The sequence below is a fragment of the Perca fluviatilis genome, chromosome 12 (assembly GCF_010015445.1).
Source record: "Perca fluviatilis chromosome 12, GENO_Pfluv_1.0, whole genome shotgun sequence".
NCBI lineage: Eukaryota > Metazoa > Chordata > Actinopteri > Perciformes > Percidae > Perca > Perca fluviatilis.
In genome coordinates, this window is record NC_053123.1 from 35,854,059 (window position 1) to 35,926,147 (window position 72,089).

At 43.0% G+C, this 72,089-nt stretch overlaps 1 protein-coding gene and 1 long non-coding RNA gene across 3 annotated transcripts; both read left to right on the top strand.

Annotated features, from left to right (window-relative positions):
• Window positions 1–6,405: 6,405 nt before the first annotated feature.
• Window positions 6,406–7,752, top strand: LOC120569484 (trace amine-associated receptor 13c-like). The gene is made up of 2 exons (XM_039817343.1): window positions 6,406–6,581; window positions 6,936–7,752. The coding sequence occupies exons 1-2, from the start codon at window positions 6,406–6,408 to the stop codon at window positions 7,750–7,752; spliced, it is 993 nt and encodes a 330-aa protein (XP_039673277.1).
• Window positions 7,753–32,648: 24,896 nt separating this feature from the next.
• LOC120570250 lies at window positions 32,649–35,606 on the top strand. Of its 2 annotated transcripts, XR_005641039.1 has the most exons (5): window positions 32,649–32,674; window positions 34,081–34,156; window positions 34,746–34,891; window positions 35,029–35,156; window positions 35,298–35,606. It is a non-coding gene; the product is annotated as an uncharacterized LOC120570250 (long non-coding RNA). The 2 variants fall into 2 exon arrangements; XR_005641038.1 differs by lacking the exon at window positions 32,649–32,674 and having other exon boundaries at window positions 33,807–34,156.
• The last annotated feature ends 36,483 nt before the right edge of the window (window positions 35,607–72,089 follow it).

Genomic DNA, 72,089 nt, shown 5'->3' on the forward strand with positions numbered 1-72,089 from the left:
TGATTCACTGCCCTTCCATCTAGTGTACCAGGTCCCAGGATTTCGGGTATGCTTCTAACTGTGGTATGTTCTGTTGTCTCCACTTCTCATTTATCGGGCAAACCTGCAAACATGTGTCCCATAATGCTCTTGTTCTCACGCCATCCAACAGGCAGGTGATTATATTTTTCTTCCCAATCAGACTGAGGAGCTGAGCCCTTCGTTTTGGGGAGAGGAGACTCAACCTGCTCTGACCTGTCTGTGGCCTTCCTCCGGGTCCGACATCGCCTGGAAAGATGTCCACTCTGTCCACACTTGAAGCAGTGGTCACACTGTTCTCCTCTGTTGATGTCCTGACAATCCCTACAGCCCCGCTTTCTGGTTGGAAATGAATAGCCCCCTTTATTTCAGCTATTTCACCTTTTAATTGGTTGATGATATCAAGGAGTTCTGATTCCTTACGAGTCACTGTCGGTTGGGTTCTGACAGTTTTGACTTTTGTAGGTGTGGCGGATGACGGGTCTTGGCCACCTACAGCTCCAATTACTGACTCCTGAACTGGCTGGACCTCTGCTTTTATTTATCTCACTTTAGGTTCTCTGCTGTTTTTCCTGAACATTTGTTGTCGCTCCCACTCAACGCTTCCCGCTTCATTTGTTTTAGCAATCAGAACATCATCAGTAACTGCTGAATCATCCAAGTAGCTCTTGATCTGATATTTCACATTGTCACACTTATCAATCCTGTACCCACAGCTCTCAAGAACTTTCTCTGTATCAATTCAGCACTGTACTGTTCATCTGTACCTGGTTCTCAGGATGCTGTGAGAAGTCTCTCCTTCAGCTCTATCGCCCTGAATAGAAAGTTCTGTGGCGACTCGTTACTATCCTGGGTGATATTTATTAGCCGATGGTAGAGATCAGTGGAGCTATCCTCCTTGTAGTGCCCCTTTAAGATAGAACGAAGCTGTGAGAGGATGAGGTCTGTTTTGATTTCCAGCATATCACGGAGGCTCATGCCTGGGCTTATGGCCCTGACAACAGCTTCAATAATTTCGGCCTCACTGTGATATCTTTTCCGTCCCATTTCAATTTGATGGACCAGGTTAGAGTATGACAACTTATCTCTCTGACCCCTCTCTCCAATCTGGCCATTAATTTTAAATTCCCTACGTTTGGTCACTTCAGGTGGCTGTGTTGCTTATGAAGCAGCTAGCTTGGGGAATAAACCCTGACTGGGTCTCTGGTCAGTCATTTTGTTAGTCAACCTTGCCATTTCTTTCTCCAATTTCTTTGTACAGGCATGAAAACTGAGCTGCAATGCTGCATATTGCTCCTGTAGGCTGGCCAATGCTGCAGCATCCTTAGTGACACTATCATCGAGATCCTGTATTTGCTCGTTTTTTCCCTTCTTTAGCACTTGCTATTAAGTGGACCAGGAACTCGTGCCACTTCCTCCTCTTCATTTTCAATAGCTGTATCAGCCACTTCACTTGTTGATCGGATCAGCCTGTGCTTTTTCGTGTGTTTTTCAGTTGAGATTTTATGTTGCAAACACTCTTCTCTCAGCTGTTCAAACCTCAACTGTTCCAGAATCTCACTCAAGCGATCTTGCAGTTGAAACTGCGAACTCTCACTGCCCCTTTGTAGCACCGCTGATCCCACTTCTGACACCAAATTTTGTTGCACACGTGAATAAGGACTCAGTGTGACTTAATATTTTCTTCCTTTACTGGCACTGAAAAATACACAGACATTGCGCAGTTGGGCAAAAGCATTTCAAACACACACATAAAACATAGCAACGCTGGGTCCCAGCTAAAATTAGCTTAGCTGCTACATTTACATGGCTAACAACAAAAGTTACGTGTCACTTCAATATACCCAGTCAGAATTTACTGCCAACTTTCTCACTATCACTACAATCTCCTGACACCATGCTACACATCTGCTTATTACCCATTTTATGTTTTCTTACCTGCAAAATACACAGATATTGCGCACAATGTTAACACATTTCTGTCCAGCGTTTGCTCTGTGCACTACCATATAATGTACGTGCTGACTCTGTTTACTCCTGACAGAAGCGCTCACTTAAGGGTATACTCCCTCTTGTGGCAAAAGGGAGCAACAACATGTTTCTACTACAATGCCTGGGTGCAGGGAGAACAGTGACTCTTAACAACATTAAGCAATGCACATTTTAATGAACATGAACTGCTATAATGCAATTAAATGAAATGAAATAAATAATATTAAATAATATATATGGGTGGTGGCTTTTCTTATGAACTAAACAGTATACTTATTTTATGACCTGGTCCTCACACTACCCTGCCCAGAGGAAGCCCGGGGCCCCCGTCTGGAGCCAGGCCCAGACGGAGGGCTCGTCAGCGAGCGTCTGGTGGCCGGGTCGGGCACAGCCCGAAGAAGCAACGTAGCAACTCCCTCTCCATCCCATGGGCCCACCACCTGTGGAAGAAACCGCTGGGGTCGGGTGCGCTGCCACATGGGTGGCAGTGAAGGTCAGGGGCCTCGACAGACCAGACCCGGGCAGCAGACGCTGGCTCTAGGGACGTGGAATGTCACCTCTCTGTGGGAGAAGGAGCCGGAACTGGTGCGGGAGGTGGAGGGCTACCGGTGGTGGGCGGGTGTGGGGATACTCAAAAGCCCCCGGCTGAGCGCTGCTACGGTGGAGTTTACCCCGCTGGACGAGAGGGTTTTTTTTGGGGGGGGGGGGGGGGGGTGACTCTGACTGTTGTTTGTGCATATGCAACAAATAACAGTTCGGAGTATTCTGCCTTCTTGGAGACCTTGAGTGGAGTCCTGCAGGGGGCTCCAGTGGAGGACTCCATAGTTCTGCTGGGGGACTTCAACGCGCACGTGGGCAATGATGGAGACACATGGAGAGGTGTGATTGGGAAAAACGCCTCCCTGATCTAAACCAGAGTAGTTGTTTGTTGTTGGACTTCTGTGCTAGTCATGGATTGTCTATAACGAACACCATGTTCAAACATAGGGATGCTCATAAGTGTACTTGGTACCAGAGCACCCTAGGCCAAAGGTCAATGACCAATTTTATAATCATTTCATCTGATCTGAGGCCGTATGTTTTGGACACTAGGGTGAAGAGAGGGGCGGAGTTGTCAACCAATCACCATCTGGTGGTGAGTTGGGTCAGGGGGTGGGGGAAGACTCTGGACAGACCTGGTAAGCCCAAATGGGTAGTGCGAGTAAATTGGGAACGTCTGGAGGAGGCCCCTATCCGACAGACTTTCAACTCACACCTCAGGCGGAGCTTTTTGTGCATCCCTGTGGATGCTGGGGGCATTGAACCCGAGTGGACAATGTTCAAAGTTTCCATTGCTGAAGCTGCGGCGAGGAGCTGTGGTCTTAGGGTCTTAGGTGCCTCAAGAGGCGGTAACCCACGAACACCATGGTGGACACCGGTGGTCAGGGAATCCGTCTGACTAAAGAGGAGTCTTTCCGGGATATGTTATCCCGGAGGACTCCGGAGACAGTTGCAGGGTACCGAAGGGCCTGAAGGGCTGCAGCCTCTGCTGTGCAAAAGTGGAAAGCAGCGATTCCAAACTTCTCCCACACCCATGTGTGGGAGAAGTTTGGAGAAGACATGGAGAAGGACTTTCGGTTGGCACCAAGGTGCTTCTGGAAAACCGTTCGCCATCTCAGAAGGGCGGAAGCGGGGAACCATACAAGCTGTGCAGAGTAAGGATGGGACGCTGTTGATGTCAACTGAGGAGGTAATAGGGCGGTGGAAGGAGCACTTTGAGGAACTCCTGAATACGACTAATACGCCCTCTATGTTAGAGGCAGAGCTGGAGGATGATGGGGGATTGTTTTCAATTTGAATGACCGTGTATGACCGGGTCCCCCGGGAGATACTGTGGGAGGTGCTGCGGGAGTATGGGGTGAGGGGGTTTCTTCTCAGGGCCATCCAATATCTGTACGGCCAAAGTGAGAGCTGTGTCTGGATTCTCGGCAGTAAGTCTGACTCATTTCAGGTGAGGGTTGGCCTCCGCCCGGGCTGCGCTTTGTCAACAATCATGTTTGTAATTTTTATGGACAGGATATCAAGGCATAGTCGGGGTGTGGAGGGGTTGCAGTTCGGTGGGCTGGGGATCTCATCACTGCTCTTTGCAGATGATGTGGTCCTGATGGCATCATCGGCCTGTAACCTTCAGCACTCACTGGATCGGTTCGCAGCCGAGTGTGAAGCGGCTGGGATGAGGATCAGCACCTCTAAATCTGGGGCCAAGGTTCTCAGCAGGAAACCGATGGAGTGCCTACTCCAGGTAGGGAATGATTCCTTAGCCCAAATGAAGGAGTTCAAATACCTTGGGTCTTGTTCGCGAGTGAGGGGAAAATGGAGCAGGAGATTGGTCGTAGAATCGGCGCAGCGGGTGCGGTATTACATTCAATTTATCGCACCATTGTAACGAAAAGAGAGCTCAGCCAGAAGGCAAAGCTGGCGTCTCCCTTAGAGATAGGGTGAGAAGCTCAGTCATCCGTGAGGAGGTCGGAGTAGAGCCGCTGGAGCCAGTTGAGTTGGTTCGGGCATCTGGTAAGGATGCCCCCTGGGCGCCTCCCTAGGGAGGTGTTCCAGGCACATCCAGTTGGGAGGAGACCTCGGGGAAGACCCAGGACTAGGTAGAGGGATTATATATCCACCCTGGCCTGGGAACTCCTCAGGATCCCCCAGTCAGAGCTGGTTAATGTGGCTTGGGAAAGGGAAGTTTTGGGTCCCCTGCTGGAGCTGCTCCCCCCGTGACCCAACACTGGATAAGCGGACGAAGATGGATGGATGGATGGATGGATAGATAGTATAGTATGTCGAAAAAAGAGATGCTAGAGGGCCCATGGAAGCACTGGAGTTCTGGGAGAAAAGGACGAAAGATTCAGAGGAGACTGGAACGGGCTTAGGAGAGCCAGGTTCTGGAGCAGAGCTTTCACCTGAAGAATGCCACTTCTTGGGCAAACTCTGGCACCGGCTCACAGATAGCAGTGAGGAGCTTCAGGAAGTAGTGCACAGGTGGATAGGAGACTAATAGGAGAGCGTCAGGGCATCTCGTGGCAAGTCTGGAAAGTTCCTTAGAAGTTCCTGAGCCCGGGCGCCTGGATAGCGCAGTTGGCGCCCATACATAGAGGTTTACTCCTCGACGCAGCAGGCCCTTGTTCGACTCTGACGTGCTGCCCTTTGCTGCATGCCATTCCCGCCTCATGTCTTCAGCTGTAAAAATGAAGCCGGAAATGTCCAAAAGAATAATCTTAAACAAAAAAAACAATTTAGTGCATGGGCCTGGGGGTAGTGTCAGGAACAGAGGGCCTGACTAAGATAAAGTAAACCACTGTAATCTGATGTATGGTATTACCGTCAGGGCCAGTGCCTCCCTTGATATCCGCCTCCACAATGTCAAAAGCCAGTTTCATTTGAGCGAGCAGAAATCAACTTTGAAGAGAGAGTTAACCTGCAAAAGCGTGTCTGCCCTCAAACACACGCAAAGCAGAAAGTCACAGGCACATGGTGGCTGCTCTGTGTGCGTGATGCTTGGTTTTTACACGGAAAGGTGCTATTCTTTCCCTCTCCCTATGATTTGTTTCACGTTCGCAGCTGCCTGTGCAACTCTTGAGCTCATGAGCATGTTTTATCGCGCTCGGGAGATAAAGGTCTGGCGAGATAAACCTGACGCCATAAAAAGCAAGTATGGGGCTATTACTAGGAAGCTGTTGAAAACTTAAAGGAGAACTCCGGGCAATTTTTACGTTAATCTTGATTATATATATATATATATATATCGCTATAAATATGTGAATACAGTCGATAGCAAAAAAACGAACAGAATTGGTCCTAGAAAACTGGAGATGCTGGAGCTAATGCCCAGAGCTCACAGTTAGCTAAAACAGTAGTTTTGGGGGCATATATGAAAGAGTGCCTTTGTGCCTCTTAACAGACACGAAATGCAATTAGAATGTTCGTTTGTTTTGCTATCGACTGTACTCACATACTGATAGCGATCAAGATTAACGTAAAAATTGCCCGGAGTTCTCCTTTAAGGGTTCGATAAGCTTGAAATAAACTGAATCACTGACCTGCCACCCAATTGTCTAAGGATTAAAGTGCTTATACCTGCTCCAGGCCATGCTGGTGCATGTGTTCAACTTGGTCAAGATCTGGAAGTATGGAATCTGGGGGTGCCAGAAGATTGACAGATATTATTGAAAGGCTTGTGGACTAACAGAGAAAGTGTGGAAAATGACGTAGTGATGTGTAGAAAAAGAAAAGGACATCAGTGTCCATCAGAGACTGAGAGGTAGAAAGGGAGGGGTGGAGACAAGAGTAGAAAGAGATAAATCAGTTGTACGACAGAGATTTCAGCAGAGAGCTGAGGCCTCTCTCATCCTCCCATTAATGACGGAGACACAGGACGGAGCAGTGCTCTGCTTTCCACAACTCTTCAACACCTCCTGTAGGAAGCTGACACCTCCTTGGTTTGAAGTGATGCTCATTCACACTTTGCTCTACTCCATCTCTCTGCTCACTGTAGCTCTCAACCTGCTCGTCATTATCTCAGTCTCCCACTTCAGGCAAAGATTATTATCTCAATAATTCAAGTTTTAGATATTATGAAGACTTTGTGTCATTTTCAGGGTCCTAGTATTGTGCATGCTGGCTTGATGTCTCAATGTCATGGCTTAGTGGGATGATTGGGGGAGCTATTGATGATGCTATTATAATGTAACACCTGTTCTTTTCATACTGTGATAATCAAACTGACTGCTCAGAATAAAGCCTGTTTCTATGACCGATCGAGAAAAATCTCATGAGTGTTTTTGGAATGATTGTTTCTATTGTTCCAGAAAGAAATAACATAAAATGTTTGTTTGTCATTTAGATATGAGGACTTGTTGGTGTAATGGTGCTTTTCTCTTTCCCTCCAGGCAGCTCCACACACCCACCAACATCCTCCTCCTCTCTCTGGCTGTCTCAGACTTTCTAGTGGGCCTCGTGCTGATGCCTGTAGAAGTTCTCCGAAAAACATCCTGCTGGTTTCTTGGTGACCTTGTGTGTTTTCTTTATAAGAATCTTTCAGCCATGATTCCTGCATCCTCAATAGGTGACATGGTGCTCATATCAGTTGACCGTTATGTGGCTATTTGTTACCCTCTGCATTACACCACTAAAGTCACTGTGAACAGAGTTAAACTCTGTGTGTGTCTGTGTTGGCTCTATTCTGTTTCCTACAGCTTTCTCTTTGTGAAGGATAACCTGACTCAACCCGGGAGGTATAATTCCTGCTACGGAGAATGTGTGTTAGTCGTTGACAATGTCTTAGGACCTGTAGATGTTGTTTTGTCCTTTCTTGTTCCAGTTATTCTCATCGTAGCTCTGTATGTGAGAGTATTTGCCGTGGCTGTGTCTCAGGCTCGTGCCATGCGCTCTCACATTACAGCTGTCACACTCCAGCTTTCAGTGACTCCAAAGGCAAAGAAATCCGAGCTGAAAGCAGCCAGGACTCTTGGTGTTCTGGTAGTTGTGTTTCTAATGTGTTTCCTCCCATTATACTCTGTCTTTCTCGCAGGTGACAGCTTGGTTAATGCTCCATCTGCATCCTATGTTATCTTTGTGTTCTATTGTAACTCCTGTCTAAACCCTGTGATCTATGCCTTGTTTTACCCCTGGTTTAGAAAAGCAGTTAAACTCATAGTTACTCTTCAGATCCTGCAGCCTGGCTCCTCTGAGACCAACATGCTGTAGAGATGCTGTGGAGGGACTGAGATCAGACTCAGTCTAAGGATAAATGAATGAAAATGTTCCTGCTGTTCAGTGAGTGAATTATCAAATACAGAAAGTGAAGATATGCTTTCCCATCTTTAAGTCTAAATTGTGTATGATCAACAAATGAAAGGCCTGTGCTTCAGCTTTATCTTGTTGTGTATTTTGTCTCTCTGATGCTGCTGCATTTAAAGAAAGAGTCATAAGCACCATATACTGTTTTTAGGTAATCACCCACTTTAATTCAAGCTTTAAATTCACACATGTATGACAGTTATGCAGTCTTTTTTTACGAGGGAACCTTTTTTTCGTTGTGATAGGAAACATTTGAACCCAACACAACTAAAGATCTACTAAAGCTTGGTATTTATGTGTCTATGTTTGGTGCTGCAAACCATTTAGTTGCAAACAGAAATCACAGGCCTGCTGGGCTGCTGTCTCACTGAGACAAAAAGAAGCCCCTGAACAGACACTCTTTCATGTGGATGTATGTTTCCAGTATAGAAAAAAATCCACTGTTGTGTTTCAGATAAAACTGTCGGTACAAAAACATCATGTTCCCTTTCAGCTTAGGAAGAAAAGTTGTTCTAATCATTTCAGTCCAGTGTCATTCATATTTGATTCCTGTATAATATTAATTGATGATCTGTGCCTTATTTTACTCCTGCTTTAACTCATCACTATATAGTTGCTTCCTCTGCATCATTTGCAATCCATCTGTATTATTTGAACTCTTGTCTAAACTCTGTGATCTATGTCTTGTTTTAGATTCAGATCCTGCAGCCTGGCTCCTCTGAGACCACCATGCTGTAGAGAGTGTTGAGTCACTGAGATCAGACTCGGTCTAAGGATTAAAGGAATGAAAATGTTCCTGCTGTTCAGTGATCAGTTGTTGTATTATGTATGAACAACAATAGATAGACCTGTGCTTCAGCTTTATCTTGTTGTGTATTTTTACTCACTGATGCTGCTGCATTTAAAGAGAGTTATAAGCAGCATATACTGTTTTTTAAGTAATCACATATTTACATATATATGATACACACATTTTTCCCAGGGAAACTTGTTTTTCTTTGTGATAGGAAAATGTCATCCCAACACAACAAAAGAGCTACGAAAGCTTTGTATTCATGTCACTATGTTGTTGAAAGCATCATCCAAGTAATTAGTGTCCATTTAGTTACAGACAGAAATAAAATAGATGCCCTTGACCAACCACACTTTATCATCAGGTATATGAATACATAACTCATGAACAGTAAAATGTGTTTCACATAAAACTGTCAGTATAAAAATATCTTGGCCCCTTTACAAAGTTCTTTGAATCATTTCAGTTTAGTGTAATTTATTTTGATCCCTGTATAACATTTCTTGTCTCTATGACAGTAGTATTTAAAGCACTATTTTTGGCAAAAAGTTAAACAACAGATTATTTGAGAAGACAGGATTATCTACAGGTGATTTTGGGGGTGGGTGGGGGGGAGGTTAAGTGATGGAGTGGAGCAGCAACAGATATGTAATTGCAGATTAATTTTCTGTAGAAAGTAAAACCACCCAGGGACCTCTGCATCATCCAGATAGACAAAGACACATGTGGTTACCGTGTCTCTAAGGTTTCCAAGGCTGCAGGGCATTGATCAGAGTCAGAGACAGAACCAGATACTCTTTTTTTTAAGTATTTTAATTAAAATAAAGTATTTATAATTTTTCAGCAAATAATACAACCAACTTACAAATGACAGCAAAACAAAACACAAAAAGGCAGTTGAAACTAAACTTAAAAGGACAACACCCCTCTGTACCACTATGTTGCTTGTAATCATATCACCTGTGATGTGTTACAACACATGCTTAATGTATCAGACCTTTAATATATGAAAAGAAACTAAATGGAACTTCACTTTAACATTGTTCTTCCTGGCAATCAAATATTCGTAAGATGCAGTCTCTGTCATAAACTGAGTCCAATCTGTGAGCCTCGGCGTGCACGTGCTTTTCCAGTTCCTCAGTATTATCCTTGCTGCAGGGACGAGGCCTGCGGTTATTAGCGCTTGCTGCCCTTTGTTGATTCCTCGTGGCAAAAGTGTGCCATCTCCCAGGAGACAGAACAGTGGAGATTCCGGTAACCTTTGCCCCAACCAATCTCCCTGTTTCCTTAATACTTCTTTCCAGAAAGGTAATACCACAAGACAGTCCCAAAAGGAATGTAGAAATGTACCATTTCCACCCTTACATTTCCAACAGCTTTTATCTTCTACTAATATAAGCCCATTCTGAAAAGTTTCATAGGAGTATAGTAGTATGATTTTTTAATGAGTAAATTTGCTTCTAATATCCCTAGTGGCCCACCCAACCTTGGAAACTATATCATGCCATTTCTCCTTACCTATTTCACATTCTAAATCTCTTTGCCATATTAACTTAAGATTCTCAGTATTCACACTTTGTAATTCCATTATATTTTTGTAAAATGTTGAGGCACTATGCATTGTACTTGGCAAACCAAAAAGGTTTTGCAACATATTGGATTCCTCTACACATCTGTTGAGTGAGAACACACTTTGCACACTGCTCCTTAGTTGTAGATATTTCCAAAATCCACCCTTTCCCTCCAAAAAAAATGTATCCACTAACTCCTGATATGAAAAAAGACTGAATCCTTATATAGATCATCAATCACACATATACCGTTCCTCTGCCAAGAATCCCAACAAAATGAGCGTTTACCTATCCTGATAAGTGGATTATCCCATATGGAAGAATACCCCTGCTTGTAATGTGATTTCCCCATCAACCTATGCACTTCAGACCACACCCCTTGAGAGTGCTTCAGAATGGGATTCGCCCCCTTCTACCACCCTAATCTGAGAAAGAGCCTGTATGGGTCTGGAGGGAGTCACCATGGCCATTTCTATATTTATCCAATCCGGTTGATACTTGTAGTTAGCCCAATGCCTCACCAGCTTAGCCAATTCAAAAGCTAAATTATATATTTCTACATTTGGAAGGGCCAAGCCCCCCTTTTCCCTATTAGAACATAGCTTTTAATATTAATCCTTGGCTTTTTCCTTTCCACACATAACTCTCTTGACCATTTTATTATATGGGGTTTATATGCCACTAGGAACCATTACTGGCAGCATCATTGATATATAATTAAATTGTGGCGCTATTAACATCTTAATGGTATTAATTTTGCCCCACAAGGTGAGGTTAATTATCTTTCATCTTTCCAGATTATTTTTCATCTCTTGAAGTAATGGCATTAAATTAATTTCTATTATATCTGGCAAATCAGCAGTTCACTTTAATCCTAGGTATTTCATTCCCACTGGGATCCATCTAAACTGAAATTTAGAGATCTCTGACTGAGAGCAAGACCTAGATACAGGCATCACCTCCGATTTCTGCCAATTAATTTTATAACCAGATATCTGAAAGAAGGTTTCAATCTTATGTAGGATTATGGGAATAGAATTAGCCGGGTCCGAAATAAGCAGCAAAATATCATCCGCATATAAAAACAATTTATGTTCCGTCCCACCACACCACACCCCTTTAATATCTGTATCTGCTCTTAGAGCCACAGCTAATGGTTCCAGGAATATGGTGAAGAGCAGCGGACTCAATGGGTCCCCCTGTTTCTGGCCTCTCATGAGGCCAAATTATGGAGATTTCAGGCCATTAGTTAGAACAGATGCCTCAGGAGACAGGTAAATAATCTTAATCCATTTAAGGAAATCCCCCCCGAATCCAAACACCCTCAGTGTATAAAAGAGGTAAGCCATTTCTACTCTGTCATACGCTTTTTCTGCATCCAACGAGAATGCTCCGGTGGGCGTGTCCGCATCACGACTTGCCCACATAAGATGTAGCATCCGCCTAACATTATCTGATGAAGAGCGCCCTTTGACAAAGCCCACTTGATCTGCATGCACTATATATGGCATAAATCTTTCAATTCTTGTGGCAAGCACTTTAGTAAGAATTTTGCCATCAACATCAATTAAACTTATGGGTCTATAGCTCCCCGGGTCTGTAGGGTCTCTGTCTTTCTTCAGGATCAAAGTAATTAAAGCCTCATTAAACGTATCTGGTAGTTGCCCCATATCAAATGACTCTTTATATACTTTTGTCAATATGGGTGCCAATAAGTCAATATATTTCCTATAATATTCAACTGGTAACCTGTCTAGCCCCGGTGACTTTCCTGTTTTCAGTGACGCTATTGCATTTCTAACTTCACCTTCGGTAATACCTCCCTCCATCTGTGCTACTTGTTCTTCTGACAGTTTTGTGATATTTAAATAATTTCTCATAAAAGTCTTTAAATACCTCATTAATGTCCTTGGTACTTCTTACCAGTTCCCCACTTGTAATTTTAATTGCCAGTATTATAAAGCTAGCATCTTGTTTTTTTAACTGCCTAGCCAATCATTTACTGGCCTTTTCCCCACTCTCATATAACTTACTTTTCATCCTAAACATAGGATATTCTACCTTTTTACTATATAACTCATTTAACTGGAATTTTAATTCACACACTCTTCTCAAACGGTCCTCAGTATGATTATCAACCAGCTCTCTTTCTGCAACCTTCAGCTGGGTCTCCAATCCCAGCAATTGTTTTTTACTGTCTTTCTTCTTCTTACTCGAGTGAGCTATTATTTTGCCTCTTATATAGACCTTAGAGGCCTCCCACACTGATCCTAACCTCTCAACTGATCCTATGTTGGTGTCAAAATTTTTTTTTAAGATCTTCCCCAATAAATTGACAAAAGTTTCATCCTGAAGCAGTGATACATTCATCCTCCATCTATTAGATTTAATAACGTTTATACATAAATGCACCCCCCATTGCACAGCCGCATGATCTGTTAATGCAATGGGTCCAATTGTACAGTCTACCGTCCCTTCTACCAGGTCATTGGATATCAGGAAATAATCTAAGCGGCTGTGACTTTTATGCATATTTGAATAAAACGTATATTCTCTATCTTTGGGATGTACTAGCCTCCAGATATCCACCAGGCCCAAGTCCCCCATCATTAGATGTATGGCTTTTCTGTCTCTTGGCATACTATTTGTGAAGAACGTTTTATCTAAAACCCCGTCTTGTACCTGATTATAGTCGCCAGAAATTATAGTGTGGCCGTCCACTATTCCCCCCATCATCTTATTAACCTCATGAAAAAAGGCCGGCTCTTCTTTGTTTGGAGCATAAATATTACATATATTAACCTTAACTCCATTTATTTTGGCCTCAACACAAATTATCCTCCCTTCATTATCTTTATGTTGTTTCAACATAACAAAATTCAAACTTTTATGTATAAGTATTGCAACCCCACATTTACTGCTAGTATAAGAGCTATAATATACCTGTCCCACCCACCCAGTCTTAAATTTAGCTATTTCTGTATCCACAAGATGTGTCTCTTGTAGCAGAGCCACATCTGCTTGTTGAGATCTAAGATAGGACAAACATTTCTTCCTTTTAGCAGGGTTATGTGAACCATTTATATTCCAGCTTATAAACCTTACCAAATTAGCCATATCTTAAGCCCATTTATACTCCATCGTATCGAGTTATCCAAAGCCTACACATTAAATAATCAATCACATCACTTAATGCTAACCATTTAGGGTGTTGTCCAACTGCCAACCTTACCAAACAAAAATAAAACATCAACATATAATATGCCCCACATTTTGCACACAAAGTACTCTTCAACAAAACCAGAAAAGAAAAAGAAAGAAAGAAAATAACATCCATGGGTGGGAAAAAAACCATCCACCTAAAAACCTTAGATGCAAAACCCCCCGCTCCTACCTCCCTGTTATCCTGAAGAGAAGGAAAGGAAAAACAAAAACCTCAACTGGTCCGTGAGTTGCGTTCAATGACCAACCCAAAGAACCCCCGCCAACCCCCTCACACCATTATTCAGAACTACTATCCCTTTTACCAATGCTTTCCAACAGGTAGCATCGGACTGCCACCTACAGCCCCCTTGGATGAAATTCAATGCCATCCCCGTTTATCATTCACAGTTAACAAGCTTACACCACCCCACTTAGAACATATACATTTAACTATTTAACGTTTCCCACAGGTCAGAATGAAATCCTTCCCTTAAGTCTCAGGTAGAAACAGAGCCAGAGTAGCCTATATCCGTCATCAGGCAGCCTGTCAACAGTCTGTCATCCATTTGGCATATTCATTCTTGTTCTCCATCCTGCGCGTCGCCGGCGCTGGAAGCTCCAGCAGCCTCTTTATTCAGAAATGCCAGTGCTTTGCGATGATCATCAAATCTCATCCTCTTTCCTTTCCAGGTGAAGCGCATTTGTGCTGGTGGTGCCACTGTAAACCGCACGTCCAAAGAGTGCAACTTTTCCTTCACCTCCGAAAACTTTTTCCTCCTTTCCGCCCACTCCTGTGGTAGATACTGGAAAAAAGAGAGCTTGCACCCTTTCCACTCCACTCCTTGCCCTTCCCTATACTTCCGTTTAGCGGTAGCGAACACTTTCTCCAACTCCAAGAAGCACAAGAAGCAGATGACAATGGGTCTCGGTGAGCGATTTTCATCCACCACTGGTCCACCGGGGACCCGATGCACTCTCTGTAGCTGTGCTTGATTCACCGGCATGCCCACAGCCTCGACAATGATGTTCCTCACACATATCTCCAGTTTGCCCTCTTCCAACTTCTCTTTCAAACCAACCAGAACCAGATTTTGGCGCCTGTCCCGATAGTTGGCATCCTGCTGGGCCGCCTCAAGCACTGAGAACTTCTTGACATTTATCTCCACTATTTGCCGAAGGCCAACGTTCTCATCTTCCAAATCAGATATCCTACTTTACACTGCTTCCAGACGCTGTATGACGCCATTAACATCTGTGTGGAGATGTTCCCATTCTTGAACTTTTTTTTTACAAAGTGCTCGACAACATGTGTGTCTGTGACCTAAATGAAAATGAACGATGCCTCCTCATATGATGGAGTCTGGCGTATACCAGGAGACCAATGTCAATGCCCATTCTAGATGGATTTTGGAAAAAACAAATACCTGTTTTCTGAACAAGCGTGATTCAATGGTTTTGTTTTGAAGGACGAAGTTACTTTAGGAAAAAAGTATGTAATGCAGGACTCGGTCGAGACCAACTTTAATATTTGGCGAGACCAATGGTCCAAGAGAAATCTGTAGCCTCGGGCTACAGCACTGCAAGGTGTGTGATGGATGAGTTAGTGGCAAACATTTACCCACATCCCAGGAGAAATTTGTGTTCTCACATTTCAGTTAAATGAACGATTTTGGTTTACTTATATTACACAACGTTAAAGGAGGGATGAAAAGGTTTTAGCTGCTGAAGATTTAATTTCTCAACAACCCTTGCTGCCACTAGAGGTCTCAGTTTGCCACTAATTGGTTTAGGTGAAGGCCTGTTTTCTCTGTCAGTTTCCTATCAACACACCCATGTGGGGCCCATATGGGTTGGATATGGCTGCTGAGTGGGCCCCATCTGGGCTGCCCAGATTAGGTCCCAGTTAATTTTGCCACTGAAAGAAATATTAACTCACGCATTGCCCACGAGCACACAAGGTCCATATAATCTAACACAAAACTGGGAACTAAACCTATACCCAGATCATTTAGGGGGAGGCTGACAGTTGGTGCAGTGTGATAGCCTTGCCTACCAAATTGCTCACCTGTCCTGAGCTCTGCTGTTATTTCAGGATAACCTTCCCATTCATGTCCTGGGGTCTCATTTATAAAACTGTCCGTAGGATCCATACTATAAGTGTACGTGCGCCCAAAAGCCCAAATTGGCGTACGCCGAAAATAAGTCAGATTTATAAAACCGTGTGTACGCACTGCAATGTTCCCTTTGTAAATCACAGATTGACTACACGTGTGCGTACGTGGATCAACCTCTTATCCCGCCCTGTACACACCCATTTTTAAGCATAAAGAGTCAATGTAAAGCACCTGGTGAATGCTGATCAGTATGTTAATGACCCTGGCAGTTGTTCTTCGTTACACCGAATCATGCCGAATCATGACGACTGGCGGAGAAAAAAAAAACAAAAACTCTCAGACGCTCGGGAAGTGCTGCCAATTGAATTATAATTCCGGCCTGCTGTCGCACAGTGTAGGGAACCCTGATCTATAGACTACCTTTATTAATAAAATCTTCCAAATCAGCAGGCATTACGGTACTCGGGGACAGCTTCGATATACCAGACATATATAATAAGATTTAACAGAACTATATATTATATCCAAACAAGCCTTCATGATGAAGTTGAAGATTATATATAATATTTATTTTAAAAAAACACTTAGCTGTCTCACATTTCCCTCTGGAAACAGCCGGTTTCACCCAGAGTGGCGAGGACCTGTATTTGGACCGGGATGGCACGGTTCCGGAGCGTTGCCCTCTCTATTGGACCCAATTCAGTACATAGATCCAAGAGCGCAGCTATATTATTGTTACAGCTACATTACTGTTACAGCTATATTAGAGAATTTAAATCGGCACATGAGCCAGTCATCGTCATGGTCCCTGAAATCTCTTTTTCTCCTGATTCTTCCATTGGGGGTCAGTTCTCCTGCAGGGCCAGCAGGGCCATCATGCAGCATTACGCACGGGGTCACCGCAGTATTTATATGTTTAGCCTACAACAATTTGTGATTGTTAACACCTTGCTAAAATCACAGCAACAACTAGTGGTATCCCCCACCCCGAGATACAATTTGAAATCGAAATGTAATAGGCAAACACACGTTTCTTCATGCAGGTTTGTTATGAACAGTAATAAAGTTCGGACTGATAATGAGGACATAGAGCATAACGATTGCGTGATAGCTTAACGGCTGTATTTCCAGACTTTGACATTTGATGATAGATGCACAGTTTTATTTAGTTATTTACACTGTGTTCTGCAGTTATATGCTAGAGTATTTGATGCTATCCTGTATTCCATGCAGTCGGGCCATCTCATCTTCCTGCGCTCCGTAGCGGAAATGTGACGGCGAGACAGCGCTGATTATATATTAAGAACGAGTTTTGATTTAAGATTTGAGTTGGAGGTGTTTATGGAACAATTATCATTCAATTATCACTCAGTACAATCTTCATGATAGGGTGTGAAGAAATGTGCGTGAGGCATCAATACTTAACCATATTAAGAGTAGCCTAATCGTTATTCCCACATGCGCTTTCTGCAGTCTGACTTCAGTTCACCACCTCACCATCTGTGTCGCCAATTCCTATTTTGTCTCCAAAATGTGCGTACGCATGGGTCAGAGTTTGCGTGGAGGACCGCACATTCTCCCGTCAAGTTTGTTTTTTATAAATCACAACCTTTGCGTAAGAAGTGGCGTACGCACGTTTTCAGCCCCGTTTTGTGCGTACGTCACGTTTATAAATGAGACCCTAGGCCTTTTTGAGTGCATCTCTCACACCCATAATAGCCCGTATGGCCTTTCCAGCATCACAAATAAAAGCATTGGGTAATGCTACCCTGAAATGTACACCATTGTACACAATACCACTCTGAGAAACGGCTTTCATATTCTTGCACGTTTGCAGGTTTGGACGCACCTGAGTACACTCCAATTACAAACACACTACACCCTGGAATTTCCTTAATCCTACCCAGAATAGGCCACAGACTTAGCCTGATGTGGTCCTACTCAGATTCTAGTCAGAATATGAGTCTGAAACCGCTCCATTGGGCTGTGATTATGGGGCGTGCTCCAACCGAACCAGGAAAAAAATGCCTCTGCATTCATTGGATAGACCTACAACCAATCAGAGCAAAGGAACTCAACTCAACTGTCAACAGAACTCAACACTGTGTATTGTCTCCATAGCAACCACTCTTTGCACAATGCATTCGTTCTAACTTCCGACTTTTGGACTTTTTTGAAGCTGGATATATCATTTGTTGCGTGTAAATATAAATGTGGATAACGTTAGTGATAGTGACATGCTTGCTTCAGTTGCATTTCTAGAGATGAATCGGCGAAAACACGTTTTATTTCTCTGATTCACGGCTTTGTTCTAGCGCCGCTGGGCGCTCCCTCTCTTCAGTCTCTCTCTATGTCTCTCCACCAAATAACGCTCTCTCTCTTCAGTCTCTCTCTATCTGCTCCACCATATAACGCTCTCTCTCTTCAGTCTCTCTCTATCTCTCTCCACCATATAACGCTCCCTCTCTTCAGTCTCTCTATCTCTCTCCACCATATAACGCTCCCACTCTTCAGTCTCTCTCTATCTCTCTACACCATATAACGCTCTCTCTCTTCAGTCTCTCTCTATCTCTCTACACCATATAACGCTCCCTCTCTTCAGTCTCTCTCTATCTCTCTCCACCATATAACGCTCCCACTCTTCAGTCTCTCTCTATGTCTCTCCACCATATAACGCTCTCTCTCTCTTCAGTCTCTCTCTATCTCGCTCCACCATATAACGCTACCATGCTTTCGGGCAGTTGTTGAGGCTCCTCCGCTGAGGATTTTAAAATGAATGCGCTGTCGATATCTTCTGTAACAGACGCGATGGTGGAATCTACACATCTCAACAAATTCAACCCAAGCGTTCTTTGGTGACGTGGTTGATTCTGTTACTGTTGATCATCTGTCCGACAATCTGATTGGTCCGAACAGATCCTGTTCGGGCAATAATTGCTTCTCAATGGAGCGACTCCAGACCGAACTTCCCGACCTCGAATTTTGTGGGCGGGGCTAAGTTCGGCTGGGATCCAGGCTACCACAGACTCCTACTGGAGCTACGGAATAAGGCCAATCCATCAATGTTCATTCAAAGTGTGAGAGTATCAGTCACATTTGCTAAATGAACTAAAGATGTTAGTTCAGCTATGAGAGCATATTTGATTCTAAACTGGTAGGAGGACCCCCCCAGCCATATTCGTCACATTGCAAGATGTGTCACTGAACATAAGAATTCTGGCATCCATTGGGATATCAAGGCCCTTCCTCCTTAGGATTTGAAGTGCAGACAACGCTGTTTGTGGTACGTTGAATTCTGCAGCCCACTCTGCAAGCCCACACCAATCATCATCATTATCATCTTCCAAGTCAGAACATTCATCTCCATGCAAATCACAGTCACTATCACAACCAGGCATATCACCTGGCACCCAGTTTTCAGAATCCAAATCATCAAATGAGGAAATGTTAAAATCATTAAAAAAATCTGAGGACTATTCATCTTCTAAACCATTTGATGAATTCTGAAAACAGTTCAATGTTCCTCCACTTTTGCTGATATTTTCCTCCTTTTAATTCTTTCTGAACACTTAGTTTTTAGCTATGATTACAGGGGATCGGGAATGATAAAAGCTAGAGTACAATTGCAAATAATATAGTTTGTTGAAGCTGGTATTAATGTGGCTGATTTTACCAACTCTTCTTCTAGTAGCCTTCAATGTGATCAGAACATTATTTGAAAGATAGCATTAGTCTCTGTTAAGGCCTAATGCTTAGCACTAGCACGGCACCCCTTCTCCAGAATGGACCTACCAGCCCACTCATTCCTAGGCCCAAACAATGACACAGCAGTACTCAATGGCACGTTCGAGAAAACCGGAGGGAAGGCAACAGATGAGAAACAAGCACACAATAGGAAAACGGCACATGGAGAAAAAGTGCTAGCCTCAGTGCTTCAGCCCCGTGGAAGTGAGATCATTAATGGATAGAAACCCTAGCTGATAAAACTTTGCTGACATTCACATGGACTTTCATCAGTGTTTTTGCTTTAACTGTGAATACAACAAGTGCAAACATTAAAATGCAACCAGCTGGTAAAAGCGGATAAATGGGCATTATACAGTTTTTAACAGCTTTCTAACTATGCCTGTTTGACTGCCTTGCTAACAAGTTCACAACCAAATCCCTCTAAACTATATCTTTAAATCAACTACTCAAAATAAGCTCAAAATATTATTGATATTGACTTAATAAAAGAAACTTGTCTGTTCAATGCCACGCTTTAACCAGGTTTAATTACCAAAGCTACACAGATACCTCACTGGTTTACATTCGCTAAAAGCTAGCTAGTTCCTGTCCTACTAATACTACTACTACTAATACTCTCCAAAAAAGCTTTTGGTTAACATTATGCAGTAAAATAAAATAAAATCATCCCCTGTTTATTATAAATCAAGGCAGATTCTTACCTGCCTTTTGTCTAGACGACAGCGTCTTGAACTTGAGGATCCTTAACAGACCGCCAATGTGGGGCCATACAACAAAGCCCGCTGGTGGTTTGGGTCAAAATAACACGTTACTTTTCCTCTGGTTAAGCAGGTGACGTTGAATGTGACAAAATGGAGGGACCCTGTGTGTGTGTGTGTGTGTGTGTGTGTGTGTGTGTGTGTGTGTGTGTGTTGTCTTTTAAATATCTTGAGAACCGTTCATCCGATTAACATCACACTTGCTTCCTGGGTATGCAATGAACTTGTGTTTCGGGTTAGTTAGTTATTTAGCGTTAACTTTGAGCAGTTTGGAGAGCGTTGGATATTGGATATTAATAAACTATGAATAAAATTAAAAGTACCGCAAAATAAAGTTTGAGGGAAAAACAACACTTCCATTAAGCTGGTTTCGTTAGTCATTTTGGGGTACAATGGTTCTGGAGAAAGCTACAAGCAGCAATAGCACAGGCCAAGCAATCGGCCCGTTCCAAACAGGCACATTTTGAACAGCAGAATAATCTGCCCCTCTGGCTTGAGTATTTCTTTAGGTCTCCAATTCTCTCTCCATCTGAAGAGGACGAGGCTCTCTGTCCATCAGCATCACTTGCATGCCATGACGACATTTGGTGTAGCTGTATTGTTGTCTGTTTGGAAACTGTATACTTTTAGAGTCTTAGGGCTTAAACTCACTGTGTTGTGCCATAAACAGGTTGAATAGATAAATAGGTGAAAATCTGTCATAAATTTGGAGAAAAACAGTAGAGTTGTGACCCTGGGAGGAAACTAGGAGAGGGCAATGAAAAACAGGAGTCTCCCGGAGAAAATGGGGAGGGTTTGCAAGTATAACTGCAGAAGTAGACAAAGTAGTTGGCAAAAATATTAGTGTTGCTACCAGCCCTGGAATTCTCAATATATCATCATACAAGTGTTTATTTAACGTGATAATTGTCTTTTGTCTTATTATATTCCAGTAAAGAAACATAAATCTATCAGCAACACTTCTAAATTAGTTGTGTTTTATGTTGTTGACGTTGGAAGATGATGGCATGTGGCTACAAGTCGCTCATCAGGATCTTGAAATAGACTTGTCTTCTGCCAATTCTGCTAAGATCTTGGTTTGTGTTATTAGCTAACTTTGCTTAGTAGTTCTGTAAAGTAAAAAAAATAAATCACCCTTTATTTTCAAATGGTACATGAATTCCAGTCTTCTGGATGACAGTGTTTGTTTGATGAATTTGAAGACACAACCCTCTGCTGGATAACACTTTGCTTTGCTTTGATAATGCTTTGCCTTTTCCCCCTAATTTTCATGTAGGAGCATCATAGGAAGTGCTGAGATCACCTATGGGGCAAGGTGTATCCTAACTTTAAGAACACCAAACATAAAGTAAAAGTGAACAACCTCAGTGATACCCATCATACAACCAGGGCCTGAAATCAACACCCAACCACGTGCCAAATGCAGGTGAATTTTGCCATTGAAAAACTGGATGGATGGATGGATGGATGGATGGATGGATGGATGAAAAACTGTCAATCTACCTGCCACATTGGCTGGTAACCAATAAGAATTGAGTGACTCAGATGTTTCTTGCCAATGTTTTTCTTTCACATTTTTAACCAAGTCTGCCATATTCTTTGGATTTGAGCTCTAAAATGTGGCGGCACATCACTGCGGTGAAGAGGCTAAAACAAGCAGCCAACAAAAAGATTAGGTGATTAGATAATTCAGAGAAAGTAAACAAAATACATTTAACTTTATTTGGTCAGAGCTGTTACCTGCAACGGGAGAAACACATACTTTGTCTTATTTAATTTATCCTGATCAATATAGTGTAGAGACTTCCTTTTTTGTTGTCTAGAAGCAGAGAAATGCGTGATTTCAACGAGGTTCTCTGACAATTGTGGTTTAGTAAACCGGCCGTGAGGACAGGGACTTTTTGGAGAGTTTGCACAATAATTCCAGAGCAAGAAATCCACAATTGAAGTGCTATTTACTTTGTTCGGTCATCTTTTCATACTAAAAAAAAAACATGTCTTCATGTTAGCCGGATGCCATCTTTGATAAGGGCACTTTGACGGACAGCTGGCTTGACCAATGACATCAAGTCATTTTGGGGGATCGAGTTTACTCAACCAATAGAGAGACCTTACAGGAGGGTCTTATTTACTAGGACTGTGTGTGTCTGTTGGAAGGCAGAGGATAGAAAGAAAAGAAATGCCAGAATGAAGCCTGGAGGTTGAAATGAGTGTAGTTTGGCCTACTGATGTCAAATAGCAGACAGATAATGCTCTGGGCCCTGGGCCCAGTTTTTTTTTGTTGCCAACACCTAGAAGAACACGTTTTAAAAGCCAAAAGGAAGTCATTATTGTTCTTTGTGTGATTTCAATACATTTCTGTTTAGTCTTTTCTTTTGTCTCTATAGTCATATAACAATTTACACATGTATGTGGCATCCTTGCAGACTGCATATCCTGACAGCCCAGGTTCTCCTGAAAGAAATGATGTATATAACTTGATTGTACATAATCGTTAACTTGACAGCATTTAAATGTGTATTTTTGACAAGTTCAAGAATGATACAAATGCTTTTCCTGTGTTTCACTTTAATTAGGCAAAACAATGGCTGTTAAAAAGCCTGTGTGGCTGGTGGACAAAAAAGTTAACTTCAGGCCCTGCTTACTACCATATGGTATTAAAAAGAAAAACTGCATTAAAACAAAGTAGTCTACAGCAAGTTAATGAGGCAAAGTTTGTGTGTATGCTACAGTATGGTGTCTTAATGAGCAGAGCTAAAACTGAAATGCTAAAACTCATCTCCCAATAGATCAGTGTTTGAAGGGCTAAATGACCATTTACTTTGTTGTGTATAGTGGGCTTCATCAGACACTCAAACAGTTCCCAACAGGTCCCGTGAGATTTAATCTGCCCTCTCTATGAACAATGTTTTGCAGCCCATTAGTGGCTCCTAAAGGCGGTGTGCTGAACCCCTCTGGACAGGAAGTTTGTTCACACCTGCATGGGTTAGTCAGGTGATGACATCTCGACCAATGAGGTGTCTCTGCAATCAGAGGTGTGAAGACAAACAAGCATCAGCATGAACCCATCAACATGTGATGTCATCATTACTGAACAGGACTGTTTTTTCAGTTGATATTGTGTCTGACAATGCACTAATTTAATCAATTGGATTTTTTTCTTGTTTTTTTTAAAGTAAAAAGGGATTCAATTAGCATGTTTAATGTGAGAGGGGTTGCTGCCAGTCACAAATCCACAGAGAATGATCTCCTGACTGTGCAGCTCCTCTCAGCTCTACAGAGTGTTTTTAACTCACTGGTATTTTGGTTTTAAGGCCCAAACCTTTACTGCTTTTGTTCACTCCCACAGCTTTAATAATAATAATAATAATAATAATAATAATAATTCCATACATTTATACAGCGGTTAATCATACACTCAAAGCGCTTCGGGGGGGACCATGCTCTTCCACCACCAATAGGCCTTAAGATGTCAGACGTTCACCTCTCATCAGAGTCCATTTCAGGACTCTAAAACCCACTGTACCAAAGAGTTTGGTGTAGCTCTGCAGCAAATAGACAGTTAGAGACCAGCTGGTGAATAAAGTGGAGGATTTAGCAGGTAAAGAGGTTTGTAGTGCTGTTGGAGTACACCAAAATGTACAGAAGAGGCCATATGAGCAAGAAATTAAATACCAAATTCAGTGTAAGAAAGCAGGTTGGGGTGGTGGATGGGTCAAACAAACACAGGACTTTCATCCAGGAGACCAGAGGCCCGTTCCAGAAAGCAGGTTTAGTGAAAACTCTGAGTTGGTTAACCCTGAGATGAGGGAAACTCTGGGTTTTCTGTTTCAGAAAGAGAGGTTACTATGGTAACTTCACCTCAGAGTCAGTTACTATGGTAACTGAGTCTGTGAACCTAACCTGGTCGGGAGAAGGTTTTCTTCAAGAAACCTCGAGTTTCTCTCAGTCTCCTCCCTCTCAGAGGGAGAGGAAACTCATTTCCTCATTCATTCAGTCTGTATCAGGCGCATTTTAATGCAGTTTGTTATCTGCATGAATAAGGCAGACTATAAAATGTTTTTTTTCTCAAACATGTCATGTTCTTTTGTCGACGATCCCGTTGATGAAAAAGCTGTATTAATTCAGAGAGTTTACGTCGGGAGATGATATTGAGTCTTGACTATAGATGTTTTTTCATTTCCACATAACCGATTTGAGTGGTATTTTTTAATCAGTCTATTAGATATGTAGATACCTTATCCTTCCACTAGTTCAACATCGTGGACAGGCTTTAACATCCCAGCAGATTCTTTGTGTCACATTACGTTTTTTGCAAACGGCAGTTTTCTTTCTAACGGCAGCGGATCATACTGTAATAGTAAAGCCACTGTATGTAGAGCCGTCAGAAAAGTGTGATCGCTCTGAAACGTTTTTTAAACGTGATCCCTTGACACAAACCAGTGAGAGCCATTAAAAAGAAATAAATGATTATACTTATAGTTCTGTTAATGATCATGGTGCTGCAGCCTCAGAATGGGAATAGTATAGTTTACTTTTTCGCCCGCAGGATTGCACCTGAATAAAATTATAGGTGTAGCCTACAATTCCAGTTTTCACCAGTAGCCTAATATTATAAGTTAACTGTGATTAAATATGAAATTAATACACTGTTAATGCGTACGCATTGACTCGAGCAGCAATTTTCTCCCACACCAATTCTCTCTCTTTTGCAGCAGCAGCCGCTGTCTTGCTTTTTTAACGAAATGAACGTTCAGACTCGCTGTTTGTGCGCATGAGTATTTCCGCCGACCCGTTTGTTTGTGGTTGTTACCATGGTGAATCGTAGAATCTTGGCTCCATTCATACTGCCTTATGTGCACGCGCGTATTCCTGAGTGAACCTACTCCGAGTTGACTGAACCAACTCAAATCAGCTGTTCTGGAACCGAAAACTCAGAGTTTCCATCTCAGGGTAAATCAACTCAGACATCAGGGTTACACTCAGAGTTTGTTAAACCTCCTTCCTGGAACAGACCTCAGGGACTGTATCCTGTTTGACAACAAAAGTAGTGGGGCTTATATATTATATGTTATTAATTCATATAATGCTCCTATGGGTCGTATTAGAGGGTAGGAATAAACAACCTATATTGTAATTTGGTTTGGACAACATAATCCTACTTGTTCTGGTTCTGCATCTTTTGGTTCAGTGAGACTGCAATGGAGGGGACGGAGGGGAGGTGGGAAGAACCGACATGTACTGGAGGTCAGGGGAACAGTGTTTATCTATAATTGTCCCATTATTACAGCGGTTCTCATGCACGTACATACAGAGGCCCCCTCCTCTTCTCTTACCGGAGTCCTCAGTCCTGTCCCAGCGGAGCAGAGTGCAGCCTGCTAGCTGCATGTTAGCATCAGGTATCCCCGGGAGAAGCCAGGTTTCAGTGATAATCAAAACACAGCAGTTACGAACATAGCGATTTCCAGCGAGATGTAATTCCATGTTGTCCGTTTTATGCACCAGGGATCTGGCATTGGAGAGATACGGCTCAATAGAGGTGGTTTGTGTGTTGTGCTAGCTTTAGCATAATACCGGACCTGTGGCCATGCTATTCCTCTCCCTCCTCTCTGGCTCTGGCGGGTGTAGTAGTCGTAAAGCAATTTGTGAATCTTGCGAGATCTGGCGGGACGCCACCTCCCAAACTTGCATTGCTGGTTTTCTCAGAGGCATCCCTCCCCTGCTTTGCTATCGGGATGATTTGCCCTGCTACAAGTTTGTTTACTATCAAAATGACTTCGAACGCTGTTACAGTGCCTTGCGAAAGTATTCGGCCCCCTTGAACTTTTCGACCTTTTGCCACATTTCAGGCCTCAAACATAAAGATATAAAACTGTAATTTTTTGTGAAGAATCAACAACAAGTGGGACACAATCATGAAGTGGAACGATATTTATTGGATATTTCAAACCTTTAAACAAATAAAAAACTGAAATATTGGTGCGGCAAATTATTATTCAGCCCCCTTAAGTTAATACTTTGTGCCACCTTTTGCTGCGATTACAGCTGTAAGTCGCTTGGGGTATGTCTCTATCAGTTTTGCACATCGAGAGACTGACATTTTTGCCCATTCCTCCTTGCAAAACAGCTCGAGCTCAGTGAGGTTGGATGGAGAGCGTTTGTAAACAGCAGTTTTCAGTTCTTTCCACAGATTCTCGATTGATTCAGGTCTGACTTTGACTTGGCCATTCTAACACCTGGATATGTTTATTTGTGAACCATTCCATTGTAGATTTTGCTTTATGTTTTGGATCATTGTCTTGTTGGAAGACAAATCTCCGTCCCAGTCTCAGGTCTTTTGCAGACTCCATCAGGTTGTCTTCCAGAATGGTCCTGTATTTGGCTCCATCCATCTTCCCATCAATTTTAACCATCTTCCCTGTCCCTGCTGAAGAAAAGCAGGCCCAAACCATGATGCTGTCACCACCATGTTTGACAGTGGGGATCGTGTGTTCAGGGTGATGAGCTGTGTTGCTTTTACGCCAAACATAACGTTTTGCATTGTTGCCAAAATGTTCGATTTTGGTTTCATCTGACCACAGCACTTTCTTCCACATGTTTGGTGTGGTTCCCAGGTGGCTTTTGGCAAACTTTAAACGACTTAATTTTGGATATCTTTAAGAAATGGCTTTCTTCTTGCCACTCTTCCATAAAGGCCAGATTTGTGCAGTATACGGAATTGATTGTTGTCCTATGGACAGAGTCTCCCACCTCAGCTGTAGATCTCTGCAGTTCATCCAGAGTGATCATGGGCCTCTTGGCTGCATCTCTGATCAGTCTTCTCATTGTATGAGCTGAAAGTTTAGAGGGACGGCCGGGTCTTCGTTGATTTGTAGTGGTCTGATACTCCTTCCATTTCAATATTATCGCTTGCACAGTGCTCCCTTGGGATGTTTAAAGCTTGGGAAATCTTTTGTATCCAAATCCGGCTTTAAACTTCTCCACAACAGTATCTCGGACCTGCCTGGTGTGTTCCTTGTTCTTCATGATGCTCTCTGCGCTTTAAACGGACCTCTGAGACTATCACAGAGCAGGTGCATTTATACGGAGACTTGATTACACACAGCTGGATTCTATTTATCATCATTAGTCATTTAGGTCAACATTGGATCATTCAGAGATCCTCACTGAACTTCTGAGAGAGTTTGCTGCACTGAAAGTAAAAGGGCTGAATAATTTTGCACGCCCACTTTTTCAGTTTTTTTATTGTTAAAAAGTTTGAAATAGCCAATGAATTTCGTTCCACTTCATAATTGGGACCCACTTCTTGTTGATTCTTCACAAAAAATTACAGTTTTATATCTTTATGTTTGAGGCCTGAAATGTGGCAAAAGGTCGAAACGTTCAAGGGGGCCGAATACTTTCGCAAGGCACTGTATATTAAGGTTCAAATCTTGCATAGTATGCCTTTTAAATTTTGTGTTTTTAGCTAGCTTCAGGCACCAGGTGGAGTGGTTTTCCCCGCCGGAGGGGGCGGGACTTACATGCACTGTCTCTATGGAAGGATGGAAGTGGGCCATAGAAGGATGTGGTTTGCCATTATTCAGATGACAGACAAACTTGTCTGTAAAAATGGTTTTGACCGGCATGCACCACATGCAGCCCACACAAATAGACCGGCCCACTGCATTTTTGTCTCAGTGCAGACAAAAATGCGTTTGTCCACCTATATAAATAATAACCCCAATTTCAAAAACAATGGTGTATTCCTTTAAGACTTATTTAGGACTTGATTAAAGAGGACACGGTCACAACACTGACTGATGCTACTGCAGCATCTAAGCTAACCTCTTTAGGAGCCTCCATTGTAGTTTTAAACACCCCGCACACACATCTGAACCGTACCCGTAGCTGCCGGTAGCTGATTGGCTGGGCCTCGGTGGCTCGGACACCAACCATAGAATGAAATTATAATGGACGTAGCATCAGTGGCATCACCTGTTGGTTTGTGGACTGCCATAATGAAGCCTGGAGTTTTGCATTTTGGCAAAAACATTTGCAGAAGAGGGCAGAGACGTGTATGGTTTCCATTGGGCTGCACTAAGAAAAACGGTAGAGAGGGAAATTTGGTGATTTTTAACCAGTTGACACGAGTCATCAAGCAGACTTTTGCCCAGACTGGTCTCACTGAATTCCATAAAATGGGCACGGATTGGTAACAGTTCATTCCGTGGTGGTGGTACGGAATGTGTGAAAATTCCATGTGACCCCCACGGAAATCAATGTCAATGTAAAGTCAATGAGAAGATGACGTAGCACGGTAGTGAGCAGTATGTAAGGCCGGAATTCCGCGTGAGGAGGTTGGTTGGGATGGTGGATGGGTAAAACACAGCACTTTCACCTACGAGACCGGAGTTCGTGTCCCGCGTGTGGCGGTTTTTTTTTGTGGTTGTTTTTTTTTATAAGCATGTCCCGCATGTGTCACAGAACCGTAAGCCCACCCACGACCTTTTCCTGAACCCAACCGCTCCGTTCTTCTTGCGTGTTACGTAAGCCCGTGTTTCTTTTTCAGCGATCCGTGTTCATTTAACAGAATTATTCCGTGGCAGTTTAACGGATTTTGTTGCAATTCCGTGAAACTGCCACGGATTTAGAGTTAAGGGCCCGTGTTCATTTTACAGAATTCTGGGCCGATTGGTGGGATAGCTATGGAAAAAGTACACACTGTGATACTCTGGTAAGAGCAATTAATGATCAACCATGTGTCCAGATAATCTAAATAGCTCATGTTACTGTATTGTGTGAACACTTAACTTCTTTTAATATTGGATGTGGTGTTTTCGGTAAATGGGACGGTAATGTTTCACCAAAACAAGTTCCTTCCTGATAGTATTTTGCAGAGCCACCTTCACGTCCAAAGCGTTTATTTCTACTATCCCAGAATGCATCTGTGTTGTAGGCAGACCTTACTCTACAGGACTGTGGAGATAGAGCTGGCAATGTGAGACTACTGTTTTAGTAAGTTGAAATGTAATCTCTAGGACAATAATAGGACCAAGGAAAAGGAAACAAGGGTAGAGAGTTACAAAGGAGAGATTGGATAGAGAGACAGTGAAGAAGGCAGGGTTACACAGAAAGTGATGAAGATGATGGTGGGATGTGTAGAGTGAGGAAGGAGGGGCATCAGAGTCAAACAGGGACTGAGAGGGAGGAGGGGATGAAGAGAATGTGAGAGAGATAAATCAGTTACATGACTCCGGTTAGTTCAGAAAGCTGCCAGAGCTGCAGCTATCTGCAGATCTCTGCAGATGGAGGTTGAGGACAGAGCCCAGCTCTGCTTTCCACAGTTCCCAAACACCTCCTGCAGGAAGCCCTTGTCTCCTTGGCCCCAAACAGTTACCATCATGCTGTACTCCATCTCTCTGATCACTGTGACTCTCAACCTGCTCATCATCATCTCTATCTCCCACTACAGGCAGATATTAACTTCTCATCTTCTCTCTACAGGATGTGTAACTTAAAAATGTCAACAGCTGCTGTACATTTAGAAGAATTGTCTTTGAACTAGAACTGAATGATGATGCTCTAAATGTCTGACTTTGATACCAGAGACTGTTGTTCATGTCCTCTCTCTTACCAATACTAAGCATTGCTATCTGTCCACTGTGACCTCAACCAAGTTTTTTGGGGGGTTATTCAAACTCATATGCATCTTTATTTTTTATTTTGAATACTGGTTTTAGTTGTTCTGTCATTCTTGTTGGTGTAATGGTGCTTTTCTCTTTCCCTCCAGGCAGCTCCACACACCCACCAACATCCTCCTCCTCTCTCTGGCTGTCTCAGACTTTCTAGTGGGCCTCGTGCTGATGCCGGGAGAAATCCTCCGAAAAACATCCTGCTGGTTTCTTGGTGACTTTGTGTGTGCTATGTATACTCTTCTTTCAACCATCATTACCTTATCCTCAGTAATTGACATAGTGCTCATATCAGTTGACCGTTATGTGGCTATTTGTGACCCTCTGCATTATGCTTCCAAAGTCACAGGGAGGAGAGTTAAACTCTGTGTTTATCTGTGTTGGCTCTATTCTGTTTCCTACAGCTTTCTATATTTAAAGAATCTCCTGATTCAACCAGGGAGGTATAATTCCTGCTACGGAGCATGTGTGTTTTTCGTTGACAATATCTCAGTGACTGTTGAGCTTGTTTTGATCTTTTTTCTTCCAGTTACTGTCATCATAGCTCTGTATGTGAGAATATTTGCCGTGGCTGTGTCTCAGGCTCGTGCCATGCGCTCTCACATTACAGCTGTCACACTCCAGCTTTCAGAGACTCCAAAGGCAAAGAAATCCGAGCTGAAAGCAGCCAGGACTCTTGGTGTTCTGGTAGTTGTGTTTCTAATGTGTTTAAGCCCATGTTACAGTTTAATTATTGCAGGTGACAACTTGATAATTGCTTATTTTGCTTCATTTGCACTATTTCTGTTCTATTGTAACTCTTGTCTAAACCCTGTGATATATGCCTTGTTTTACCCCTGGTTTAGAAAAGCAGTTAAACTCATAGTTAATCTTCAGATCCTGCAGCCTGGCTCCTCTGAGACCACCATGCTGTAGAGAGTGTGGAGGGACTGAGATCAGATTCTGTCTAAGGATAAATTAATGAATATGTTCCTGCTGTTCAGGGAGTGAGTTAACAATAATACAAACAGTGAAGACATACTTTCCTGTCTAAAAGTCTAATTTGTCAACAAATTCAAGGCCTGTACTTCATCTTTATCTTGTTGTGTATTTTGTCTCTCTGATGCTGCTGCATTTAAAGAAAGAGTCATAAGCACCATATACAGTTTCTAGATAATCACCCAGTTTAATGCAAGCTTTAAATTCACACATGTATGACACTTATGTAGATTCTTTTTATTTCTAGGGAACCTTTTTTTCTTCATGATAGGAAACATTTCATCCCAACACAACTAAAAAGTTACTAAAACTTTGTATTAATGTCACTATGTTTGGTCAAAGCATCATCTTTGTGATTTGTGTCCATTTATTTGCAAACTCTTTATTGGCTCCTGTTCCACGTAGAAAAGATGCCCCTGAACAGCCACACTTTCCCGTCAAGTATGGAAAAACATCACTTATGAACAGTAATCGTGTATCACATAAAACTCTCAAGTACAAGTACTTGACAGTACAGAAAGACAAAAAGATCTTGGCCCCTTTACAAAGTTGTTTTAATCATTTCAGTTTAGTGTCTTTCATATGTGATCCCTGTATGACATATCTTGTCTTTATGACAGAATTATTTAAAGCACTATGAAGTCCTGTGGTGAGAAGTAAACAATAAATTATGTGAAAAGACAGGATTATCTCCAGTTCATCAGATCATTGCAGTCACATTTCCAGAGAAACATGTAATCATAGGACAGAGAAAGTTAAAATTACACAAATCATGTAAAGTGTAATGGGTTGCAATTTGAAATCAGTTTTATTAGAAAATGATCAGAATTATTGTCATTTATTTAATTTGACATAGCATAGTGATTTGTTGAAAAATTACATGAAGTATGATAATAAACAGAATAGACATTCATAATGTAAAGTTGTGTCTTTTTATTATTATTTACAATAACTGAAATCATTTTGAATGGTCACAAAAAAGATGAGACAATTATGTCATGTTGAAAACTCCAGATCAAAAGACTAAACTACAGTAAAAGTATAAAAACAACAGTAACATTATAAGCTTAGAAAAAGGGTGGGTGGGGATGGAGAGAATGTGTTTAGCATGTCTCTAAGAACAGGTGTTATCAGGGGTGGCAAGCTACAGGGTATTGATCAGTGCAAGAGACATAAACCATAACCATATACTCTTAATGACCACTAGGGGTGTTAAAGACTATTTTTCAATTTGTCCGGAAATTATCCGGCGTTTCTGAAGTTTGAAGCTACATTGAGTGAAATACAGCCCTCTCATTCCATTAAATGGGGCCACTGTTGACGCAGCAGGATTTCGTTAAAAAAAATGCAACCACAAAACAATGGTATAACTTTTGCTGACATCATCCAGAAAGTGTATTATCTGGGGTTAAATCTTTAGTGAGTTACTTTTTTGTATTAATTAAACGTTTCTTACATTCAAACCATTGCAAAATCAGTTGATATAAAGGTAATTAAGACTTTTAGCTCCACAAAACTCTCTGTATTTCTTAGTATGGCTATGTTGAGAAATTGGTGTCGTTCAGTGGCTTTTCGAAAGCACAAACTCAAGTGAATTTGTAAATCTCTGTCCTCCTTGGTTATAAGCAACTGTGTTGAGGAGGGGTGTGGGTGGTGCGCAATAACCAAAGGCTTGTGTCATGTGGATGCAACGACTGTGTTGTTTTCATTACTTTGAATTCCTCATGCACTCTTAAAAATACTGGGTTATTTTATTAACCCAACCACTGGGTTGAGGCTGTTTAACCCTGTATTATGTATATTCAACCCATATTGGGTTACTTTCAGTAACCCAGTAGTTGGGTTAATGGTTTTGGACTGTGCCTTGATCTGAATAACCCAACCAATGGTCATTTTAACCCAGTGGTTTGGTTACATTCAAGTTTGGGATCCTCCTTCCGGGGGTTTTTTCTTTTCTCCGAGGCGGAGAACACTTTTGGAAACACTGAAGGTTTGTCATTTCTCATTTTTTTAGAAAACTACCTCTGTCTTCAACAGAAACACGAGCTTTGCTAGTTGTTAGTTATAATATATATAATAATAATCATTATTTCCATAACGGGACAGCCTGTAGAACTTTATTTTTTGGCTCTACCTACTTCCCAAACCACCCCTACCAACTTCTAAGAAAATAACTAAAACAATTAAAGAAGCGTTGAATTAAATAATATACTTTAATTTTTCTCAAATAACTTAATTTATTTCCTTTTTCTTGTTTTTTTTTTTTTTTTTTTTTTTTTTTTTTTTTTGGGTTGTTTTTTTGTCTAGAATAATTTTTAACTAAATTATTTCTATTAATACTATTATTTTTTAGTTATTTTAGATAAATAAAAGCTTTAAAGTTTTAAAGTAATATAGTTATTGTGTAATTATTTTATAATATAATATTTATAAAAAAGTGAAGCTTTTTTTTTTTTTTTTTTACATAAAAAAAAAGTATTATTTTAAAATATTTTTTTTTTTTTGGGTGAAAATTATAAAAAAAATAAAATAAAATGAAATATTATAATTTTTTAAAAAAAAGAAAAAAAGCTAACCTTCCCACCCCAGCCTATAGCTAGTACTCGCCTCACAAAACAAACATATCACTCCCAAAAAACAAAAACAGCTGATAAACAAAGAGGGAAGCAAAAAAAAAAAGAAATAGTTAATAAAAAAAAAACTACATTAATTTAAAAAAAAAAACAATGTTAGGCGGTTACTTGTTTCATTTTTTATTTTTTTTTGTTTTTGTAGAGAGGAGGGGTGTTTTAGCTCAGATAATACTAGTAAAAAAAGTTTTTTATCTTACTAAATAAATAAGTACAAAAGGGCAAGGTATGTTAGGTATGTTTGATGTTAAATATGGTTATTATTGTGTAGTTTTTTATATTGGGTTATAATAATTATTATTTTAAATACTATTTTTTTTTATTTCTTGAGGGGTGGGAAAAAAAAAAAAGTATTTATATATATGTGTGTGTGTGGGGGGGGAGAAAAAAAAAATATTAATAAAAATATTATTATAATTATTAAAAAAAATAAAAAAAAAAACACTAAGCCCAAAGGCGAAAGTAGCGCTAATGGCTTGACTCATCCTGTAAGCTAGCTAGTAGCTAGTACAGAGCGAAGCATTGAAGGTGCATTGCACGCATTCTGTTGACAAAGTAATTTGTGTTTAGTGCAGTTAACACACTTTGTAGAAATACCACATTGTGTTTTTAAGTGATTATGAAAAGACCACTAGCTAGCTAGCTACATGGCACTAGATTACAGCAACTTCGTTATATTTTCACTAGACAGACTGACAGACTGACTGCAAAATACACTTCCATACATTGATTGAACATTAACAGATCTTGTTCTTCTCCCCTATAGCGATTGAATATGGAGGACTTTGTTAAACTAAAGTTAACAGAACGGCAACTTCTTGAGCTGATTGACACTTTTGCAGGTAAATATGTTATATTGTTGTACTATATGCCTATTATTAATATTATTGAATATGTCAACATTTAAAAAAATGAGTTACCCTATCCTCATGCATCCCCAATGAAGTTGTAGGCTACACAATACTCCATTTTGTTTAGATGTACATCTTGACATGTAAGAGCATTATGTAAAAGAATCCAACACTCTATATGTGCCACTGAAGACCATGCCTCCCTAAACAGAATCCCATTTTGATTACCCTTGATTATCACCTGTGGTCACCATTGTAGGTCCCTGAAATACCATTTCGATAGTGACAGAAATTCCACAACTATAGAAGGCAAACAATTGGCATGAAGTTTTATTAACCTTACCATGGCCACAGAATTTATAGTTTAGCTACCTCTTATTTCACCACTACACCTCTGTCTACCATTGTGCACAGCAATACTTTAAATGTAATTTTCTTATTACAAAATGTGCTCTCAATCTCACACACACACACTTTCTCTATTTTTCTCAATCTTTCTTTCTTTCTCTCTCACTTATCTTATTATTTTTGTTTTGATGATATATGATTTAATTCATTATTCTAAATCTCCCCCTCTCAGATTGTGCAGGACTTCGAGGTTCTTCATAAAGAGGCATCAGACTAAATGTTTGACCTGGAGGAGGTTCAGCGAGAAGCTTGTTCATGCGGCCCAGTGGGAGGGGTAGAAGCTCCATCTGCAGACAGAGACAGAGTCTTTGTCTCAAGGTAGAAATTATAACATCAACATAACCCTTAGATTTGTATATTTGGATTTGTGCATTATTCGAGCCATAAGCTACTCTATGATAATAGATAAATAAACTATGGTAATACTTATGTCAAACTATTTTCTTTCTTTACAGGCTCCAAAGACTACATTGCACTGATGGTTCTGCCAGGTCTGATTCCACCTGCAGTCTTCAGGATGGGCCGAAAGACCGTGAGGACTACAGTGTCTGACGCCATGAAGGCCTTCATCGATCTTAAGCCTGTGAGTAGTCCTAGACTCACACAGCCCCTTGGATCTAGTGATGCAGGTCTGTTAATGTAAAATCTGTTAGAAAACATTAGCTGTCAGCTGGTCAGAGTCTTTGTCATTCAAGTACTTATGGAATATTATTATTATTTGCAGGTCGGAGCCAACATGGTGGAGTACCTTCAGGCAGCGGAGCAGACCAGGCCATACCCCTGCACCCTGGTGTTGGGAGGCGAGGACTGCTGCTCTCAGGCATTCACCGTTCCCAGTGGGCCGGCCCTGGAGCACGACAGCGTTGTCCAAGCTGTACATGTTTGTGTCAAATGTTTTTATCAATTATTATTATCAATTTCCCAAAGCAGTGTTCCTCTGCTTAGCAGTTCCTCCAGAAAGAATGGGGGGGTGGTAGTAATGTGGCCCCATGCGTTTGTTTTTTGGAAATGCTCATGCGATAAGGGAATTCTCTCTCTCTTGTTCTTTTTTCTCTCTCTCTGTCTCTCTCTAATATTTAGGAGGAATATAAGGAGGAAATGAATTATTGTTAATTGTTGCTTGGTATTAGTCCAGTTATTTGATACTCATTTTGAAATGAGGTAGGGATAATGTGGCCCCATGCATTTCTTCTTTGGAAACGCTCATGTGATAAGGGAATTGGACTTGTTATTGTTATTCCAGTTTTTCTCTTTAAATGAGTAAATTAAATATTGTTCAATAAAATCAGTGACATTAATGAAGTGTATGCATTGTCTGTTATTAATAAATAATATATAGGAATATATAGGAATTTCATAGATGAAAGAATAACTAAATGAATGGGTCAAATATCAACCCAACAAGGGGGTCAATTTAACCCAATATTTGGGCTGGTGGGCCTGACACAGTAATGAGTTGCATTAACCCAACATTGGTGTCAGAATGACCCAGGCTTTGGTTAGGGCGAAGCAACCCCTTATACTGGGTTAAAATTTCAACCCAGTTCAAAAAGTCAAAACAACCCAGCATGTGTTCTGTCCTATATTGAACCAGGTACTGGGTTGGGAATAACCCAATTTGGGTTATTTTCAGCCCAGTATTTTTTAGTGTGTGGGGAGACCGAAACTATGCACTTACAGTTTTAAGGTCAGGAATGGAAAGATGTATTAAAGGTCTCATGACATGGTGCTCTTTGGATGCTTTTATATAGGCTTTAGTGGTCCCCTAATACTGTATCTGAAGTCTCTTTTATAGAGACCTTAGTGGTCCCCTAATACTGTATCTGAAGTCTCTTTTATATAGACCTTAGTGGTCCCCTAATACTGTATCTGAAGTCTCTTTTATATAGACCTTAGTGGTCCCCTAATACTGTATCTGAAGTCTCTTTTATAGAGACCTTAGTGGTCCCCTAATAACTGTATCTGAAGTCTCTTTTATATAGACCTTAGTGGTCCCCTAATACTGTATCTGAAGTCTCTTTTATATAGACCTTAGTGGTCCCCTAATACTGTATCTGAAGTCTCTTTTATATAGGCCTTAGTGGTCCCCTAATACTGTATCTGAAGTCTCTTTTATATAGGCCTTAGTGGTCCCCCTAATACTGTATCTGAAGTCTCTTTTATATAGACCTTAGTGGTCCCCTAATACTGTATCTGAAGTCTCTTTTATATATAGGCCTTAGTGGTCCCCTAATACTGTATCTGAAGTCTCTTTTTTTTAGACCTTAGTGGTCCCCTATACTGTATCTGAAGTCTCTTTTATATAGACCTTAGTGGTCCCCTAATACTGTATCTGAAGTCTCTTTTATATAGACCTTAGTGGTCCCCTAATACTGTATCTGAAGTCTCTTTTATATAGACCTTAGTGGTCCCCTAATACTGTATCTGAAGTCTCTTTTATATAGGCCTTAGTCGTCCCCTAATACTGTATCTGAAGTCTCTTTTATATAGACCTTAGTGGTCCCCTAATACTGTATCTGAAGTCTCTTTTATATAGGCCTTAGTGGTCCCCTAATACTGTAAAACCTTGCCCCTTATGACCTCATAAGGAGAAGATTCCCGATTGGTCCATCTGAGCTTTCATTTTCTCAAAGGCAGAGCAGGATACCCAGGGCTCGGTTTACACCTATCACCATTTCTAGCCACTGGGGGACCATAGGCAGGCTGGGGGAACTCATATTAATGTTAAAAAAAAAACCTCATCTTTAACACTAGGAAGGCCATGACGGTCATTTTGACCGTTTAGAAATGTATATGTGTAATAACTTTGCTGAATAAAAAATTACAATCCTGCTGCTGCCTGACTTTTCCTAAAAGTCTGTATTTTAATTTTAAATTGTTTTTACATTTTACATACATGGGCATCACCGATGGGGTGAAGGCAAAGCCAGAGTCGGTAACGTAGGCTACTACGGCGTGGATGGACTCAGTTCTGAATCAGAATGCAAACACCGGGCGCTCGCTCTGTGAAAGGCGCGGTACACGTAGATGGCCGGTGGCTGTTTACATGTTCATATAACTCTATACATCCTCGAACTGGCTGGAATCATTGCACACATCCTCTCCAAGGAGTGCACCAGCAGTCAAATTGTTCGGAGGAAGTTCATGCAGCGACTGGCAGAGGAGCTGAGAGCGGAGTTTATGGAGGAAAAATAGAGCTGCGGGGGGCGGTCCGAGCAGCGCCGCGCACCGCAGCAGACACAAAAACGGAGGCAGTGCCAGGTTAGGTTAAAGCTAAATGTTCAAATAAGATACTTTTAATTGTTATTTGGTTGTTATGAGTTAAGTTGAATGGATTTCCACACCATATTTTTTGGGATATGAATGTATGAAATAATTACGGTTTATATGCCATGATATGAATTATTGAAACACATATTACTACTCAAATGTATAATTAAACTCGTTGAAATGTACATTTCGGTGTTATTACGATTTTCTAAAGATATCCTAACACAATACATAATACAATATCACAATTAGGTATTTATCATGAGAGATTATAGAGTTTGGAATCCGGCAGTCAAAATGACCGCTCATGGCAGATCTAGTAGTTATGGAATTCTGGCACTTCTAGTGTTAAGGTCAGAGGGAGAAACCAGGGTTAGGGTTGAAGAGATGATGAAAAAGTATTTTGATTGGCAGAGGTAAACATGGGATTCTCTGATTCCAATGAGATTAATTATGCAAGCACAGCTTTAAATTCTGTATCTCCTGAACCCAAAACTCTAGCCTCATCTGCTTCCCAGTCTACGATCATCTTCAACACCAGGTGCTCGAACTCAGAACCTTTGCGGCCGTAGGCAGGTTGTGATCTCAGGGAGCTGGTATCTGGGTGATGTCACAAGTGGCATTGCAACGCCTAGTAGACAAGGAGCAGGCTTGCATGAAAATGCAGAATTTAAAAATATATTTGTTATTAGAAAATTCTGAGAATTCGTGATTCTTTGGTTAAGACAACATAGAGATGCCTGTAATTTACACAGACACGGTTTTAAACAGCCGCAGTTGGGTTACGTTTAGTTAGTTTAGTTTATGTTTTTTACGAAACTTCACTTCTGTACACGTGAAGCAAAAGGGGACGTAGTTCCTTAAAGTTAAGAAAATAGATCACCATTTATTTTCAAACGGGACACGAATCCCAGCCTTCTGGTTGACAGTCCTCTGTTTGAATTTGAAGAGATGATCCGCTGCTTGTTTACAGGTCAAAAGATGATGCTTTGGCTTTTTCCAGTAATGTTTATGTAGGAACAATATGTGTCCAAATCACAGAGCAACATAGGAAGTGCTGAGACCGCCTTAGTAAACCTAAAATACAAGTGAACAACCACAATGATACCCCTCAAACTTACAACCAGGGCCTGAAATCAAGATCCAACCAGGTGCAAAATGGAGGTGAATTTTGCAATTGGCGGGTAAAACTGTCAATCTGGCACGTTGGCTGGTAGCAGGGGTGTCGGACTGGGGGTGGAAAGGGGACTGAGTACCCAGGGTACGTTCATTTACCAACCGACAAAAAGATGAGGATTATTCAAAGAAAAGTAAAAGAAAATGTTTTCGATATCAAACGGGACAGTTCGTGACAACGGCGAGGTTTGTGGCTAATTTACAACAGGACTGAATTGTAATAACTTACCAAAAATAATTAAATGTGTATTCTTAACAAGTTCAAGAACAATGCTGGTGCTTCCTTTGAGGCAAAACATTGGCTGGTATAAAGCCTGTGTAGCTGGTGGCCAAAACAGTTAACTTCAGGCCCTGCTTACAACCATATGGTACTAAAAAGAAAAACTGCATTCAATGTAGTCTTCAGCAAGTTAATAAGGCAAAGTTCATGTGAATGCTACAATATGGTGTCTTAATGAGCAGAGCTAAAACTGAAGTGCCAAACTCATCTCCCAATAGATCAGTGTTTGAAGGGCTAAATGACCATTTCCTTTGTTGTGTATAGTGGGCTTCATCAGACACTCAAACAGTTCCCAACAGGTCCCGAGAGATTTAATCTGCCCTCTCTATGAACAATGTTTTGCAGCCCATTAGTGGCTCCTAAAGGCGGTGTGCTGAACCCCTCTGGACAGGAAGTTTGTTCCCACCTGCATGGGTTAGTCAGGTGATGACATCTCGACCAATGAGGTGTCCCTGCAATCAGAGGTGGGAAGACAAACAAGCATCAGCATGAAAGCATCAACATGTGATGTCATCATTACTGAACAGCTGATTTGAGTTGGTTCAATCAACTCAGAGTAGGTTCATGCGCGTGCACCACCAAAATAAAAAGGCAGCATGAATGGAGCCATGATTCTACGATTCACCATGGTAACAACCCCAAACAAACGGGTCAGCAGAAATACTCATGCACACATACAGCGAGTTAAAAGAAAACAACACACAGCGGCTACTGCCAGACAGAGAATTTGTGTGGGAGAAAATTGCTAAAGTAAATGTGTATATATATCCCAATATAGTGTATATCATATTTAATCATAAGTATAGCCTAATATTACTGGTGAAATGGTATTGAACCTATAATCTATTTAATTTAGGTGCAACAGTGCGGACGAAAACGTCCTAGTCCTACTAATCCCATTCTGAGGCTGCAGCACCATCATTATCAGAATTATAATCCATAATCTTTTATTTCAAAGGGTTTACATCATTCACCTACAATACTGTGGAGCTCCTTTTAAAAACATTTAAAACACGTTTCAGAGCGAGTCCCACTCTTCTGACGCTGCTTTGCTACGACGCTACTTTACTAAAACGCGCTCGCATCACCAGTGTTGTAAAGACAAATGCCGATGGCAAAAAAAATGTACGACACAAATAATCTGCTGGGATGTAAGAGCAGAGATGGGTGACGTCAGTGATATGAGGACGGATAAGGTTATGTAGCCTAGGCTAAGTGATCGACTGTACCACTCAAATAGGAAGTTATCTAAACATTAAAATGTCGGGGTTCAATATCATCTCCCGACGTATACTCTCTGTGAAGTAAAGCAGCTTCTTCATCAACGGGATCATCGACAAAAGGGAATGCCATGTTTTGAGAAATAAAACGTTTTATAGTCTGCCTAACACGGTTAATAAACCAACATAATTATTTTTTATTCATGCCGATAACAAACTGGTCTAAAATGCGCCTGATCCAGACTGAATGAATGAATGAGGAAATGAGAGAGATTTTCTGATACCAAATCGTTTACCAATACTGCTTTAGAAGACAGAGATCTAATATTTAATAGTCCACATCTAATTTTCCTATTTTATTCTATCGTTGCAGTGGTTGTTTTAATTCCAATTAGGTTGTTAAGGATAGCCCCTCTTTTGTTCACCTTTGATTTAACCGATCTGAGCCGGGGGACAGACACCGTGCTTATTAGACTATGAGTGGGCGACTGCTCCAACGGAAGCACAGAAGGGCGCGTAGCACTGCACCTCTGATTACTAATATCAAACTTGGGTTGTCATGGTTTATGACCGACAATAGACGCGGTCAGATTTTTTGATATGAGAACGGCTCAGTCACAGGTGGGATGAATGCTGTCTCTCTCAATCAGACCAGGCATTCCCCAGAACGCCCCCCAGTTAGTCACATAGCCCACATCATTAGGTTTGCACTATTCCGACAACCAACGGTTGAAGGATGACATGCAGCTGTACATTTCATCACTAATCAGGTTTGGCAGGGGCCCAGAGAAAACTACTGAGTCTGACATTGTCTTTGCATGTGCACAAAGTGACTCTACATTAATTTTAGTCAATACGACCCATAGGAGCATTATATGAATTAATGCCCTATCGTTGGCAAGAAAATACGCCCCACTACTTTTGTTTCCCAACAGAACACGGTCCCCGGTCTCCTGGCTGAAAGTCCTGTGTTTGTTTGACCCATCCACCCCCCCCCAACCTGCTTTCTTACACGGAATTTGGCGCTCTTATACTTTGTGTCCTTATTTAATGCTGTTCTGGAACCGAAAACTCAGTTTCCCATCTCAGGGTAAATCAACTCAGACATCAGGGTTAGACTCAGAGTTTGTTAACCTTCCTACCTGAAATAGGGCCCAGGTAGGATGACAAACTGACACCAGACAAAGACGAGCACACAGACTAAATACACGAGGCAACAGGTGGGCCTAAATTTCTTGTGAACCTAAATTGAAATGCGGATCAAAACCTGCGAGGGGTTGGGCCCTCGGGCCTTGAGTTTCACATCAAAATTGTCCAAAACATCAGAAAGTGTCAAAAACGACGTAAAAGCGTCAAAACCATTCAAACAAAGTGCCTAAAGCATTGAAAAAGCGCTTAAACCGGATTTGACACCAGGCCTTCTTAGGTTTTGACACACGTGTTCTAGAAGAATGCGGTAACTCTCCAGCTGCTTCCCCCGCCAGCGCTGTCAAATGTATGCTTTATTGTTTATTTTACAGATATTAGTTTTGCTTAATGTAGTTGACATTGGACGGTGAAGATCGGAAATCAACCCACCATTCTCCCCTTCAAATGTAAACATCAAGCGCAAACAGAGGAACGCATTTTCTGCCTTCATATCCAACCCTAACTGACCTCTCAGTTTGGTTTGGTAAAGGCACCAGCATTACTTCGGTATAATTAGAAAAAGATCTTGTTTGTGTAATATCAGTACATTTGTACATTCTGTTAACATGTGATGCAGAAGGGGACGTAGTTCGTAAACTAAAAATAAAGAATCACTGTTTATTTTCAAACGGGACACTAATCCCAGTCTTCTGGGTGACAGTCCTGTGATTGTTTGATGAATTTGAAAATGCAACCGCCTGCTGGATAACATTTCATAAAAGATATTGCTTTGACTTTTTCCTCTGATGTTTATATATGTCCAAATCACAGATCAACATAGGAAGTGCTAACTATTCCTAAAAGTGTATCCTAACTATAAGGTACAAGTGAAAAACCACAGTGACACCCTTCATAATTATAACAAGGGCCTGAAATCAACACCCAACCATAATAATAATACAGGTGAATTTTGCCTTTGGTGGGAAAACTGTGAGTCTACCTGCCACGCCGGCGGGTAGAATAGTGCTCGTGCATTTCCTGTATTTCACCTTCATCAGGTAAAACATTGGCTGTTGTGGCTGCTGGCCTAAAAAGTTAACTGTTTACAATCCTACGGTATTAAAAATAAAAACTGCATTAAAACAAACTCTTCAGCAAGTTAAATGAGGCAAAGTTTGTGTGTATGCTACAGTATGGTGTCTTAATGAGCAGAGCTAAAACTGAAGTGTCAAAACTCATCTCCCAATAGATCAGTGTTTGAAGGGCTAAATGACCATTTACTTTGTTGTGTATAGTGGGCTTCATCAGACACTCAAACAGTTCCCAACAGGTCCCGTGAGATTTAATCTGCCCTCTCTATGAACAATGTTTTGCAGCCCATGGGCCCACCACCTGTGGGAGGAACCGCTGGGGTCGGGTGCGCTGCCACATGGGTGGCAGTGAAGGTCAGGGGCCTCGACGGACCAGACCCGGGCAGCAGACGCTGGCTCTGGGGACGTGGAACGTCACCTCTCTGTGGGGGAAGGAGCCGGAACTGGTGCGGGAGGTGGAGCGCTACCGGTTAGATCTGGTGGGGCTTACCTCTACGCACAGTCTCGGTTCTGGAACTGTACTCCTGGATAGGGTTGGACTCTTTTCTTCTCCGGAGTTGCTCAGGGTGTGCGGCGCCGGGCGGGTGTGGGGATACTAACAAGCCCCCGGCTGAGCGCCGCTGCGTTGGAGTTACCCGGTGGACGGAGAGGTTCGCCTCCCTACGCCTGCGGGTTGTGGGGGAAAACTCGAACTGTTGTTTGTGCATATGCACCAAACAGGAGTTTCGGTGACCTTCTTGGAGACCTTGAGTGGAGTCCTGCATGGGACGCCAGTGGGGAATCCATTGTTCTGCCGGGGGACTTCGCACGCATGGGGCAATGATGGAGACACCTGGAGAGGCGTGATTGGGAGGAACGGCCTCCCTGATCTAAACCAGAGTGGTTGTTTGTTGTTGGACTTCTGTGCTAGTCATGGATTGTCTATAACGAACACCATGTTCGAACATAGGGATGCTCATAAGTGTACCTGGTACCAGAGCACCCTAGGCCGAAGGTCAATGATCGATTTTATAATCGTTTCATCTGATCTGAGGCCGGTTATTTTGGACACTCGGGTGAAGAGAGGGGCAGAGCTGTCAACCGATCACCATCTGGTGGTGAGTTGGGTCAGGGGTGGGGAAGACTCTGGACAGACCTGGTAAGCCCAAACGTGTAGTGCGGGTAAATTGGGAACGTCTGGAGGAGGCCCCTGTCCAACGGACTTTCAACTCGCACCTCCGGGTGGAGCTTTCGTGCATCCCTGTGGAGGCTGGGGGCATTGAACCAGAGTGGACAATGTTCAAAGTTTCCATTGCTGAAGCTGCGGCGAGGAGCTGTGGTCTTAGGGTCTTAGGTGCCTCAAGGGGCGGTAACCCACGAACACCGTGGTGGACACCGGTGGTCAGGAAGCCGTCCGACTGAAGAAGGAGTCTTTCCGGGATATGTTATCCCAGAGGACTCGGGGGGAGTGCAGGGTTACCGGGGCCGAAGGGCCCGAGGGCTGCAGCCTCTGCCGTGAAAAGAGGCAAAGCAGCGGGTGTGGGAGAAGTTTGGAGAAGACATGGAGAAGGACTTTCGGTCGGCACCAAAGTGCTTCTGGAAAACTGTTCGCCACCTCAGGAGGGGAGGGGAACCATCCAAGCTGTGTACAGTAAGGATGGGACACTGTTGACCTCAACTGAGGAGGTAATGGGAGGTGGAAGGAGCATTTTGAGGAACTCCTGAATCCGACTAATCCCCTCTATGTTAGAGGCAGAGCTGGAGGATGACGGGGAGTTGGCGATTTGATTTCCGCGGCGGAAGTCACTGATGTAGTCAAACAACTCCACAGTGGCAAAGCCCCGGGATTGATGAGATCCGTCCAGAAATGCTCAAGGCTCTGGGTGTGGAGGGGCTGTCCTGGTTGACACGTCTCTTCAACATTGCGTGGAAGTCTGGAACAGTGCCAAAGGAGTGGCAGACTGGGGTGGTGGTTCCCCTTTTAAAAAGGGGACCAGAGGGGTGTGCCAATTACAGGGGTATCACACTTCTCAGCCTCCCTGGTAAAGTCTACTCAAGGTGCTGGAAAGGAGGGTTGGCCCGAGTCGAACCTCAGGTTGAGGAGGAACAATGCGCATTTCCGTCCTGGTCGGTGGAACAACGGACCAGCTCTTCACTCGCATAGGATCCTGGGGGGGCCTGGGAGTATGCCCAACCGGTCTACATGTGTTTTGTGGATTTGGAGAAGGTTGACCGGGTCCCCCGGGAGATACTGTGGGAGGTGCTGCGGGAGTATGGGGTGAGGGGGTCTCTACTCAGGGCCATCCAATCTCTTGCGACCAAAGTGAGAGCTGTGTCGGGTTCTCGGCAGTAAGTCGGACTCGTTTCAGGTGAGGGTTGGCCTCCGCCAGGGCTGCGCTTTGTCACCAATCCTGTTTGTAATATTTATGGACAGGATATCGAGGCGTAGTCGGGGTGGGGGAGGGGTTGGGGGTTCGGTGGGCTGGGGATCTCATCGCTGCTTTTGCAGATGATGTGGTCCTGATGGCCTCATCGGCCTGCGACCTTCAGCACTCACTGGATCGGTTCGCAACCCGAGTGTGAAGCGGTTGGGATGAGGATCAGCACCTCTAAATCGGAGGCCATGGTTCTCAGCAGGAAACCGATGGAATGCCTTCTCCAGGTAGGGAATGAGTCCTTACCCCAAGTGAAGGAGTTCAAGTACCTTGGGGTTTTGTTCGAGAGTGAGGGGACAATGGAGCGGGAGATTGGTCGGAGAATCGGCGCAGCGGGTGCGGTATTACATTCCATCTATCGCACCGTTGTGACGAAAAGAGAGCTGAGCCAGAAGGCAAAGCTCTCGATCTACCGGTCAGTTTTCGTTCCTACCCTCACCTATGGTCATGAAGGCTGGGTCATGACCGAAAGAACGAGATCCAGGGTGCAAGCGGCCGAAATGGGTTTCCTCAGGAGGGTGGCTGGCGTCTCCCTTAGAGATAGGGTGAGAAGCTCAGTCATCCGTGAGGAGCTCGGGTAGAGCGCACTGCTCCTTGCGTCGAAAGGAGCCAGTTGAGGTGGTTCGGGCATCTGGTGAGGATGCCCCTGGCCTCCCTAGGGAGGTGTTCCAGGCACGTCCAGCTGGGAGGAGGCCTCGGGGAAGACCCAGGACTAGGTGGAGGGATTATATCTCCAACCTGGCCTGGGAACGCCTCGGGATCCCCCAGTCGGAGCTGGTTAATGTTGCTCGGGAAAGGGAAGTTTGGGGTCCCCTGCTGGAGCTGCTCCCCCCGCGACCCGACACCGGATAAGCGGACGAAGATGGATGGATGGATGGATAGTGGCTCCTAAAGGTGGTGTGCTGAACCCCTCTGGACAGGAAGTTTGTCCACACCTGCATGGGTTAGTCAGGTGATGACATCTCGACCAATGAGGTGTCACTGCAATCAGAGGTGGGAAGACAAACAAGCATCAGCATGAACCCATCAACATGTGATGTCATCATTACTGAACAGGACTGTTTTTCAGTTGATATTGTGTCTGACAATTTACTAATTTCATCAATTGGATTTTTTAGATTTTTTAAAGTAAAAAGGGGATTCAATTAGCATGTGTAATGTGAGAGGGGTTGCTGCCAGTCACAAATCCACAGAGAATTATCTCCTCTCAGCTCTGAAGAGTGTTTTTAACTCACTGGTATTTTGGTTTTAATTCCCAAACCTTTACTGCTTTTGTTCAATCCCACAGCTTTAATAATAATATATAATAATAATAATAATAATAATAATTCCAAACTCTTTGGTACAGTGGATTTTAGAGTCCTGAAATGGACTCTGATGCGAGTGAGGTCTGGCATCGTCTATTTGCTGCGGAGCTACACCTCTCATCAGAGTCCATTTCAGGACTCTAAAACCCACTGTACCAAAGAGTTTCGGTAGCTCTGCAGCAAATAGACAGTTAGAGACCAGCTGGTGAATAAAGTGGAGGATTTAGCAGGTAAAGAGGGTTGTAGTGCTGCTGGACTACACCAAAATGTGAAGGGGCAATATGAGCAAAGCATTAAATAAGGACACAAAGTATAAGAGGCCAAATTCTGTGTAAGTAAGCTGGTTGGGGGGATGGGTCAAACAAACACAGGACTTTCAGCCAGGAGACCGGGGACCGTGTGGGGCGTACTTTCTTGCCAACGATACGGCGTTAATTCATATAATGCTCCTATGGGTCATATTAGAGGGGAGGAATAAAAAAAACTATATTGTCATATTTATTTTTATTATCCTGCTGGTTCTACTTCAGTATCTTTTGGTCCTGCAGGGTGGGTGGTGAACATTTTTTTAACATATTTTTTAGTGCTTAACAACAAGACAGCGCCAGCCAAAGTTAATCAGACTGCAATGGAAAGGATAGATGGGAGGTGGGAAGGCCCGAGGCTCGCTGACTGTTGGGCTATGCTGGCAGGCCGAGAATCTGAATAGTTACAAGTCGGCAGGGTATCAAGTAGAGGGCTAGCTGGTAACCTGCTTGACTCCGGAGCAAGGTTATAATCATTAACGAAAACGAACGAAATAATGAAAACTAGGTGGGAAAAAACATTGTCGTTAACTGAAATAAAAATAAAAACGAGGCATTACAAAAAACAATAACTAAACTACTGTAATGTCTGTTTGCAAAGCTAACTAAAATAAAATAAAATTATCGAGTAAATTTCCTTAGATTTCGTCGTTCTTTCGTCAATATCTTTCATAGAGCAAATGACTTATATATCTTTCTGACCATGACATTTCCGTAGACATGTATAGTTACCGCCTGGGAACCCAGAAATTCCGACATTCCAAATTGAATCTCCATTCCTCTCGCCTGGTATCATGGCGTACCGAAGATCGGAAGAAAGCAGCAGAGTCCTATTTGATTATGACTGTGTCAGATAACAGCAAGTGCCTCGCAGTGGAAGGTGGTAAAATATGTGGACAATTTATTACAAGGAAAAATCCCCCGAATTTGAAAGTACCCTACATTTGAGAAGCACACACAAGGAGGCTAACCTAGCTTACCTTAACAAGCCCCCTTCCCCCAAAAACAGAAGCTAACCCTAACGTTCGACCATGGATGTATGGGTACAGGGCATGGATTTATGGGGCCAGGGCATGGATGTATGGGTACAGGGCATGGATGTATGGGTATAGGGCATGGAGTTAATGGTACAGGGCATGGATGTATGGGTACAGGGCATGGATGTATGGGTACAGGGCATGGATGTATGGGTACAGGGCATGGATGTATGGGTACAGGGCATGGATGTATGGGGCCAGGACATGGATGTATGGGTATAGGGCATGGATGTATGGGTACAGGGCATGGATGTATGGGTACAGGGCATGGATGTATGGGGCGGAGGCATGGATGTATGGATACAGGGCATGGATGTATGGGTACAGGGCATGGATGTATGGGGCCAGGGCATGGATGTATGGGTACAGGGCATGGATGTATGGGTACAGGGCATGGATGTATGGGGCCAGGGCATGGATGTATGGGTACAGGGCCAGGCAGCAGGACAGAGAACACTACAGGAGGGCTTTCACTGGAGACCCGATAGCTGGTTAGTAAATATGCAGGAACACCAAAAGCGGGAGGAAACGTGGGTTAATATGTGGATTGATACTGGGATGTCTACACAACTGTGGGAGTCGACTGACTTCAAAAAGTTCGCCACTTTACTCGACCAAAGTTTAAAACACCGGTTCATATCTGTCTTCTTTAGTCTGTTGGCTATTTAGGTTTTTTCCTGGAACACGTCACTTACACATTTTGCACTTACTGCAGCATCTTGTGTAGACTGTTTACATATTTATTACCATATGTAGGCTACATTTTATGTACTGGTGTTATTGTTGAATACATATCACATCTAAAAGTGTATGATGTTTTTGTTGAGTTATTGTTACACATACTTTTTCTGACCATTTTGAATCCCCCGACAAATAACCCATATTACCAAAAAAGACTAAAACTAATAAAAACTAAACTAAAACTAAGCATTTTCAAAAACTAAAAACTAAACTAAACTAGCAAACCTTTTAGATTTTGCTGAGGGAGTTAACCTGCCAGAGCGTATCTGCACTCAAGCACACGCAAAGCAGACAGTCACGGCCACATGGTGGCTGCTCTGTGTGCGTGATGCTTGGTTTTACACAGAAAGGTGCCATTCTTCCCCTCTCCCTATGCTTTGTTTCACGCTTGCAGCTGCCTGTACAACTCTCCATCCATCCATCCATCCATCCATCTTCGTCCGCTTATCCGGTGTCGGGTCGCGGGGGGAGCAGCTCCAGCAGGGGACCCCAAACTTCCCTTTCCCGAGCAACATTAACCAGCTCCGACTGGGGGATCCCGAGGCGTTCCCAGGCCAGGTTGGAGATATAATCCCTCCACCCAGTCCTGGGTCTTCCCCGAGGCCTCCTCCCACTGGCGTGCCTGGAACACCTCCCTAGGGAGGCGCCCAGGGGCATCCTCACCAGATGCCCGAACCACCTCAACTGGCTCCTTCGACGCAAAGGAGCAGCGGCTCTACCGAGGCTCCTCACGGATGACTGAGCTTCTCACCCTATCTCTAAGGGAGACGCCAGCCACCCTCCTGAGGAAACCCATTTCGGCCGCTTGCACCCTGGATCTCGTTCTTTCGGTCATGACCCAGCCTTCATGACCATAGGTGAGGGTAGGAACAAAAACTGACCAGTAGATCGAGAGCTTTGCCTTCTGGCTCAGCTCTCTTTTCGTCACAACGGTGCGATAGATGGAATGTAATACCGCACCCGCTGCGCCGATTCTCCGACCAATCTCCCGCTCCATTGTCCCCTCACTCGCGAACAAAACCCCAAGGTACTTGAACTCCTTCACTTGGGGTAAGGACTCATTCCCTACCTGGAGAAGGCATTCCATCGGTTTCCTGCTGAGAACCATGGCCTCCGATTTAATTCAATTCAATTCAATTAAATTTTATTTATAGTATCAAATCATAACAAAAGTTATCTCGAGACACTTTACAGATAGAGTAGGTCTAGACCACACTCTGTAATTTCCAAAACCCCAACAATTACAGTAATTCCATCAAGAGCAAGCATTAGCAGTGGCTATCGCGACAGTGGCAAGGAAAAACTCCCTTTTAGGAAGAAACCTCGGCAGACCCAGACTCTTGGTAGGCGGTGTCTGACGGGCCGGTTGGGGGTGTGATGAACAGTGGCGTAATAGTCACATTAAAGGTCACAGTGACGTCGAAGGTTATCGTGGAAGTTCATGTCATAGCAGGGCACATCGTGTCATACTGAGTAGTGCTGTCCCCTATACCGGATCCAGACTACTCTGTGCGTAGGAACATCACAGCAGGCGTTGCGGGATGTAGCGTGGCGCTGCAGAGCATGGGTGGATGGCGCCGGATGCAGCAGGATGCAGCAGGATGGCCGGGATTTGCAGAGAATCACAGAGCATAGCTCTGCGAAGAAGAAACATAAGGACTCCGGGGAGTAAACTCCCCAGAGCTAGATTAGTAACAAGCAATTCTGGGACAGGATGCATACAGAAGTAACAAGTAGAGAAGAGAGAGCAGCTCAGTGTGTCATAGGAAGGAAACAGCCTCCCCTGCAGTCTAGAATTGTAATAGCATAACTAACTACGAGGAGAAGGAGGTGGGCCGGGTTAGGTGGACACTGCAACTCCTCACTCCCTAACTATAAGCTTTGTCAAAGAGGAGGGTTTTCAGTTTATCTTGAATGTTGACGGCAGTGTCTGCCCCTCGAACCCAGACTGGAAGCTGGTTCCACAGAAGCGAGCCTGATAGCTGAAGGCCCTGGCCCCCAGTCTACTTCCAGAGACTCTAGGAACCACGAGTAGCCCCGCAATTCCGGGAGCGCAGTGCCCTAGTGGGACAATAAGGTACTAAGAGCTCTTCTAGGTATGATGGTGCTTGACCATTTAGAGCTTTGTAAGTCAGGAGGAGGGATTTTAAATTCGATCCTAGATTTCACAGGAAGCCAATGCAGAGAAGCTAATACAGGAGAAATATGATCTCTTCTCTTAGTTCTCGTCAAAACACGTCGAGCATTCTGGATCAGCTGGAGAGTCTTAAGGGACTTATTTGGGCAACCTGATAATAAGGAATTGCAGTAATCTAGTCTAGAAGTAACGAATGCATGGACTAGTTTTTCAGCATCATTCTGAGACAGGATATTCCTAATTTTGGCAATGTTACGAAGATGGAAAAAGGCTATTTTTGAGGTTTGTTTTAAATGGGCGTTGAAGGATATATCCTGATCAAAAATAACTCCCAAATTTTCTGACAGCAGTGCTGGAGGCCAGGGCAATACCATCCAGAGTAGCTATATCTTTCGAAAACGAAGTTCGGCAGTGCGTTGGTCCTATCACAATAACTTCAATAACTTCCGGGTCATCCAGGATTTTATATCCTCAACACACGTTTGAAGTCTTGCTAACTGACCACTTTCATCTGGCTTAATTGACAGATATAATTGGGTATCGTCTGCGTAGCAGTGATAATTAATTGAGTGTTTCCTAATAATATGTCCTAGAGGAAGCATATATAAGGAAAATAGAATTGGTCCAAGCACTGAGCCTTGAGGAACGCCATGGCTAACTTTGGTGTGCTTGGAGGGTTTATCGTTAATGGTAACAAATTGGGATCGCTCAGAGAAATAAGACTTAAACCATCTTAGTGCAGTTCCTTTAATTCCGACTAAGTGTTCTAATCTCTGTAACAGGATTGTATGGTCAATAGTGTCAAATGCAGCACTAAGATCTAGTAAAACAAGAATGGAGACAAGTCCTTTGTCTGTAGCTGTTAGAAGGTCGTTAGTAATTTTCACCAGTGCCGTCTCTGTGCTATGATTCTTTCTAAATCCTGATTGAAAATCATTAAATAAACTGTTGCTATGTAGAAAATCACATAACTGATTAGCAACCACCTTCTCAAGGATCTTGGATAGAAAGGGAAGGTTAGATATAGGTCTATAGTTTGCTAAGACCTCAGGATCCAGGGTCGGTTTTTTCAGAAGAGGTTTTATCACAGCTATTTTAAATGACTGCGGTACATAACCTGTTAATAAGGACATATTGATCATATCTAGTAGTGAAGTGTTTACCACGGGTAACGCTTCTTTGAGTAGCCTTGTTGGGATGGGGTCCAAGAGACAGGTAGATGGCTTAGCTGAGGATATCTTTAACATTAATTGTTGAAGGTCTATAGGATAAAAGCAGTCTAAGTATATGTCTGGACTAGTCGTTCATTTTTAGCGGTCCTGTATTTAAAGATGAACTGTTAGAAGTTGATGGCAAAAGGTGATTAATTTTATCTCTAATTGTTATAATTTTATCATTAAAGAAGCTCATGAAGTCATCACTAACGGGCTAGAGGAATAGATGGCTCAGTAGAGCTATGACTGTCTGTCAGCCTGGCTACAGTGCTGAAAAGAAACCTTGGGTGTTCTTATTTTCTTCTATTAGTGAAGAGTAATAGTCTGATCTGCTTTTTTCTAAGGGCCTTCCTATAGGTTTTGAGACTTTCTTGCCAATCCAGACGGGATTCTTCCACTTTGGTGGAGCGCCACTTACCCTCGAGGTTTTAGCAGACTTGTTTCAATCTGCGAGTTTGTTCGTTATACCAAGGAGCTGTTTTCCTTCGCTTCATCGTCTTCTTTTGAGAGGAGCGACAGAGTCCAAGGTCGTCCGTAGGCAAGTCGCAGCACCGTCCCACATATGCATCAACCCGAGAGGGACTGAGGTTAACATAGAGGTCCTCTGTTATTCTAAGGCACGACATAGAGTCAAATGCTGTTGTAATATCTTCCTTAAATTTAGCTATAGCACTGTCAGATAGGCATCTAGTGTAGAAGCCATTATCTAGTTTAGTATGGTCAGGTAGCAAGAATTCAAAAGTAATTAAAAAATGATCTGATAATACCAAATTCTGCGGAAATATTATTAAATCCTCAATCTCAATACCATATGCCAGCACAAGGTCGAGGGTGTGGTTAAAACAGTGCGTCGCCTTGTGCACAGTCTGACTGAAACCGATTGAATCCAGTAATGAGTTGAAAGCAGTAGTAAGGCTATTGCTGTCAACGTCCACATGGATATTAAAATCACCTACAATAAGTACTTTGTCTGATTTAAGGACTACACATGATAAAAACTCAGAATACGGACCTGGAGCTCGGTAGACAACAACAAATATAATTGGCTGTTCTGATTTCCGTGTTGGATGTTGAAGATTAAGAACAAGGCTTTCAAAAGAGTTATAATTCAGTTTGGGTTTAGGATTAATTAACAGGCTTGAATCAAATATGGCTGCAACTCCCCCTCCTCGGCCTGAGCCTCTAGGAATTTGAGTATTGATATGACTGGGAGGAGTCGCCTATTTAGACTAACATATTCTTCATGGCCCAGCCATGTTTCAGTAAGACAGAATAGATCAATTTGATTATCAGATATCAATTCATTTACTAGTACTGCTTTAGAAGACAGAGATCTGATATTTAGTAATCCACATCTAATTTTCCTATCCTTTTCTATCATTGCAGTGGTAGTTTTAATTCCAATTAGGTTGTTAAGTATTGCTCCTCTATTCACCACTTTGTGTGGTCTGTTGTTGATTATAATTGGAATAGTACTAGTACTACATGTTACTGGAATAGTACTAGTACTACACGTTACTGGAAAAACACTAGTACTACATGTTATCCTGCAGAAAACATTTTCAGATTCATCCACTTGTATAGTGCTATCATGATCAATGCCTGGGGGACATGAATCTGTGATATTTTCAACATAATGTCAATACTTGCCTTTCAGTGTGGCGCGTTATGTTGTCAGATAGCATCCTGGCTCCGTCGGGTTTGGGTGGAGACCATCAAGCTTCAGCAGGTTGGGCATCTCCCAGAACAGGTTGAAGTTGTCGACATAGGGAATGCTCAGGGAAGTGCAGAGTGGTTCCAGCCAGGTGTGGAGCCAGAACAGTCTGGACCATCTCTCCGCACCCTTCCTGTAGGTAGGTAGAGGCCCAGAGATGACAATCCGTTTTCCTGTGCCCATCAGGGTGGAGAGGAGAGTGGTGAAGTCTTCCTGGAGTGCTATTGACCGTCTCTCTCTGATGTCGTTTGTGCCCACATGCACCGATGATGTTGTCGACCTTGGTGTGGCGGGCGAGGGATGCAGGGAAGTTTGTGCTGGATGTCACGGACCTTGGCACCGGGGAAGCAGTAGACCTTGGAGGGACGCTAGGTAGAGGGGAGGGGGAATGTGTGGAGGTCCCTATACCATGGAGCTTCCGGTGATCAGCGTGGAGGTTGATGAGTCCGGGGGGAGAGTCCGCCCTCAATGGGCGCGACTGTGTGGATGGACCAGGATGAGCTGGCGTGGGGACGTGCAGAGAAGGGAACTCCTCGCGGTTGGGCTGGAATGCTGTAGCGGTTTTCTAGTTGTAGGGGTTGGGCTGGGGCTGAGCGTTGTCCTGACCGCCTGCTCTGGTGCTTGCTTACACGCCATGGCTCCGGCTGGTGTGGAGTGGAGCTGGTCAGCAGAGCTGGCTGGGTCCTCGGCAGCGCGAGGAGAAACAACAAGGGAACAGAGGTTGTATTAGTGCGTGGAGGGGTGAGAGTAGTGCAGGGCACAGTGGAATCAAAACATCCGTCAGTGTGTGTGTGGGGGGAACTTCCAATGATAATGGAGTCGAGGAACTCTTCACTTGCCTTGATCTGGTGGAGAGTCGATATTCTGGCTTCAAGTTCCACTATCTTCTGGCTGAACAGGAGGCACGAGTCACAGCCAGGTGAACAGCTAAGGGGGGGCATCGTGTAGCTTGCTAGTTTAGCTAGTAGCAACGTTGATGGAGGACTTCTCCTAAAACCTAAAAACCTTCACAAGTCGAAATACAATGCAGGTGCTCCTGCTTGTATTAGCAAGCTGTGGATAGCTCGTTACTGCTACCAAAATATGGAATAGATTAGATTTCCCAGGAGGCAAAATCCTGAGTGGTTCGCTTTAACTCCCGCGCGGCAGGCAGGCTAACTAACCGCGTTAGCACAACAAATACCTAGGCGTACGCAGCTAACGGAGCGGGAGGAAAGTTTTGCAAACAACGGAGAAACTGCGGCCAGACAGGTCCGGTTAAAATACAGCTAAACGGTATAATTAGTGACTGTATTTCGTTGTGGAGGACTTAAAATCGCAAGACGTTAAGCGTCTGCCGTTGTCGTCTGTAACAAGAAACAAGAAGTCAGGCGGAAACGGAAGTGACGTTCACAATACTCACCCGTTCCATATCCGTAAATTTAGAGGTGCTGATCCTCTTCCCAACCGCTTCACACTCGGCTGCGAACCGATCCAGTGAGTGCTGAAGGTCGCAGGCCGATGATGCCATCAGGACCACATCATCCCAAAAGCTGCAAGAATCCCCAGCCCAACCGAACTGCAACCCCTCCCCACCCCGAATTACCGTAGCATCCTGTCCATAACAAAATGGATTGTACAAAAGGTTGGACAGCGCCCGGTGGAGGCCAACCCTTACCTGAAACGAGTCCGACTTACTCGAGAACCCGGACACAGCTCTCACTTTTTGGTTGTACAGAGATTGGATGGCCCTGAGTAGAGACCCCCTACCCCATACTCCCGCAGCACCTCCCACAGTATCTCCGGGGGACCCGGTCAACACCTTCTCCAAATCCACAAAACACATGTTGACCGGTGGGCATACTCCCCGGGGCCCTCCAGGATTCCTTGCGAGAGTGAAGAGCTGGTCCGTTGTCCCCACCCACGAGAACGGCGAATCCGCATTGTTCCTCCTCAACCTGAGGTTCGACTAATCGGCCGAACCCTCCTTTCCAGCACCTTGGAGTAGACTTTACCAGGGAGTCTGAGAAGTGTGATACCCTGTAATTGGCACACACCCTCTGGTCCCCTTTTAAAAAGGGGAACCACCACCCCAGTCTGCCACTCCTTTGGCACTGTTCCAGACTTCCACGCAATGTTGAAGAGACGTGTCAACCAGGACAGCCCCTCCACACCCAGAGCCTTGAGCATTTCTGGACGGATCTCATCAATCCCAGGGGCTTTGCCACTGTGGAGTTGTTTGACTACATCAGTGACTTCCGCCCAGGAAATCGACGACAATCCCCCGTCATCCTCCAGCTCTGCCTCTAACATAGAGGGCGTATTAGTCGGATTCAGGAGTTCCTCAAAATGCTCCTTCCACCGCCCTATTACCTCCTCAGTTGAGGTCAACAGTGTCCCATCCTTACTGTACACAGCTTGGATGGTTCCCCCCCCTCCTGAGGTGGCGAACAGTTTTCCAGAAGCACTTTGGTGCCGAACGAAAGTCCTTCTCCATGTCTTCTCCAAACTTCTCCCACACCCGCTGTTTCGCCTCTTTCACGGCAGAGGCTGCAGCCCTTCGGGCCCTTCGGTACCCTGCAACTGCCTCCGGAGTCCTCTGGGATAACATATCCCGGAAAGACTCCTTCTTCAGTCGGACGGCTTCCCTGACCACCGGTGTCCACCACGGTGTTTGTGGGTTACCGCCCCTTGAGGCACCTAAGACCCTAAGACCACAGCTCCTCACCGCAGCTTCAGCAATGGAAACTTTGAACATTGTCCACTCTGGTTCAATGCCCCCAGCCTCCACAGGGATGCACGAAAAGCTCCGCCGGAGGTGCGAGTTGAAAGTCCGTTGGACAGGGGCCTCCTCCAGACGTTCCCAATTTACCCGCACTCCACGTTTGGGCTTACCAGGTCTGTCCAGAGTCTTCCCCCACCCCCTGACCCAACTCACCACCAGATGGTGATCGGTTGACAGCTCTGCCCCTCTCTTCACCCGAGTGTCCAAAACATACGGCCTCAGATCAGATGAAACGATTATAAAATCGATCATTGACCTTCGGCCTAGGGTGCTCTGGTACCAGGTACACTTATGAGCATCCCTATGTTCGAACATGGTGTTCGTTATAGACAATCCATGACTAGGACAGAAGTCCAACAACAAACAACCACTCTGGTTTAGATCAGGGAGGCCGTTCCTCCCAATCACGCCTCTCCAGGTGTCTCCATCATTGCCCGCTGTGCGTTGAAGTCCCCAACAGAACAATGGAGTCCCCCACTGGCGCCCCATGCAGGACTCCACTCAAGGTCTCCAAGAAGGCCGAATACTCCGAACTCCTGTTTGGTGCATATGCACAAACAACAGTCAGAGTTTTCCCCCACAACCCCGCAGCGTAGGGGAGGCGACCCTCTCGTCCACCGGGTAAACTCCAACGTAGCGGCGTCAGCCGGGGGCTTGTTAGTATCCCCACACCCGCCCGGCGCCGCACACCCTGAGCAACTCCGGAGAAGAAAAAAGCCAACCCCCTATCCAGGAGTACAGTTCCAGAACCGAGACTGTGCGTAAAGGTAAGCCCCACCAGATCTAACCGGTAGCGCTCCACCTCCCGCGCCACCAGTTCCGGCTCCTTCCCCACAGAGAGTGACGCTTCACCGTCCCCAGAGCCAGCGTCTGCTGCCCGGGTCTGGTCCGTCGAGGCCCCTGACCTTCACTGCCACCCATGGGGCAGCGCACCCGACCCCAGCGGTTCCTCCCACAGGTGGTGGGCCCATGGGCTGGAGAGATGGGAGCCACGTAGCTTGTTCGGGCTGTGCCCGGCCGGGCTCCGTGGCAAACCCGGCCACCAGGCGCTTGCCGACGAGCCCGCCGTCTGGGCCTGGCTCCAGACGGGGGCCCCGGGCTTCCTCCGGGCAGGGTCACTCCATTTCTACCTTGTGTACAACTCTCGATTGTTGAAATTAAATAATTTGCTCATGAGCATGTTTTATCGCGCTCAGGAGATATGACATAAACCTGACGCCATAAAAAACAAGTATGGGGCTATTACTAGGAAGCTGTGAAAACTTAAAGGAGAACTCTGGGCAATATTTACGTTAATCTTGATCGCTATAAATATGTGAGTACAGTCGATAGCAAAAAAACTAACAGAATCAGTCCTAGCAAACTGGAGATGCTGCAGCTAATGCCCAGAGCTCCCAGTTCGCTAAAACAGTAGTTTAACAGACACGTTCAAACGTTCAACATGAACAGGGCTCTTACGTGACAACAAGATGCATTTTCTGATGACCTGGTTTCCGCGTGTATTGGGATGGATCCCATCTCTGCTGAACAGGGAGCCACGTTTCCAAAACAGATTAAATTGTCAATTGTCAATAAAACCTAGCTTGTGAAGGCTGCATGTAAGCTGGAGCCAGGTGTTAAAGGAACACGCCGACTTATTGGGAATTTAGCTTATTCACCGTAACCCCCATAGTAAGACAAGTCCATACATACCCTTCTCATCTCCGTGCGTGCTGTAACGCTGTCTGACGGCCCCAGCGGCAGCAGCCCATCACAGATCCTGCAGGTGAATGGTTCCAGTAATCCTACTGCTCCGAATTGTGACAAAAGTGACAAAATAACGCCAACATGTTCCTATTTACATGTTGTGATTTGTAGAGTCACAGCGTGTACAAAAAACAACGTAACATGAGACACAGCCATCTTCTAACAGCAAACAAACCGGGAACTATATTCTCGGCCATCCAGCGTCATCAGGCCAGCACAGATCCTGCAGGTGAATGGTTCCAGTAATCCTACTGCTCCCAATAATTGACAAAATAACACCAACATGTTACTATTTACATGCTGTGATTTGTAGAGTCACAGCGTGAACAAAAAACAACGTAACATGAGACACAGCCATCTTCTATCCGTAAACAAACCGGGAACTATATTCTCAGGCGGAAGAATATAGTACTGATGATGATGTTAGAGGAAAAGGCTTGTCAACACTTATTTATTACTGAATTGATAATACGAAGCAACTTTTTAAAGATGTCATAGTGTGGATGTGGTGGAAGTGGCCTCAATGCAGACGGATCATTGGGTGAATTATGATTCAGCAGGATTCACAGTATTGTTATCCCATTCTTCTGCATACGTTCAGCTACAAAACACATAAAAAATATCAAAATGTTCAACTCATAAAGTACATGATGGGACTTCAACATTTGTTCTGCTATTTATACTTTTTAAAATATTAACAACAATAAAAGTCAATGAGAGCGGGCTTCAAATCCTTCAAATCCTCTTCTACTTCAAAATATATCTCCTTCATACTTTCACCTACAGATGTAATTCAAACTTTAAACCATTCCTGAACAATTCAGCCATTAGGCTATATCTCAGCAGATTGACATCTTTTACAGTTTTTGTGAAATCACTGTCTAAGTTTAGTGTTCATTTCAGGATTTTTCTGTGTTGACTTACCGTGGGTGATGGCATCGCTACAGCACGGAGCCTTAAAAAAATCATCTTAGTCCCTTCTCTATTAGTTACTCTCACGCCCACAATGTTTACTTGTCATTCATGATTAGTTGGTTATTTGGTTAATTTGGAGCAGATGGGAGAGCGTTGGATATTAGATATTAATAAAATTAATAAAATTAATAAAATTAATAAAATTAATAAAATTAATAAAACTAAAACCTAAAAACTAAGAAAGGCTCAGCTTAAATTCACTCACTCAGCATTTCACTAAGAGAAAACTGAAAAAGGCATTTTTTGCAGACACTAAATCAAGCAAAAGCCTGACACTAAATCATATTTTGGTTGCATATTAAAGGGGCGCTATGCAGTTTTGGCCATTTCTTCGCTTTGTGCTTGCAGGTTTCTCTATAGAGCTCCCCCTACAGCTTCGGAATAGATATTTGGCAGCTCCTATGTTTACTTGTGTCTGACTCCTTGCTCGGTCAGTCTGCCGTTTCCTCTTTCTCTGTTCCTCCGACAATGCTTTCCTAGCTTTCTGCTTCTTTTTGAAGCAATTCATTACATGGCGAGACCTGATATCACGCGATACTTACTGACACTGAGGCTGGCGGCCCGCTGGCCCAAAGTTGCAAGGGTGGTATTTCCGCTCACAGGTGCTAGAAGGAAGCGAGACAACCACCATTCAACCCGAAAAAAGTCATATAACCATTCCATTGAATCCGAAGCTGTTCAGTTAAGGTAAATCAAGCTAAAAAAACATAGTTCCCCTTTAATTGCTTTGGGTCCTTGTGTAGGTCAGTTTGGTGTACAGTGTTTCTGGATAAAGCTACAAGCAGCAATATCACAGGCCAAGCAATCGGCCCGTTCCAAACAGACACATTTTGAATGGGCAAGTGCTATTAACTCTCAGGAAAGAATGCAGATTAATAAGCCCCCTGGCTTGAATATTTAGTTTAGTCTCCATTTCTCTCTCTGTCAAAGGAGGCCGAGGCTCTCGGTCCTTCAGCGTCACGTGCATGCCATGATGACATTCAGTGTAGCTGTATTATTGTATAGAAACTGTATAATTTTAGGCTTAAACTCGCCGTGTTGTGCCAGAAACAGGTTGAGATGACAAAAAGGAAAACATAGGTGTGAAAATTTGTCATAAATTGGGCGAAAAACATTAGAGTTGTGACCCTGGGAGGAAACCAGGAGAGGGCAATGAAAAAGGGGAATCTCCCTGGGAAAATGGGGAGGGTTTGCAACTATGACTGCAGAAGTAGATGACGTAGTCGGCAAAAATATTAGTGTTGCTACCAGCTCTGGAATTCTTAATATATCATCATACAAGTGTTTATTTAATGTGATAATTTTGTTTTTTCTTATTATTTTCCAGTAAATAAACATAAACTTATCAGCACATAGGCAGAACTTCTTAACACAAGGTAGGATGACGAAATGACACTAGACAAAGACGAGCACACAGACGTATGGCGCGGCGCGTTCATGCCACCTCGGAATAACAGGGACCGCCCCCGTGGTTACGTTGTTTTTCCGACTGGCAGCGTTCACATGGTCGGATGCGTGTTCTTCTTCTTCTGTTATATTGGCGTTTGGCATAACAACTTGTTGCATGACTGCCACCAACGGTTGGCCGTAGCCTAGAGCATCAGGTGGGTGAAAACATGGAGGCCACAATAACAAAAGATCTGCTGCTGTTTTCTTATACGAGCATCCAAACAGCACATGGACAGGTGTGTGTTTGTGTTATCTGCAGGACAACCAACGGGTTGTTTTTTTATACATGGGCCTATTTGTGAATAATCTGAAACATGTCTGTGTATGTTTCTTGGCAGAGGCGTTTGTCCACAATAAACAGTTTATTGTCATTGAAATATGTTCAGTGAACCAAAGTCGCCTCCATCAGACGTCAGTTGTCAACAATGCGTCACCAACTGGAAAACTCAGTTAGCAAAATTCAGCCCAAGTTTCCCACCTCTGATTCCCAGAGGGAGTGACGTGAATGGTGACGTTTTCACTCTGAAATTTTTTTTCCGATATCCATGAACGCACGGTAAATACACGAGACGAGGGTTGTAACGATAGACAGGTGACCTGAGGGCTGATGAAGAGGTGGAACACATCAGGGTCAACAGACAATCACAAAGGAGGGAAAAAACACAAGGACGGAAGTCAGACAAGACATCAAACAAGACACGGCACATAGGAAGTTCTAGTAGGCAGTAGATGTAAAGGCCCAGAAACTCTCCAGTTGCTTTTTTGTCTATAACAAGTATACTGTATTGTCTATTTTACAAATATTAGTTGTGCTATATGTGGTTGACGTTGAACGATGATGGCATGTGGCTATGAGTCGTTTATCAAGATCGGGAAATCAACCCAACATTCTCCTGCTGATCTGAGCGGTCAAATTCATATCTAACCCTAACTGACGCGGTTTTAATTAAACAGTCCCAGTTTGGTTAGGTAAAGGGACCTTCACTACTTAGTTATAATTAGAAAAATCTTATTTGTGTAATATCACATTTGTACATTCTGTTCAAACATGATGCAGAAAGGGACTTAGTTCCGTAAAGTAAAAAAAAAAAATCACTGTTTATTTTCAAATGGGACACTAATCCCAGTCTTCTGGGTGACATCCTGTGATTGTTTGACGAATTTGAAAATACAACCGCCTGCTGGATGACAAGTCATAAAAGATATTTCTTTGACTTTTTCCTCTAGTTTATATATGTCCAAATCACAGATCAACATAGGAAATGCTAACACCTCCTAAAGGTGAAAGTGTATCCTAACTATAAGGTACAAGCGAACAACCACAGTGATACCCCTCATACTTATAACAAGGGCCTGAAATCAACACCCAACCATGATAATAATACAGGTGAATTTTGCCTTTGGTGGGGAAAACTGTGAGTCTACCTGCCACGCCGGCGGGTAGAACAGTGCTCGTACATTTCCTGTATTTCACCTTCATCAGGCAAAATATTGGCTGGTAAAAGGCCTGTATGGCTGGTGGCCAAAAAAGTTAACTTCAGGCCCTGTTTACAATCATACGGTATTAAAAATAAAAACTGCATTCAAACAAACTCTTCAGCAAGTTAAATGAGGCAAAGTTTGTGTGTATGCTACAGTATGGAGTCTTAATGAGCAGAGCTAAAACTGAAGTGTCAAAACTCATCTCCCAATAGATCAGTGTTTGAAGGGCTAAATGACCATTTCCTTTGTTGTGTATAGTGGGCTTCATCAGACACTCAAACAGTTCCCAACAGGTCCCGTGAGATTTAATCTGCCCTCTCTATGAACAATGTTTTGCAGCCCATTAGTGGCTCCTAAAGGCGGTGTGCTGAACCCCTCTGGACAGGAAGTTTATTCACACCTGCATGGGTTAGTCAGGTGATGACATCTCGACCAATGAGGTGTCTCTGCAATCAGAGGTGTGAAGACAAACAAGCATCAGCATGAACCCATCAACATGTGATGTCATCATTACTGAACAGCACTGTTTTTTCAGTTGATATTGTGTCTAACGATTTTAATCCAATTTAATCAATTGGATTTTTTTTTGTTTTTTTAAAGTAAAAAGGGATTCAATTAGCATGTGTAATGTGAGAGGGGTTGCTGCCAGTCACAAATCTACAGAGAATTATCTCCCGACTGTGCAGCTCCTCTCAGCTCTGCAGACTGTTTTTAAACTCACTGGTATTTTGGTTTTAAGGCCCAAACCTTTACTGTTTTTGTTCACTCCCACAGCTTTAACAATAATAATTTCATACATTTATATAGCACTTTATCATAAACACTCAAAGCGCTTCTGGGGGGACCACGCTCTTCCAGCACCAATACGCCTTACGATGCCAGACGCTCACCTCTCATCAGAGTCCATTTCAGGACTCTAAAACCCACTGTACCAAAGAGTTTGGTGTAGCTCTGCAGCAAATAGACAGTTAGAGACCAGCTGGTGAATAAAGTGGAGGATTTAGCAGGTAAAGAGGGTTGTAGTGCTGCCGGAGTACACCAGAATGTATGGAAGGGGCCATATGAGTAAAGCATTAAATAAGGACACAAAGTATAAGAGCGACAAATTCCGTGTAAGAAAGCAGGTTGGGGGGGTGGATGGGTCAAACAAACACAGGACTTTCATCCAGGAGACCGGGGACCGTGTCCTGTTTGAAAACAAAAGTAGTGGGGCGTATTTACTTGCCAACAATAGGGCGTTAATTCATATAATGCTCCTATGGGTCGTATTAGAGGGTAGGAATAAAAACCTATATAGTCATATGGTTTGGAAGACTTGTTGGACCCTTTATTATCCTGCTTGTTCTACTTCTGCATCTTTTGGTCCTGCAGGGTGGGTGGTGAACATTTTTTGAACATATTTTTTAGTGCTTAACAACAAGACAGCGCCAGCCAAATTCAATCAGACTGCAATGGAGAGGATAGATGGGAGGTGGGAAGGCCCGAGGCTGGCTGAATGTTGGGCTATGATGGCAGGCCGAAAATCAGAATAGTTACAAGTTGGCAGGGTATCAAGCAGAGGGCTAGCTGGTAACCTGCTTGACTCCGGAGAGGTGCTACAGGGCCCATGGAAGCACTGGAGGTCTGGGAGCAGAGGTTGGAAGATTTAGACTAGGCTGGAACAGGCTCAGGATAGACAGGTTCTGGAGCAGATCTTGCAAACAATTTCCCCCAAGAATGAGACTTCTTGGGCAAACTCTGGCACCGGCTCACAGATGGCAGTGGGAGTTACTGTGGAAAGATGGGGAAATGACAGTTGGAAATGAACTAGTTTAGGTAAAGGAGCCTGCAGTAGCTGCTTTTGAGGTGTTAACACCGTAGCAGTTTTAAAGAGAAACTGCTATGTATGGCAAGCACAGTCCTACACCAAGGGCTGCATCTGTGTAGACGTGTTACTTTGGCTGACAGTGAGGTTATGTAACAGGATCTATGAAGTTTCATAGACAGGAGTATGAAGGCTTATTAGACACCCAAACACTTCCCAGCAGCTTATAATATTATAAAATGAAGGATTATCTCACTTTAAAGTTATCACAGCATCAATCAATTGCCTCAAGAATTGCCAGATTAAAAGTATAAACAATCACATTCACTTTACAGTGTAGTTCATCAGGAATGTGCACATGCACAACAATTTGATTTGCCAACAAAGTGCGACTTAGTATTAAATTGATGCGTCAGGTAGTTTGTGACACAGAACCATCTGAGAAGCCGTCAGTGGACACTGTTTGGAAAAGGCCAGGGGGAACTTGGAGTCCAGTCGACTTGAGTCATCGTTTTAATGACTTACAACTTGACTTGACAAAAAATAATAACTTGAGACTCGACTTGGATTTGTAAGTTAATGACTTGAGACTTGACTTCAAATGAGACACAATGACTCGGATGACTTGCATGTATTCATAAGTTTGGACATTAGCAGTTAAATAGCCTATAAAATAATATAATTTAATGTTGTCACATTTCTGACCGTTAAGTATGCCATGCAACGGCAGCAGCGCAAACTGTGAATCATGATTGGATGACTCAAAAAGCACCCAGGTATGTGATGGTCATAATTAGATGACTGGCTGTCATTCAAAGGCCTTGCCATGGCAACCTGCAGGGCTGTACTGGGGTAAAAAATCTGCCCTGGACTTTTGAGACGTGCTTAAATTTTGTGTTTTTAGCTAGCTTCAGGCACTAGGTGGAGTGGTTTTCCCCGCCGGAGGGGGCGGGACTAATATGCTCTTTCTCTATGGAAGGATGGAAGTGGGCTATAGAAGGATGTGATTTGCCATTATTCAGATGACAGACAAAACAAAAGGCCAATCATGTGATCGCTCTTCTCTCTGTGGGCCAAGGATTGGTCAGTGCTCACATGAAAGACAAGCAAGTGGGCCGATCATTTGATATCTCTTGTCTCTATGGGCTAATGAAAAATAAAATAAAAAAAATAAAGTTTTGACAGGCATGCACCACATGCAGCCCACACAAATAGACCGGCCCACCGGGAACTGTAGTGATGTCCAATCCATACCTGGCAACACGTTACATCAAAGACCCCTAATAAAGCCTCATATGTTAGATCACCACAATGGTTGCCTCAAGGCCACGAGTAATGACATTTAAAGACTCATTCTGATCGGTAAGTGCCTGTCACGAAGTCTGATGTTAGCTAACATTAGCCCGATATAATCTGTTCACTTACAACTAAAATATACTATCTAATGTTAGCCCAATATGCAAATATCAGAACTGAATTGGCTGATTCACATTAGCGTAAAATTGATTTAGGATTTGACTTGCATGTCACATAACCCGTGAATTGACCTGACTCGAGACTTGTTTGAGACTTGGACCAAATTACTTAAAGCAACACTATGTAACTTTTAGCTGCAGCTGTAGTTCCAATGAGACAACCTGTAGGGGGACCGAAGCGGGAAAAGTTCTCTAGTGTTGCTTTAAGACTGATTTAGGGCTTGAGCAAGGATAACATGGTCACAACACTGACTGATGCTACTGCAGCATCTAAGCTAACCTCTTTAGGAGCCTCCATTCTTGTTTTAAACACCCCGCACACACACCTGAACCGTACCCGTAGCTGCCAGTAGCTCCACACAGGACGCTGATTGGCTGGGCCTCGGTGGCTCGGACACCAACCATAGAATGAAAATATAATGGACGTAGCATCAGTGGCATCACCTGTTGGTTTGTGGACTGCCGTAATGAAGCCTGGAGTTTAGCATTTTGGCAAAAAACATCTTGATATTTTGTAGCCAGAAGTGACCATATTTGCAGAAGAGGGCAGAGACAGCAGAATGACTCAGCTTTAACACCATCGTGTATGGTTTCCATGGGGCTGCACTAAGAAAAAGGCAGACTTTACTCCACAAAGCTGTGGAGATAGAGCTGGTAATGCAAGACTACTGTTTTAATAAGATGAAACATAATCTCTAGGACAATAATAGGACAAAGGAAAGGAAACAAGGGTAGAGAGTTACAAAGAGAGCTTGGATAGAGAGACAGTGAGAAAGGCAGGGTTACACAGAAAGTGATGAAGATGATGGTGGGATGTGCAGAGTGAGGAAGGAGGGGCATCAGAGTCACACAGGGACTGAGAGGGAGGAGGGGATGAAGAGAATGTGAGAGCGATAAATCAGTTACATGACTCCGGTTAGTTCAGAAAGCTGCCAGAGCTGCAGCTATCTGCAGATCTCTGCAGATGGAGGTTGAGGACAGAGCCCAGCTCTGCTTTCCACAGTTCCCAAACACCTCCTGCAGGAAGCCCTTGTTTTCCCCCCCCCCCCTCCTTTTTATTTTTTTTTTTTCTATCTTCTCTGATCACTGTGACTCTCAACCTGCTCATCATCATCTCTATCTCCCACTTCAGGTAGATATTAACTTCTCAGCTTCTCTCTACAGGATATGTAACTTAAAAATGTGAACAGCTGCTGTATATTTAGAAGTACTGTCTTAGAGATAGAACTGAATAATGTTGCTCCAAATGTCTGACTTTGATACCAGAGACTGTTGTTCATGTCCTCTCTCTAACCATATACTAACCATTGCTTTCTGTCCACCGTGACCTCAACCAAGTCATTTTAACTGTCTACACTTAAACATATGGTAACTACTGATGTAGTGAATTGGGAAGTATTCAAACTCATATGGATTTTTGCTTTTTATTTGTAATACTAGTTTTGGTTATTTTGTCATTCTTGTTGGTGTAATGGTGCTTTTCTCTTTCCCTCCAGGCAGCTCCACACACCCACCAACATCCTCCTCCTCTCTCTGGCTGTCTCAGACTTTCTAGTGGGCCTCCTGCTGATGCCGGGAGAAATCATCCGAAAAACATCCTGCTGGTTTCTTGGTGACCTTGTGTGTGCTATGTATACTATTTTTTCAGGCATCATTCCCGTATGCTCAATAGTTGACATGGTGCTCATATCAGTTGACCGTTATGTGGCTATTTGTGATCCTCTGCATTACACCACCAGAATCACTGTGAACAGAGTTAAACTCTGTGTTTGTCTGTGTTGGCTCTATTCTGTTTCCTACAGCTTTCTCTATGTGAAGGATGACCTGACTGAACCAGGGAGGTTTTATTCCTGCCACGGAGAATGTGTGTTTGTCGTTGACTATTTCTTAGGAGCTCTAGATCTTGTTTTGACCTTTATTGTTCCAGTTATTGTCATCATAGCTCTGTATGTGAGAGTATTTGCCGTGGCTGTGTCTCAGGCTCGTGCCATGCGCTCTCACATTACAGCTGTCACACTCCAGCTTTCAGTGACTCCAAAGGCAAAGAAATCCGAGCTGAAAGCAGCCAGGACTCTTGGTGTTCTGGTAGTTGTGTTTCTAATGTGTTTTTGCCCATATTACTCTGTCTCTCTTGCAGGTGACAACTGGCTCAGTGCTTCATATTCTTCTTTTATTATCTTTGTGTTCTGTTGTAACTCTTGTCTAAACCCTGTGATTTATGCCTTGTTTTACCCCTGGTTTAGAAAAGCAGTTAAACTCATAGTTACTCTTCAGATCCTGCAGCCTGGCTCCTCTGAGACCACCATGCTGTAGAGAGTGTGGAGGGACTGAGATCAGACTCGGTCTAAGGATAAATTAATGAATATGTTCTTGCTGTTCAGTGAGTGAATTATCAAATACAGAAAGTGAAGATATGCTTTCCTGTCTTAACGTCCAAATTGTGTATGATCAACAATTGAAAGGCCTGTGCTTCAGCTTTATCTTGTTGTGTATTTTGTCTCTCTGATGCTGCTGCATTTAAAGAGTCATAAGCACCATATACAGTTTTTTAAGTAATCATATATTCACATATGTATGATACATATAAAGAGTATTTTTTTCCCAGGAAAACTTGTTTTTCTTTGTGATAGGAAAAATGTCATCCCAACACAACAAAAGAGCTACAAAAGCTTTGTATTCATGTCACTATATTGGTGAAAGCATCATCCAAGTAATTAGTGTCCATTTAGTTACAAACAGAAATAAAATAGATGCCCCTGACCAACCACACTATCTCATCAAGTATAGAAAAACATCACTCACGAACTATAATTGTGTTTCACATCAAACTGTCAGTACAAAAAGATCTTGGCCCCTTTACAAAGTTGTTTTAACCCTTTCAGTTTAGTGTCATTCATATTTGATCAATATATAACATATCTTGTCTTTATGACAGAATTATTTACAGCACTATGAAGTCCTTTTGCGAGAAGTAAAAAAATAGATTATTTGAAAAGGCAGGATTATCTCCAGTTCATCAGATCATTGCAGTCACATTTCCAGAAAGTTAAAGTTTCAAAATATATGTTAAGCGTAATGGGTTGAAATTTTAAATCAGTTTTATTAGAAAATGATCAGAATTATTGTCATTTATTTAACTTTACATAGCATAGTGATTTTTTGTGAAGTGACATATGCTAATAAACAGACATATTCACAATGTAATATTGTCTTTTTATTGATTTTTCACACTGATGTGAAATGACAAGAGACAATAATGACTATATATAATAAGGTGTTTTATTAGCCTTCATACTGCTGGCCATCTGAGTGGGATTGCTGCATTCAAACCTGCCCAAAACGGGCCGCACCAAGGGGGAAAACCAACCCTAGTGGGATTCAACCAAACTAAATGAGGCAGGTGTTAAAGCCTGAGTCCGTTTTTAGGCGGTCCACTTTTCGGTCCACTTGGATGACAGATGCCTGTAAAAACAGCCTTAATATAGCAGCCTGGGCCATGCAACAATGATTGGTCAGTGTAGAGCTACATTATCTGAACACTTAAACTGCCAGTTATTCATGAAATGCTCTGCTGACTTGCCAGAAGATTGAGCTGTTGTATTTTGCAGGATAGAACTGAAGTAAAGCAGATGAGATGACAAGGTGATAGTGGTGTAGTCAAGACAACCTTTGTCAAGTCCAAGACCAGCACTAGTCAAGCAACACTGTTGAGTCAAGACCGAGTCCAAATGAGAGACAGAAAAATAGAATCCTCTTCAAGACCACTTAGATACTTGATCATAATGTATGTGATGCAAGAGACACTATATCTTTTATTTTAAGATAATCATTTTGCATTATTTCATGTAATGATCCAAAAGCAAGTACAGTGTAACAACACTGTAGGATCAAATGAGGCTATAGACAGGAGTCACAGGTGTTACTAAAAATACAGGTGTCGCTAAAAATACAAATGTTCTCATTTTTTAAATGTATCACTTGTCTTGAAGAATGCACGGTACAAAGTGCTCAGTGACATTGTGTCTTTGGCCAAAATCGAAAAACAGCTTCGCTGCTCTGCCCCTAATAATACAGGCAAAAACAATAGGGTCCACGCAGCTTCTCTGCTCGGCCCCTAATTATCATCAAGGGATTTATTGGAAATTTCCTCCGGTATGTAAGGTATATCAAATGTGGCCAACCACACTCATCCCAGAGCTGAGAAATACAGTACACCCAAAAGGAAGTGAAAGAGAAGGACACAATGATTTATTTGCACTTCATCAAAGGACCAAACATGTAATCTATTTAGCAAAATTGTGATCAGATGTATGTGGGTACACGTAACACACCACAAGGATGAGAGCACAATAGTAGCATCAGACATAATGATGACATAATCTTTAATAAGTGTGAATGGATCAAACTGACAATCCAAAATCCACTATGAAGACTAAAGATCAAGATGTAAAAGTAACATTAATATTCAACAGGCTGGCCTGTTCTGTAGCTCACTTGAACAAATCCAGCTAAAAGAGGTGAAGAAAACAGAAAACACTTATAGGATAGTTAAGTAAAATAAGTCAAACTATGCTAAGCCAAATGTGCAGAAAGGGTTTTTAAGCAGGAAGAGGTGTCAAATTATGAATACATGGTCTATAATCATAACCATACAAACTGTTCATTATTTAAATCTTCTACATTAAAATATCTTTGATTTTGTGTCTCCAATCTCCACATAGGCATAATTTTTAAATTCACTATTTTAGATAAAATTCTGAAATTTTCAAAATCAAATCTACAATGATCTTAAATTGTGAATTTTTTTCAATGAACATCAAAGATTTAGTTTGAAAGAAATTGCAGGATTTGTACATACTAGTGTATTTTGATGTATCAAAATTCTGAAAGGTAAATTTGTGGAGGACAGTCTGGAGATGGAGTTGCCCGAATTTGGTGTCAGTTGAAACAAACATGTGGGAGGAGAAAGGTTTAAGAAGAGAGTGATGGACTTCAACATTGCTACAAGGTAACAGCAGAGCATAGTTTCTGCTCTATTGGGGCTACAGTTTGGCGTACGTTGCTACATTGTAGCATGTACGGCTGATTTGTTATGAACTTTAGAAGTTTAGAATTTTAGATGGCTGTTGTAGCGCCATCATCAGGACACTTAGCACACAAATCACACTTATTAAGTTTAGCATAGGACTGGACTTATGTGCACAGTTGGGTGAGTTTTTGTGCATGGAAACATGGATTTCTTAGGAAGAAGAATAAATAATACTGCTGCTCGGTCCCTAATAATAATAATATTAATAATACAGGCTCATATGATGCAGCCAGGAGTATAGGTGACCATTGTCAGTGTCTGTTCTAGATGGATTATGAATAAACTAATACCTGTTTTCTGAACCAGCACGCTTCAATGGTTTTGTTCTGAAGGAGAAAGTTACTTCAGAAAGAAAACATGAAGTGCTGGACTCGTCCAAGACCAACTCTAATATTTGGTGAGACCAATGGTCAAGTTCAAGACAAGTCCGAGTGCAATTACCAACGAGTCCAAGACAAGTCTGAGACAACAGAAAAAAATGTCTCGAGTCCAGACTCCAACATACGTAATAGCAGTTTAAAGATTGCTCCCTCCTCTTGTCAGAGTCCACACACTCGCTGCTGAAAGTGCTAATGATGCACACCTGTTTCCACCGGTTGGGGGGTGTGATGGTGGCCCCACCCCAAAACATGTCTATTAAACTAAGGCCTTCTCTGGTGGCAGTTATTCTCTCCTGAAGAAGCCATTACATGACCAAACGTAGAGAGCTCTACTTTTAACATCTTTATAATGTGGATTTTAACCCATTTTTTAAAGCAGTGATTATTTTAATCTCACAGGAGGATTTTAACCTGCAACAGCTCATTTTAATGGAGGATTGTTTTAACAAGCCAGCCAGCCAGGAGACATAAGGGTTGAGTCAGCTGAACTTATTGTGTGTGTGCACACTGAAGACTACTAAACTCCCCACCTACACAGGATGGCCTTTTATCAACTTTTAGAGCGACTTTTTATCCTCTTTTAATAACGTGATGACTGTGTGGACCCAGGGGGTCCCCAAAGAGGGCCCCTTTCTTTCAGGCAACGGCCTAAGCACCCACAAGGCCTCTGAACCTGTGAGTATTAAGTTCTTTTAACCTCACTGTAACCTTTTACTCCACAGCTTTAAGGAGCCTACCTTCCTTTAACTTCTCTCTTTACTTTCTTAACCCCCCTCTCTTTTTATTCCTCTGTTTTTTCCTTTACTGAAGGTTTATTGGGTCCATGTGAACAGACTTCTTATTTAACTTTTAATCGTTTTCATCTACAGGTGGTCTCTTTCTTCTTTCTTCTTATCTGCGGGCCTGGTCGGCCATTTTACATGTTCTGTGGAGGTGTTTTTTGGCTGGGACTGTCCTGCAGTTTTGTGGTAAATATACCAATAATATTAGAAAACAGGTCCACACCGCTGGCGTTGGCCCCAGGGGGCGGGGCTGAGAGGGTGGCAAACCATCACTCCTCTTCTGGGTCAACAGCCAGCCTCCAAACATTACAGTCCACCATAATGACCTCCACACCAAAACATATTTCAGACTTCTACAGACCATCCACCACTCAGAAATCATAAATAAAACACTACACATAGGCACCTTCCCACAGGGAATGACGAGACAAATGAATAGGCTTCCATCTTTCATCAAACCCTCTTCACCTAACAATAATCCATTAGAAGTGGTTAAAGTCAACACAGACACATGGATGCACAATAACATCAACATA

Excerpts from the sequence above, each read along its gene's own strand:
- LOC120569484 (XM_039817343.1), top strand. The coding sequence starts at position 6,406 with ATGACGGAGACACAGGACGGAGCAGTGCTCTGCTTTCCACAACTCTTC. Across the intron at positions 6,582-6,935 it reads ATCTCAGTCTCCCACTTCAG|GCAGCTCCACACACCCACCA; the intron begins GCAAAGATTATT and ends CTTTCCCTCCAG.